The sequence below is a fragment of the Cervus canadensis genome, chromosome 18, assembly GCF_019320065.1.
Source record: "Cervus canadensis isolate Bull #8, Minnesota chromosome 18, ASM1932006v1, whole genome shotgun sequence".
Taxonomy (NCBI): domain Eukaryota; kingdom Metazoa; phylum Chordata; class Mammalia; order Artiodactyla; family Cervidae; genus Cervus; species Cervus canadensis.
The window spans coordinates 17,832,511-17,899,510 of NC_057403.1; the positions used below are offsets into that span (position 1 = coordinate 17,832,511).

General features: G+C 55.2%; 4 protein-coding genes across 9 annotated transcripts in view; 2 read left to right on the forward strand and 2 right to left on the reverse strand.

Moving 5' to 3' along the window:
- Nucleotides 1-224: 224 nt before the first annotated feature.
- On the forward strand, nt 225-30,157 carry MARK4 (microtubule affinity regulating kinase 4). Of its 2 annotated transcripts, XM_043438033.1 has the most exons (18): nt 225-595; nt 5,302-5,502; nt 7,757-7,810; nt 7,908-7,956; nt 8,680-8,745; nt 8,827-8,897; nt 10,023-10,079; nt 12,677-12,913; nt 16,245-16,364; nt 16,811-16,910; nt 18,253-18,362; nt 18,470-18,629; nt 21,100-21,317; nt 23,636-23,739; nt 25,942-26,220; nt 26,376-26,455; nt 27,415-27,459; nt 28,857-30,157. In XM_043438033.1, the coding sequence occupies exons 1-18, from the start codon at nt 545-547 to the stop codon at nt 28,919-28,921; spliced, it is 2,067 nt and encodes a 688-aa protein (XP_043293968.1). In that variant the 5' UTR covers nt 225-544; the 3' UTR covers nt 28,922-30,157. The 2 variants fall into 2 exon arrangements, with proteins under 2 accessions (XP_043293968.1, XP_043293966.1); XM_043438031.1 differs by lacking the exon at nt 26,376-26,455.
- A 3,052-nt stretch (nt 30,158-33,209) lies between these two features.
- On the reverse strand, nt 33,210-42,539 carry CKM (creatine kinase, M-type). The gene is made up of 8 exons (XM_043438034.1): nt 42,397-42,539; nt 40,013-40,226; nt 38,901-39,055; nt 38,337-38,469; nt 36,208-36,379; nt 34,812-34,935; nt 34,222-34,411; nt 33,210-33,715 (listed from the first exon to the last, which is right to left on the reverse strand). Exons 2-8 carry the CDS (start codon nt 40,203-40,205, stop codon nt 33,537-33,539), a joined length of 1,146 nt encoding a protein of 381 aa, XP_043293969.1. The 5' UTR covers nt 40,206-40,226; nt 42,397-42,539; the 3' UTR covers nt 33,210-33,536.
- A 9,033-nt stretch (nt 42,540-51,572) lies between these two features.
- Nucleotides 51,573-60,277, forward strand: KLC3 (kinesin light chain 3). 3 transcript variants are annotated; one of them, XM_043436876.1, is made up of 13 exons: nt 51,573-51,709; nt 55,455-55,720; nt 56,244-56,474; nt 56,790-56,859; nt 57,299-57,518; nt 57,901-57,988; nt 58,068-58,169; nt 58,472-58,645; nt 59,255-59,345; nt 59,419-59,459; nt 59,542-59,648; nt 59,785-59,848; nt 60,057-60,277. In XM_043436876.1, exons 2-13 carry the CDS (start codon nt 55,463-55,465, stop codon nt 60,126-60,128), a joined length of 1,518 nt encoding a protein of 505 aa, XP_043292811.1. In that variant the 5' UTR covers nt 51,573-51,709; nt 55,455-55,462; the 3' UTR covers nt 60,129-60,277. The 3 variants fall into 3 exon arrangements, with proteins under 3 accessions (XP_043292811.1, XP_043292810.1, XP_043292812.1); XM_043436875.1 differs by lacking the exon at nt 51,573-51,709 and adding an exon at nt 51,956-52,042; XM_043436877.1 differs by lacking the exon at nt 51,573-51,709 and adding an exon at nt 55,011-55,116.
- Nucleotides 59,933-67,000, reverse strand: part of ERCC2 (ERCC excision repair 2, TFIIH core complex helicase subunit) — a 15,346-nt gene continuing 8,278 nt past the window's right edge. For 2 of the 3 annotated variants that reach the window (XM_043436872.1, XM_043436871.1), the window contains exons 12-23: nt 66,882-67,000; nt 64,506-64,575; nt 64,347-64,416; nt 64,152-64,253; nt 63,132-63,195; nt 62,522-62,643; nt 61,760-61,852; nt 61,591-61,663; nt 61,318-61,388; nt 61,087-61,269; nt 60,847-60,990; nt 59,933-60,481 (exon numbers count right to left, since the gene is read on the reverse strand). In XM_043436872.1, the coding sequence (XP_043292807.1) occupies nt 60,389-60,481; nt 60,847-60,990; nt 61,087-61,269; nt 61,318-61,388; nt 61,591-61,663; nt 61,760-61,852; nt 62,522-62,643; nt 63,132-63,195; nt 64,152-64,253; nt 64,347-64,416; nt 64,506-64,575; nt 66,882-67,000 (1,204 nt within the window). In that variant the 3' untranslated portion in view covers nt 59,933-60,388. The remainder of the gene's footprint in view (nt 60,482-60,846; nt 60,991-61,086; nt 61,270-61,317; nt 61,389-61,590; nt 61,664-61,759; nt 61,853-62,521; nt 62,644-63,131; nt 63,196-64,151; nt 64,254-64,346; nt 64,417-64,505; nt 64,576-66,881) is intronic. The other variant, XM_043436874.1, reaches the window with a different exon arrangement.

Genomic DNA, 67,000 nt, shown 5'->3' on the forward strand with positions numbered 1-67,000 from the left:
TCTCAGTATCTTTCTCTGCGTCTCTGGCACCGTGCCTCGGCCTTTCTCACTCCTTCTCTTCCGGTGAGTCTCTGCTCTCCGGTGAGAACCTGCTCCGAGCCGACGAGCCCAGACCTGCCTCCGCCCCCAGAGCGCCCGGCCGGCCCCGGCCTGCGCCTTTAAGTGCCGGCGGCGGCGGGCGGGGTCTCTGTGGCCCCGCCCCGCGCGCCCCGCCCCCTGACGTCCCTTCCTCCCCGGCCCCTCCGCCGCCTCCCTCCGCCGCCGCCCGGGCCGGCTCCGCGCCCCCTCCCCGGCCCCCGCCCTCCCGCCTGCCCGTCGCCCCCATGGCGCCCCGGGCCCCCGCCGTTCGGGGCCACTAGGACCCTCGGCATCCCTTTCCCTCCCCCGCCCTGCCCCCTCTTCCACGGCGCGAACCCGGGTGTCCGCGGCGCCCAGCTTTTGAGCTCGCGTCCCCAGGCCGGCGGGGGGGGGAGGGGACGACAGGGGACGCCGGGACCCCCGCCCCCCCCGACCCGGCCGCCCAGTCTCCCGGGACTCGGAGAAGATGTCTTCGCGGACGGCGCTGGCCCCGGGCAACGATCGGAACTCGGACACGGTGAGTGGGGCCCGGCCCCTTGGGGAGCCCCGGCTGGGTCTGGCCGCCGAACCCCTCGTCCTGCTGTGCCCCTGGCCACACAAGCCCCTACCTTCGTTTTCCCAGCCCGGCCCGCCACCCCCCGACCCCCGCCCGGACTTCCAGGCCTCTCGACCCTCCCCCACTCACTCCTTAGCCCAGCCCGACCCCTGGGGGCGCCCCCCTCGCGGGACCCCTCTCTTGTCCCTCTGCAGACCGCTTCCGCTCGGGTCTCTTCTCTCCAGGAAGCCCCCTCCCCTGCGTTGCAGGAGCCCCTCCCTTCTCCGGCGTGTTCTTAAGCCCCTTCCCCTCCAGGCCGCCCGCATCCGACAGCTGGCCCCCTCCCGGATTTGCCAGGCTCCTGACCCCAAGGCCCAGCCCGGGCCCCCGCTCCCCAACCCAGGAAGGCCTGGCCCGGTGCTGCCTCTGCCCCTGGCTTTCCCCGACAGGATCTGGGTGCCGGGCTCCCCATGATCCCCTCCTCTCATCCACAGCTTTCCGGCCCTCCAGAATCCTCCTGGCTCCTGTGGGCACCCCCTCACAGGAAGCCAGTTCCACCTCTCCTGGGCCGAGGGCCCTTTCTAGCTTGTTCAAGGTCTCTCCACTTCCAAGGCCTGGTCCCCATCTTCTAAGCAGCCCTGTCTCTGGATCCTCAGCACCTCCCATCCCCACAGATCCCCCCGGACCCTCGCTGGTCTCTTCCTCTCCCAGGAAACCTTGGCCTCCAACTTCCAGGCACCCCCAGCTCAGTCTCGGATTTCTAGGCCCTGAACCAGTCTGACTCCAGGCCTCATCCTTCCTGTATCAACTCCTCTGCTTCAGGCAAGCCCCCTCCTCAAGCCCCCAACCCTGTGACCCCCCTCCTCACAGGATACTACCTCACCCCTTAGGCTCCAGGCCCCCATCCCTTCCGCTGCCCCCAGAGCCTCCCTCTTCCTTGCCAGGGGGTCTGGCCTCCTAGGGAAGCCCCCTCCTCAGCGTCAGAGCCCTTCCTCAGCTCACAAGGACTGGTCCCAGATCTTTCTTCCAGAAGACTTCTGGGCTTGAAGCTCTGGCCTTGCCCTGCTCTAAGCCCTCTTCTCTTGGGGTCTGTCCTCTGGGAGCCTTCTCCCCAGGTTCCTAGGCCCCTGACCTCCCACCAGGCTCAGCCTTTGTTCCTTGGATCCACTGCTTGCCTGGGAAGCCCCTTCCCCAGGATTTCAGGCCCCTGGACCTTTCTCTGGTTCCAGGGACTGCGCCTAGAAACCCTCTTCTTTAACTTCTAGGAGTTTTCTCAAGACCCAGGCCCCTGGCTCAGGTATCCTTGGCTGCTGACTTCCGCTGTCCCATGGCTTGGACCCTTCCCTCTATTCCCAGGTCCCCCTGCCCCTACACCACAGCCCAGAACAACCCCAGGGAGATTCCCCCAATTCCTTATTTCCCTGATTTCTGATTACTCTCAGCGCTTCTAAAGACTCTCCCACCAAACAATGCCAGACTTTTCCCCAGCTGGGTTCTTCATTGCTTTCCCCCCAGGGCGTTCTGCCAGCTCCCTGCCAATCCCCAGCCACCCTCACCCTAGGTGCCCACCAGAGAGTTTTGTCTCTGTCCCTTCGCCTCGCAGGACCCTGCCTCAGAAAACTGTCCCTCATCACCATCACCACTGCTGCCACCGGCCATCATGCTCCCGGCCAGACTCTGATTTGGAGTCTCCAGTGAGAACCACCACTCCCCCAGTCACCCCAGGCTGTGACAGGGAGCCCACAGGCCTGGCTCTGCCAGCCGCTTTGCCCTGTGACCTCAGATAGCTGGTTCTCGCCTCCTGAGCCTGTTTCCTGCCCTGCAAAATGGGGGTGATCACTTGAATTCCTCAGAGGATTAGTCGAGATGATAGGGGCAAAGCCTGGCACACAGGACGCGCTCCACACGTGTTCACAGCTATTGTGACTGTGGGTGCGAGTCAGACGGCGGTGGACCCTCAGTGCAGGCCTGTCATGGGTTGCTGTGCGGGCTTGCAGGCACATTCCCTGCATGGAGCCTCAGTTTCCTCACCTCTAAATGGGATTGATGGTAGCACCTCCCTGTTAGGGATGTAAAAGGAGCCGAAGAGAGATTGTGAGTAAGATGCATAGGGCCAGGCCTATTGTAGCTGCTATTATTGTTGTTGTTGTTATGACTTTGGTTATCCAGAAGTTCACATCTAGTTTCTGTCCCGCCCTAGCTGTGTGACCTCGGGCAAGTGACCTCACCTCTCTGAACCTCAGTTTGCTCATCCGGCAAACAGGGCTCATAACAAGCACTTCCTTCTCTTGTTCAGATGTGTGGGGAAATTCGGGGATGGTTAATTCTCCCCTCTCCTCCCAACTCTAGTCTGTAAGACCTGCTTGTCGGTCCTGGCAGAGGGTCACCTCTCTCCTTGTGGAATCCGAGGTCATACCCCCCTCCTTTGCCACCTGGACGTGACGCCGCCTGCCATGACGAGAGCCATGTGGGGTCATGCCCAAGTTCCAGGCCCCCTACCATCCAGCCTCTGGAGGTTCCCTAGCAACAGGCCCAGTGTTGGGGCGCCAGCCGGTCGGGAGGGAGCCGGGCCAGCTGCTGGAGCTGGCCAATTTTAGCTCCCGCCCCCAGCCCCTGGGGGCTTTATCACCCACTGCCCCAGCGGTCCCTTGCAGGGGTCCCTCAGCCACGCTGCCTTCAGTGGGATGCCAGCCCAGCCCCAATTGGCTCCCCTGGTGCCACCTAATGGGGATTCTTCTCCAAGCCTTTATCTGGGTGAGAATCAGAGCCGTTATCTGCCAGGATCTCCAGCTCCCTTCCCACCTTCCCCTGGGAGGAGGCCCAGGGTTGTGAGCAGCCCAGCGGGGGATGTGGGAAGGAGCTGGGGGCTCAGGAGTCTGCAGAGCCAGGTTCAAATCCTAGGCACTCTGCTCCTTCTGCCCTGTGACCTTGGGCAAGGTCCTGACCGTGCCTCAGCCCTGGGGTCCCCGTGTAGGGAGTGTGGATCATAACTGGGCCCCCCTCGGAGGCCAGGGTGGTGGCACGGTGGGCTGCAGGCGGGTGGCTAGGGCTCCAGCACTGCGGTTGTCTGCCCCTCACGGGAACATTACCTCCCTGTTTCTTATGAATGAACCGTGTGACCTTGACAAGGCAGCATCTCACCGCAAGCCTCAGTTTCTCCTCTGGAATGTGGGGGTGCTGGTGCCGCCCTCAGTGGGCTGCTGTGGGGGTTAAATGCAGATGAGGTGCATTAGGCCCAGGATTTGGCCCATAGTAAAGGCCACTTAATAAAAATGACAGGAGCGTGAGGCAGTGCAGTGTGGCCAAGGGGAAGACATCAACTCTGTGGTACACGGCCTGGGTTCAGGTCCCAGCTATGAACCTCAGTTGAAAGTGAAAGTGTTAGTCACTCAGTCATGCCCAACTCTTTGCGATCCCATGGACTATGTGTAGCTCTCCAGGCTCCTCTGTCGCAGAAATCTCCAGATAAGAATACTGGAATGGGTAGCCATTCCCTTCTCCAAGGGGTCTTTCCAACCAAGGGATTGAACTCAGGTCTTCTGCATTGCAGGCAGATTCTTTACCATCTGAGCCACCCGCGCAGCCCTGAGCCTCAGTTTCCCTACCTGTAAAATGGGGATGATGATACCTTAATGACCAGTGCTCATTAGATGTTGGTCCACATCACTGTTAAGTGGCCTGGCAGAGTCCCTGCAAGGAGCTGCCCTGGGCCCTCCTCTTTGTCGCATATCTAGCCTTCTCTCTTCCTCAGTTCCCCATCCTCCTGAGTCCCATCCCCCAGCCCTGGGAGGGGCTCAGGGACAGCACAGGATCTGAGCTGAGCTGTCTTGGCTGGGGCCTCTGTCTCCCGCACCCTGGGCCCCAGCTCTGAAAGGGAGTCACAGTCCCTGGGGCTCACAATGAGGGCAGGGCAGCCAGGAGCAGGCAGGTGACCTGCGTGGGGAGAAGCCCAGGAGGGACAGGACGGCAGGAACAGAACGTCAGGGACAGCTTGTGGCGTGGCGTGGGAGACCGCGGGTCCCAGTGTGGATGGAGCTGCGGTGTTTCACAGGGAGGTGGTGGCAGTGGGGGGCGATCGAGGAGGCAACAAAGTTTCCTACAGGAGGAAGGTTCAGGGTGTGACCTACAGTGTCAGGGTGGAATGAAAGACGGTTGGTTACAGTGTTTGGAGTAGAACTGGGGGCAGTAAGGATCAGAAGAAAACATTAGGAGCAGGAAACTGGGAGTGAAATGTTGATAGGTGGGTTTGCCATGGAATTGAGAGGCTGGGTGGGGACAGATAGATAATATGGAAAGTTGGGAGCAGTGACGGTTGGGGTAGAGGGTTGAGCTCAGACATGGGGGTTGAGGGCTGCAGCATTAGAATAAAGTATCTTGGAGCTGATGGAGGTCCCAGTAATTAGGAAAGGAAGTTGAGGCAGGGGTAGCCTGATCACAGGGAGGGGTAAAGAGGAAGACAGCTGATATCTGGGGTCCCGAGTGCCTAAGAGTTGGGGGGCCCCCAGCATCTTTGTTCTTGGAGACATCTTTTTGGAGAGAAGGATAGGGGAACCAAAGGCCTCTGTCTCCCGTGGGTTTGCAAAGGGCCTTGAGGGGGGGCAGTGGCCATGGCTGGAGTTAACCGCCCCAGCACACTGGCGGGTTGGACGGGCACTGCCTGCCACTCATCCTCCGTCTCCCCCACTCAGCATGGCACCCTGGGCAGCGGCCGCTCCTCGGACAAGGGCCCGTCGTGGTCCAGCCGCTCCCTGGGCGCCCGCTGCCGGAACTCCATCGCCTCCTGTCCCGAGGAGCAACCCCACGTGGGCAACTACCGCCTGCTGAGGACCATCGGGAAAGGCAACTTTGCCAAAGTCAAGCTGGCCCGCCACATCCTTACCGGTCGGGAGGTCAGTGAGGGGAGGGGCAGGGCTGGGGGCAGAATCCTGCAGCCCTGGTGCTTGGTGGGAGGAGGTCAGGCTTGGCCCTCACTTGGCTTTGTGAGCGTAGGTAAATCTCACTCTCAGAACATCTCAGATTTTTGTTCTAGAACAACCCAAGTAGGAGAAGAGAGCTAGTTTCAGGCATCCCTGGAATTGTGGGATTGTCTCAGTCAGATCACAGGCAAGCCACGTGCAGGGTCCCTTTGAAGTCACGTGGCTTTTGTGCCTAAACCGAGGCCGTGCGTGCATGCTAAGTCACTTCAGTCGTGTCCGCCTCTTTGTGACCCCGTGAACTGTAACCCACCAGGCTCCTCTCTCCATGGGATTCTGCAGGCAAGAATATTGGAGTGGGTTGCCATGTCCTCCTCCAGGGAATCTTCCCCACCCAGGGATCAAACCCATGTCTCTTATATCGCTTGCATTGGCAGGCGGGGTTCTCTGCCCCTACTGTCATCTGGGAAGCCCCTACACCTAGGCCACCTCCCTGTTTTAATGGTGGACTTTGGTTCAATGGAATCTTGTAGTGATCTTGATTGAGAATGCAAGAGGTTTGTTCATGTTTACGCACCCTCCCCACCCGGCCTTCTAAGGTGGGCGTGTGTGTGTGTATATATGCACACACTGGGTGTGGCAGCAGTGTTGCAGAAATGGAGGGGAGTCTCTAACTCACCCTCAGTGGGGGAGAAAAACAGATAGTGGGTGTGTTTATGAGCCCTCTCACCTCTTTCAGTTTTAGAGAAGGCGACAGGAAGCAGTCTTTCCTGCTCTCACGCTGTCTATGCCACACTCACCAAAGATACCAGGCCCCAGTGGTTTTATGGGCAGATTGTACCGAACATTCCAGTTTTGTGCCAGTTACTTCCAGAGACTAGAGCGTTTCCGCTGCCGAGTTTATGTGCTTGTTCAACAGTGACAGTGAAACCAGGCGAGACGTAAAACTGTAGGCCAGTCTTACGTGTGAATATAGAGAGAGAAACCTTCGACAAAATATTAGCAAATAGACTCTGACATATCAATTAAAGAAAGCTGTGTGGTGACAAAGCTGGGTTTATCTGAGGAATGCACAGTTCTTTTCAAATTGACAATTTATTCATGTACTTTGCCACATTCACAGATTCAAGGACAGAAACCATATGATCATCTCAATACTGGCATAAAAAGTGCCTGTCGAGATTAAAAACCCATTTGTGAAAATATAAAGGAAGCTTAGGAACCCTCTTCCCCCACAAAAAGTGCATTATTCCCCTCACGTGAGTTTTGAACATGACTCCAGGGGTTTCTTAGGGAACAGAACCTCCCAGGGGAAGAGTTCTGTAATCCAGTGGATCTGGGGTGACTGAAGGTAACCCCAAAACTCTTTGAGAAAACTGAAGACCTAAGCTGGATTAAGACTTTTGAAGTGCTGTACCCTAATGTGTAATTCAAAATAAAAACTTAGCTAAACAGCAAGATAAGTATAAAGAGGCTTCAATAACATTTTGATTTTTCCCCAGTGATGACTATCCCAAAGCTTTTTCAAAACTAGCTATAGATTTTAAGTGTGTAAAAGGTTGACTCTGTCAAGCTGCACAAGTTCAAACCCCAGCCCACAAACTTCCCAGCCATATAACCTTGGCCATGTTGTGGAACAGCTCTGTGCCTCAGTTTCCCCATTTGTGAAAATGAGGATAACCTCACAGGGTTGTTGGGAGGATTCAGAGAGTTCTCACTTAGGGGCTTTCCTGGTGGTCCAGTGGTTGACTCTGCTTCCAATGCAAAGGGTGCAGGTTGACTCCCTGGTTGGGGGACTAAGATCCCACATACCAGGTGGCCAAAAAGAAGAATTGTCATTTGTAAAGCGCAGAGCCCAGGGCCTGGCTTTTGTGACTACGTGGTGCATGTGAGCTCTGGTTATTATTTCTTGTTCCACCGTGTGAATGGTCTGAGATGCCCTCCCAAAGGGCCCCCCTCAGGGTCTCGGTCACCCTCACTCTGGACAGGCCCCTGGAGCAGCCCCAACCAGACCCCATGATGGAATAGGGGATATTTCCCTGGACATGGTGAGAACAGCATATGCAAAGGCCTTGAGGTTCCAATCCCCATCCACTAAGAATGGCCCGGGTTGAGGGCTGTTTCTGAAAGGGGACAAAGGAAGGACACACTAGGGTGTCTGGATGAGGGAACCTTTCCCAGCTCGAGGGCCTGTGATACCTTGACCTTTCCCCCTTTCTTCCATCTCCAGGTCGCCATCAAGATCATCGACAAAACCCAGCTGAACCCCAGCAGCCTGCAAAAGGTGAGACCCAGGGAGTGGGAGCAAGGCGGGGGAAAGGTTGGGGAGGGGGTTCTTGAAACACCCCATCCTCATCTTTCTCTTTTTTCCTTTCTTCCAGCTGTTCCGAGAAGTCCGTATCATGAAGGGCCTAAACCACCCCAACATCGGTGAGGAGAAGGGAGTGGGTTCAGTGGATATCAACCAGGGCACTTGGGAAAAGAGAATCAGGGGGAAGAGAGAACTGCCTGTTATAGTAGTTAGAAAGACCTGTTTTCTCATAGCAATATCCCTGCTTCCTGGCTGTGTGACCTTGGGTGAGTCACTCAACCTCTCGGAGCCTCAGTGTCCTCCTCTGGAGTGGGGGGTGATAAGAGGGCTTATTACTTCAAGGTCACTGTGAGGACTGGATAAGATAGTGCATGCAGAACACTTAGTTCGGAGCTAAGCTGTGGGAGCCGCTCTGATTATTGTCATCAGCAACATCCATTGTCATTGTCATCATTAGTCAGAGCCGAGAGAGTGAGGTCTTTACCAGTGAAGCCGGATATGGCCTGGCCTGAATGTGGCCGCAACATTTATTTATCCATTTGTTCATGTACTCAATGAGTATTCCCTGAGTGGCTGCCCATGTGCCAGACTCTGGGGCCCAGCAGTGAAGACAACAAGCACATGTCCCCAGTCTCACAGAGCTGACATTCTTGTGAGGAAGTGGAGATAGTGGTCAAGTGGGGTCAGGGAGTTTGGAAAAATCTTGCCATCAGTAGGGAGCCATTGACTATTCTTGAGTAAGGGGCATCGTGGTCAGCACATGCGCAGTTACCAAGTATGGGTGGAAGGTGAGGGGTCTCTTCTCGCCTAACCCCTCTACCACCACCCCCCGGCCATTGCAGTGAAGCTCTTCGAAGTGATTGAGACGGAGAAGACACTGTACCTGGTGATGGAATATGCAAGTGCTGGTGAGGCCTCTCCCCTCCCTGCCCTGCTCTCTGCGCCACCCCCCCGTCCCCCGCCTGACCCACTCGGCCTCTGCCCTGCAGGAGAAGTGTTTGACTACCTCGTGTCCCACGGCCGCATGAAGGAGAAGGAGGCTCGAGCCAAGTTCCGACAGGTCAGGGTCACGGCTGCGGGCGGGGCTGGGAGGGGCGCCCAGTCCCCAGGGACGAGGGTCTGATTGTGAGTCTGGGCTGTTGAAGGACCTGGGGGCGTGGCTTAAGTCGGGGTGGGGGTGAAGGTGGACAGTTAGGTGGCCATGGGCATGCAGAGACCCAGGTGTGAGGATATTCAGATGGAGGGGTGCAGCTGCCTAGCTGGGTGGGTGAGAGGACTAAGCATGGAGGTGCCCAGGTAGGCGAGTGTCCGGTGTGTGAGTGTGAAGGTGTGCCCAGTATATAGGAGTGTGCCTAAGAGGGCATGCAGGTACCAGGGTGCTGAGGTGTGTAAGTAAAAGAGTGTGGGTGTCCAGGTATATAGGTGTGTAGCTCTTTGGGTAAAAGTGCATATGGTAGCTGGGGTGTATGGGTGAGGGGACCCCAAGTGGGGGTATCTGAAGTTTGTGGTAAGAGGGCACAATATATATGGGTGCCCAGCTGCGTGGTTTCAGCTGTGTGGCAGTGAGGATGCTCGGGTGTGTAAGGAGGTGCACGGGAGCCCAAGGCTGGGCATGTAGGTTGATGGGCCAGAGAGTATACGGCACGAGGATGTCCAGGTGGATAAGAAGGAGTGTGGACGTCCAGGTGCGTGGCAGTGAGGATGCTCAGGTATGTAAGAGGGTTTGGCGGGTGAAGAGAGCAAGCATGTTGATCCGGGACTGTCCGGCTGTTGGACGCAGCTATACTGGTGCGCAGGGCTCAAGCCCTGGTGTGTTGGGGCTGCCTGTCTGACTTTGGGTGTATGATGTTCTCGCGTGTGTTTCTCGACATGAAAGTCAGGAGGGGCCAGTCCTGTTGCCTTGGTGCTGACGTCCCTGCCAGGAGGGTGTCCTGGTGTCTAGTACGGGACGTGCAGGTGTCCGGGTGGAGGCGGTGTGGGTGCAGCTCCCTCTTCATTTCCTGCCGTGACTGAGTGGGGAGTGGGCAGAGTTAGCGCTCGGTGGGGACCCAGCATCACGGCCTGTGCTTGGGGAGGCCTGGAGTCCAGAGCTCGGTCGCAGGTGGGTTCGTGGGGTCTCTGAGGGAGGCTGAGAGCTCTGGGGGCTACCAGTAACCAGGCTCCCCTCTTCTCCCCGCCCCTGCAGATCGTGTCGGCTGTGCACTACTGTCACCAGAAAAACATCGTGCACCGGGACCTGAAGGTGAGCCCCCAGCTCAGCCCACAGGCGCCTGCGTGTCCCCAGGCCCGCTGGGGCACCCCGTGCCCTCCACGTCTCCCTTCCTTCCCTCCTCGGGCCCCTCCCTCAGCGTCCAGAACCCCTTGACTTTTCCCCAGGCTTCTGTGGCAAAAAACAAGGCCAGCCGAAGCGGGGAGCAGGTGGGGGCGGGGACAGGAGGAGTGAACAAAGGGGAAAGAAGCAAAGTGTCCCCGAGCGGCCTCGGACAGCGACATGTGTCCCGGCAAGGTCGCTGGAGCGCAGCCAGTAAGGAACGTCACTCTCAGAGTCTCCGGAGACTTTAGAACATTCAGGAAGCCTCGAGAATTGAGATCTTAGAGCCCCAGAGTCCCACGGCCTCCAGGGTATCGGAGTCACAGGCATCTTTGAACTTGAGAGGGAGGGCGAGTGCCTGGCGGGGACGGGCGACTCAGCAGGGCCTCCCCTGCTCCGCCCCAGCACCGGGCTGAGCTGTGTCCCAGGGCCCCCGCTCCACACCTCCCCGCCGAGAGAACCTCCTTTCTCAGCAATGCTCGTCGCAGACCGGAGAAAGAAACGTGTGTCGGGTCCGAATCAGGTTGCCTGTTGTCATGATGGTGATTTCTTGAGCGCCCGCTGTGTCCCAGGCCCTGGGCTGAGTACTTAGAACTGCTTCTCACGGTTTCCACCGCAGAATCCTGGGTTTGTCTGAGTGGCTTCAGTTCCCAAGCCATTGTGGACAGGGACTTGGGTAAAGTGTAAAAAAATTAAAGGAAAAAGAGATGTATAAAGCACAAGCCCAAGGAACTTCCCTGGTGGTCCAGTGGTTAGAACTCCATGTTTCCACCGCAGGGAGCAGAGGTTCGATCCTTGGTCAGGGAACTAAGATCTCTGCATGCAACCCAGTGAGACCAAAAAAATAGAAGAAAAAATACAAGCCTCATTTTTAAGATGATTATTATTAGAGTAAAAAAAAAAAAAACAACAGAAAATTCTGTCAAACTGCTGTAGAAGTTTGGAAACACTGCCTCTGTGCTGCTGAAATCCCCACACAGCCCCCTGAGGCAGCTCCTCAGAGGCTGGAGTTTGCCCTGCAGGGGTGTGAGTGAGCCATTGTGAACCTGTGAGCCTGAAGGACGCGCGCCCCCTGGTGGAGGGTCCTGGAAGTGGCTAAAAGGGGACTCGGGGATCCGGTTAGTGCACCCAGGGGACCCACCAGGAGGAGCAACCCAGAAGTGAGGGTGGGGCTGAACTCTGGAGCCTCAGATGCCATGACGGGGAGTGTCACCCCTGAGCAAGATGGAGGTGCCCCTGGATTGAGGTTCGCTGTGTGTCTGTGTGGGTTCTGTCCCTTTGTTGGGTCAGAGGTGCTGAAGGGTGGTACCGAAATGTATCACCAGGAGGGAGGGGAACCAGGAGGAAGCCCCACACGCTGGGTTGGGGAAGGGCGGAGGTTGGCAGCGTTCTGAAGGGTAGGTTTTTTGTGCATCGTTGTGTAGTCAGCACACCAGAAGAAGAGGGATGCTGGAGGCTCCTTCCACACTCGGGCTATGGAAATGGCAGGCCTCTTCTGGGTTCCAGCTCTGCTACTTTCATGCTCTCAGGGAGGCATGAGGTAGCCCCACTGAGCCTCGGTTTCCTTGCCTATGAAATGGCAAATACACAAACACCTGCCACCAAAAATAGACAAAAACCTACACATAGCATATATTTATTGAGTGCTGACTCTGTCCCATGTGCTGTGATGAGCACTTTTCAGTGAACCCCAAAACCACCTGTGAGGCTGGTGCTATAATGACCTTCAGTTTGCACATCAGAAACCGAGGCACAAAGAGGGCTGGTAATCCACCCAAAGTCACACAACCAGTGAGTGGTAGAGCTGGGATTCAAAGCTAGGGTTCTTCTAGAACCTGTACTTTAGCCCCTCATTATGTAGCTACTTTTATAAAGGATAGTCTAAAAGCCCAGTGCATAGTAGGTGCATAATAAGTTTTGTATGCAATGATTTTCATTTTTATAAGTGTTGAGCAGCCCATCCTCCTTTTTTTTCTGCTGGATGAACTGAGACTCAGAGACAGGCAGGGGGTTTCTTGAGGACCTTCAGCCCTGCAGGCCACATGGGAGAATAAGAGCTAACATTATGTAGCACTTATTGTTATTTAGTCGCTCAGTCCTGTCTGACTCTTTGCGACCCCATGGACTGTGGCCCACCAGGCTCCTCTGTCCAGGGGATTTCCCAGCCAGGAATGCTGTAGCGGGGTGCCATTTCCTTCTCCAGGGGATTTTCCCGGACCAGGGATGGAACCCACGTCTCCTGCATTGGCAGGTGGATTCTTTACTGCTGAGCACCAGGGAAGCCCATTACATAGCGCTTACTGGGCACGAACTATTGTCTGAGGCCTTTTGCACGGATTAAGTCACTTAGTTCTCACACATCCCTGTGAGGTCCTGATTATCCCTATCATATGGATGAGGAAACTAGGTCCAGAGAAGTAAAGTCACTGCCCGAGCTCACACAGGAAGAAGGGACAAGGCCGCGGCCGCTGCAGACTGTCCGGCTCTGGTGCCGCGCACATCCGCCCTCTGCCCTCCTTGCTTGGCAGGCTGAGAACCTCCTGCTGGACGCCGAGGCCAACATCAAGATTGCCGACTTTGGCTTCAGCAACGAGTTCACGCTGGGCTCGAAGCTGGACACGTTCTGTGGGAGCCCCCCATACGCCGCCCCGGAGCTGTTCCAGGGCAAGAAGTACGACGGGCCGGAGGTGGACATCTGGAGCCTCGGCGTCATCCTGTACACGCTCGTCAGCGGCTCCCTGCCCTTCGACGGGCACAACCTCAAGGTGCTGGGCGGGGCTGGCCCAGGGGCTCTGACTCTCCTGGGGAGGGGGTCTCCGGCCTTCACAGCTTCCATCCCCCAGATCCCTCCTCTGCAGAGGCCTGGAGGGGTGGGGCCGAGTTCTCAAGGCAAGACGGGGGTCAGGCAGGACCGCGTCGGGGTTCAGGAGTGTGCTTGGCAGCTGGCAAGCTTGGATTCAAATCCTGCTCACTCACCCATCCACTCAGTATATAGTTATTGTTTACCATCCCTGAGTCGGGCTCTATTTTAAGTTTTGCAGACACAGGGTGAACAAAGGAGACATGCTGCTCCCTGGGTGATCCCTGAAAACAGGCTGAGTGGGAGAAGCCAGTCACAAAAGGCCCCCTGTGGTAGATTCCATGCCTGTGAAGTGTCCAGAACAGGCAAATCACAGAGACTGAGAGCAGATCAGTGGTTGCCTAAGACGAGGGAGGCGGGGGGAGTTGGATGACAGGGTTTCTCCTGGGGGTAATGAAAATGTTCTAAAACGGATTTGAGTGATGACTGCAACAGCTCAGTGAATGTACTGAAAAACCATTGAATGGTGCACTTAAAAAAAAAAATCCTTCTCATGCTGACATTCTTGCAACAGAGCCAGGCAGAAAATAAAATAATAAGCAAAATATATAGCACATTAGATGCTGGCCAGTTCTATGGAAGGGGGTGGGAAGTGTGGGGTGAGTTGTAGTGTTGGGTTGTTTCTTTTTTTTTTCCTCCCTTTGAATTTTTTATTCTGAAACATGCTGATCAACAGAGAAGTTGTCAGACTAGAACAGAGGACAGTGGTCCTTTTCGGGAGATGCGCTGATCGCCAGCCCGTGGCCACGTGTGCTGCATGTTATGTGTCTGCGTACGCTCGTGCTGTCCCTGCCATCGCAGTTCCCGATGGAACACATGGGAGTCCGTTGTAGACACCACGTCCCTTCCCCCTCTGAAGGTTGCGTACAGCCGGGATCTCCTGAGATGGGGCATTTTCCGTCCACGATCACGCTCAGGAAATCCAGCGCTGATGCAGTCCCCAGCTCTAACCCACGGCCCGTGCTCAGGTTTCATCAGTCATCCCAAGAATATCCTCAGCAGCTACTTTTTTCTCCTGCCCCAGTGTCCCCTCGGGTGCCCTCACTGCATTCGGTTGTCCTGTCTCTTTAGTCTCCTTTCATCTGGAACAGCTCCTCAGCGGTTCTTTGTCTTCCGCGGCCGGCAGTGATGAGTTCAGGCCAGTCATCTTACAGAAAGAGCCTCCCTCGGTCTGGGCTGCCCTGTTTCCTCCTGATTGGATCCAGGTGGTGCATTTCGGGTGGGAATTCCAAAACTCGGGCAGGAATGCTCAGGCCTGCTCAAAGTGGCTGTGAGGAGCAGTCAGGGGATCGGGGAAGTCATTGCCAAGAACAGGCCAGCAGAGCCCTGAGTGATGAGTCGGAGGGGCCCCTTGTCGCCATGGCGTCAGCCAATCAGCCAACCCCTTCGAGCCTCAGTCTCCCCCTCTGTTCAGTGAGGACCCTAAAGCACCAGCCTCATAGCAGCGGAGTGAGGACTTGATGAGATCAGATAACAATCTTTCTGAGCCCCAAGTGTGAAATCAGGAGATCTTCCCAAAGGGCCAGGCCAGCATCTCACCTGCCCCAGGCTCTTGTCACTTCCTGCTGTCCTGGTTTCCCCACCAGGCTCCCCAGGCCTTGCTGGGTGAAGGAAACATGTGGCTGGGAGCCATGTCTGCTCTGTCATTTCCTTGCTAAGTGACCTTGTACAAGTCTCTTTCTGAACCTCTCCTTGTGGGGACACTTACAGCCAGACTGGGTGTGTGAGGCCCTTCACCAGGACTTGGCATCAGGCCAGAGTGTCACCCCTGGGAGCTGCCCTGGTGGAGGGGTCAGTGCCCCTTTGATTACTTCGCAGCATCACACGACAGAGGCAGTGTGGAGTGGTGGTCACACAGCACAGGCTCCAGGGCCCGACGGCCTGGCTTTGAACCTTTGCCCTGCCACTTTCTGGCTGCACAAACCCAGAGCAAGTGACTTAACCTCTCTGGGCCTCAGTCTCCTCTTCTGGAAAATGGGCGTCATGACCCTGCTCCATAGCATCCTTGTGAGCATAGATGTCATACGTGTGAAGCGCTTAGAACGCAGCTGGCTCATGATGAGGGCTCTGAAAGTGATACTTATCACTATGAAATATTCACGACCTTCCGGGCTGTGATAATGTGCAGTGTAGGAGGCTTCCCAGGCCCAGGCCTCATCCCGCCCTGTTAGGAGAAGGCACCCTGAGGGAACTCCCAGCCCAGGCCCTGGCACAGAGCTCCACCCAGAGACACCCCTTCCTCCCTTCACCTCCCACTCTATTTTCTCTCTCTCCCAGTTCTTTGTTCAGGATGGTAGGTGCTCCCCCCGGTCTGCCATGCCATGGAGCATGGAATTTTTTTTTTTTTTTTGTAGCCTTGGCAGGGCCCTTCCTAAAAAGCCCTAAAAAAAAAAGTCAGCATGTAAATCAGAGTTCCTTCTTGGAGACTGCCAGGGCCTCATAGCTTTTTGGAAAGACAGGTGCAGGGGACAGGCAGGATGCCCCTCTCTCGTCCCCTTTTGTAGACCTAGTCTCTCCTTTTGTTTTTATTTCTGACTGTGCCAGGTCTTGGTTGTGGCACACGGGCTTCTCTTACTGCAGAGCAGACTCTACACAGCGCGGGCTCAGCTGTGGCAGCACGCAGGCTTTCTAGTCACGAAAACAAGTGGGCTTAGTTGCCCCGTGGCATATGGGATCTTAGTTTCCCAGACCAGGGATTAAACCTGCTTCTCCTGCATTGGAAAGCAGCTTCTTACCTGGAGAAGTTCCCTAAACCTAGTATTTAAAAAGCACTTGCTCTGGGCCTGACTCGTGCTAGGCATTCACTTCTCTAAACTCACTCCTACCCTGGCCTGGAAAGTGAGCGCTGTGGTCCCTGTTTATAGATATGAAAACTAAGGCCCCAGAGGCCAACTACTGGCCCACCTCCCCTCTTACCTGGCTCATAGAACTCACCCACTCTGTAAGATTTCCTCAGAGTGAAAAGTTATATTGCTTTTTTTTAAAAAAAAAAAAAACACCTATTTGAAAACTGCTGCATCTGTAACAGTGTTCCCATTTTACAGATGGGAACCGAGATCGAGAGAAAGTGGTGGGGTTTTTCCCACCACCTCAGGGCTAGGAGTTAGAGGCCCTGTCACTTCTGTCGGGCGATTGAGAAAGAGGAAGAGAAAGTGTGTGTGTGTGTGTGTGTGTGTGTGTGTGTGATGGTTGGGGAGGTGGGGTGGACCCCTCCCCCAGTAACCCCATCCTCCCAGGAGCTGCGGGAGCGAGTCCTCAGAGGAAAGTACCGGGTCCCTTTCTACATGTCAACAGACTGTGAGAGCATCCTGCGGAGATTTTTGGTGCTGAACCCAGCTAAACGCTGTACTCTCGAGGTGCGCTCAGCCCACGGTCCCACACCCCTCCCACTGAAGCCCTGTTGCCTGACGCGGTTCCTCTCCTATGTCTAATCCGCCCCTGGAAGGTGATGGGAGCCCAGGAAAAGGCTCCTAGACTCATCCTGATGCCACCGCCCCCCCCAACAGCCTCGCCCACTCCCCGACATGCCAGTAATTAGCTAATGAGCTCCTAGGATGATTACAGGGTGCTGGGGGCCCAGATGATGCGGAGGAGGAAGGGTGGCTTCGGCAGGCTCCAGATGGGGGCTGGGGGTTGGGAGAAGAGGTGCTAGCTCTCAGGATGGCCTCGATTCTGGGGTGTTGGGCCTTGGAGGTGGGGGGCAAGGCAGGGCAGGAGCCCCATTTGGGAGCTATGTTTATATCCCAGTGTCTTCTGACATCTCTCTCTTTCCCCTTCTGTGTCCTGCTTCCGAATCCTGCAGCAAATCATGAAAGACAAATGGATCAACATCGGCTATGAGGGTGAGGAGCTGAAGCCATACACAGAACCCGAGGAGGACTTCGGGGACACCAAGCGAATCGGTGAGGGTCAGGGGAAGCAGGGCCGGGGGCTGCGGAGCCCAGAGCGGACACTTCCCAGCACCTACCCCTTTGGTTAGTCCGTCAGCGAACCTTGAAAGGCACCTGGGGAGAGCAGAGAAGCCTGGGCTCTGGTCCCTGCCCTGCTACTTTCTAGCTGTGTGACCCTGGGCCAGTGGCTTCCCTTCTCTGTGCTTCTGTTTCCTTGTCTATAAAATGAGATCATCATAGAATCTGTCCTGTAAGTTTGTTATGAATGTTAAATGAATGAATTTATATAAAGCACTTACATTAGGCATGTAACAAGTGCTTTGTGTCATAGTAGGCATGTAATAAGTACTGTTGTGTTAGCTTTGACTGTTAACACACAAGAACTCACAGGTGACTTCCAGGAGAGTTTGGACAAAGCCATCAGTAATCTGCATGCTTGAGAAAAACTCCCACCTTGGCACTTGCCTCACTCACCACCCCTTCAGTCCCAATCCCTTCAGCCCAGAGCCCTCGAACACTTGACCCTAAAGCATTAGCCCTGGAAGAGCCCCTTAGGAACCATCTAGTAAACTCTCACCCTGCAGCTGATGAAATTGAAGCCACCATCAGATCTGGCTGTGTTAATCAGGACTTCACAGTTGCAAGTAACAGAAAACCCAAGCCATTCTGGCTTCAACCAGAAAATAATAATTGGTTGATCCATATGAAATCACCATTTTCATAGCTCAGAAAATAACAGTATGAGCAGTTTCATGTGGTTTAACCTAATAGTGATGTTATTTCATTCACATAACTGAAAAGGCCATGATATACCCGCCTTCAGGCACAGCTGGATCCAGGTGCTCAGAGACAGTTGTTAGGAATCTTCTCAGTGGTGACTTTTTTCCCAGGCAGCTCTCCCTGCAGGAGCAAACTGACAACAGCATATCCCAGTGGTCCGGACACCTCAGCAGGAGGAGAAGCCACGTTCCTAATGTTCCAATGGAAGCTGTAGGGTGGGACCCATTGGCTACCCCTGAAGCAGTCAGTTTGACCTTGGGGATGGACCGCTCTTTTATTGGCCAGAAGTGGGTCATATGCCCACCCTGAGCCAATCAGTGTGGCCTTGGGGATGGAACACTCTGATTGGCCAGACCTGAGTAATATGCCTGCCCCTGGGGTTTGGAGCAGGCAGGAGTCAGCTGGGGGATCTGAGCAGGGAAGAAATATTCTTCCAAGGAAAACCAGGGTGCTGCTGGCAGAGGGGAAATGATTACTGGACAGACCAAAGTGCAGGCATTACTGTGTGACGCAGAAAAGAGTGAAAGGGAAGGGTCTGGGGAGACTGAACCTCCTCTCCATCCCCCTCTCCCAGAGGTGATGGTGGGTATGGGCTACACGCGGGAAGAAATCAAAGAGGCCTTGACCAGCCAGAAGTACAACGAAGTGACCGCCACCTACCTCCTGCTGGGCAGGAAGACTGAGGTCAGAAGGCGTCAGGGACATTCGGGATGCGCGATACCTGGGGTGGAGGGAGACCTCTGGGACAGAGGGGAAGGGGCTGAGGTTCCTCGTCTGTCATCTTCCTGCAGGAGGGTGGGGACCGGGGTGCCCCGGGGCTGGCCCTGGCACGGGTGCGGGCGCCCAGCGACACCACCAATGGAACAAGCTCCAGCAAAGGCACGAGCCACAGCAAAGGGCAGCGGGGCTCCTCCTCCACCTACCACCGCCAGCGCAGGCACAGCGACTTCTGTGAGTATCGCCCCAGCACGTGCACATCCCTGCCTGGCCCCAAGGCCCCGACCTGCATGATGTCAGAGTGCTCTGGCTGGCAAGCAGCAGAAACCAGCTCGAGCCAACTGCAACCAAGGGAGAAACGTCTTATAAAGGTGCAGGGACATTGCATGGAATGTGGAGGCAGCCAGGCTCAGGAAGGGATTAGACAATGGAAAAGCAGCCAACCCTAGAACAGACACTCTGTGTCTTGCTTCTTTGTTCACCTGGTTCTTCCTTTCTTTTCTTCATATCCTGCCTTACCTTTTCCCCAGTCTCTTAACTTCTTACAACTCAGTTTTAGAGGCCAGCTCAATAGTAGCTGAAATCTCTTTGATCCACTTGATATCAGGGTCCAGTCGGGATTAATCCACTTGACTGGGACACAGGAGGACACATTGTACAATAAGGCTGCTGAAAGCCTGCCCTCTTGTCTCTCTTCCACACTTACTAGTGGGAAGGGGCTGGGGAGACACCTGCTTGCATCCTACATTCTTCAACTAACAGATATCTCATCTCCTGCAGAAAATAGACCCACGACCACTGCCACCATAAATGAGACATGGGAACTTGCAAGAGATCTCTACCTACACTCTCATCTTAATCATCTTCACTATATTTTTTAACAGCTTTATTGAGAAATAATTAACATACTGTGCAGTTCACCCATTTAAAATATACAATTAAGTGGCATTAGTGTGTTCACAGATTTGTGCATCCTTCGCCACAGCCAACTTAGAACATGGTCAGTACCCTGGAAGGAGACTCTCCAGCCCTTAGCCATCGACTTCAAATCTCCGATCCACCCCAGCCCCCCACCCCTGACAACTACTAATCTGCTGTCTCTATAGATTTCCCTATTCTGGACCTTTCTTATAATTAGAATCATACAATCTGTGGCCTTTTGTGGCTGCCTTCTTTCACTTAGCATGTTTTCAAGATTCATCCATATCATAGCATGTATCAGTACTCCACTTTTTTATTGCCAAATAATATTCCATCACATGGATATACGATATTTTGTTTATGCATCATCAGTGGAGGGTCATTTGGGTTTTCACCTTTGGCTGTTGTGAGTAATTTTCTGTGTGGGTCTTTGTTTTCGTTTCTCTTGGGTGTGTACGTAAGGGTGGAATCGCTGGGTCGTATGGTAACTCTATGTTTAATAGTTAAATAACTGCCAAGGCGATTTCCAACTTTCCATTATTTTTGCATCCCTACTTCTCTTACTCTGTTTCTTACTTCTCATCCCTGTTCCTTACTCTGGGACAGGCACTAGTACAGGAAGAGGGAAGTCAGGGAAGCTTAGTTTTGAGCAGGAAGTATCCTGAATGGTCAAGCCATTCCTCTTCGCTGGGTCTCCTTTTCCCCCCCTATACAATAGCGAGATTGGCCCAGAAAGACCCTGAGAAGCTTGTGATTCCAACAACCTGTGATTAGAACATGATAACCTTTAAAAATAATCCACATGGAGACCTTCTGGGTTCCAGGGTCTGGGGGATGAAAGATGGTTGATGGGTGTCCTGTGTCTGTCACTGTAGAGCTTGTTATGGTCCTGGGACTTTTGAGCATTAAGTTTTCTGAATTTTAACACACAGAAGTTCTGACTCTGTGAAGTTCTAGAACACCCTCAACCCCTGGGTTCTAAAACCATAAATTTCCAAGATGTTTAAAGGGACTAAATTTGTTTTGTTTTTGAAATTAATAGTCACATCCTTCAAAACTCGATAGTGCAGAAAGCACAGACAGTAAAAACATCTTTGTCCTACATTCTTCTCCCAGCCCCTAGCCCCGTTTGGAAACAGCCACTGTTACCAGTTTTATATGAACTCTTTTGGAGAAGTTTTATTCATATATAAATATATAAAGAGACAGACGTGAAAAGAAGGAGAAAGATATGAAAATGCATAAAGATGTATAAATACAATGTTAATATATTAATATACCGTAAAGATATTCTCCTGTTTTAATAGAAGTGATAGTCTTTGGGCAACATTCATTATAAACAAGTACAGATAAATAGATATAGATAGGTATATACTTTGTCCTCTTTTTAACACATGATAGCCCACTGTAGACCTCATACCTAGCCTTGCCCTTTCTACCTCACAGTCTATCTTGAAGATCTTTCTGTATGTGAACATTTTTTCTAGTTGCATAGTATTCCATTGGGTGGCAATAGACTTGTATAATTATTCCCATATTAAGGGGTGTTCAGGCTGTTCCCAATCTTTTGGTCTGAAAAAAAAGAAAAAAGAAGTAGGATTTAGTGAATAACCTGCACATGTGTTGTGTCATTTATGTGGCGCCTCTGAGTCCGTGACTACATGTCACTTAGACGTTGTCAGAACGGCCCGTACGAGGAATCCTGAGGTTCTAAGGATCACCCAGCGTAGATTGTTGCTTTTTCTGCTGACGCCAGCGCAACACTGTCCCCTCCCTCTACCAGGTGGCCCATCCCCTGCACCCCTGCACCCCAAGCGCAGCCCAACCAGCACGGGGGAGGCGGAACTGAAGGAGGAGCGCCTGCCAGGCCGGAAGGCGAGCTGCAGTGCTGCGGGGAGTGGGAGCCGCGGGCTGCCCCCCTCCAGCCCCATGGTCAGCAGCGCCCACAACCCCAACAAGGCAGAGATCCCAGAGCGGCGGAAGGACAGCACGAGCACCCCTGTGAGTTGGGGGGTGCTGGGGGGATGGCAGCCGGGCCGCCCCCCGCCTGTGGCCCAGCCCGTCAGTGTCAGCTGGGTCACATTTCTCGCACTCCGTCATTTCCCACCCCTCCTGGTCCCCAGACCACCGCACAGGGTTCTGTTACCTCCTTTCGGTCATTCACTCAACACACATGTATTGAGGACGCTCTCTGCCTGAGCTTGTACTCGATTCTGGTGTATAAGGTAGGATTCAGTGTCCAAAAGAACTTCTCTGTGCTTTCAACTTGAAGGATTTAATATGGAGAATTAGCTGTGGTGCTTACACCATTGTAGGAAGGGCTGGAGGAGCAGGCCCAGGACAAGACCTACAGGAGACACCTTACCACGGCAGAGCTGACCCACCAAGGGAGCTCGCGCCTTTGAGGCCCCCTCGAGCTCTGCTGAGCTCAAGAACATAAAGTCAGGGCTACGATGCAAGCCTCAGAAACGTCCTCCTCCACCAGAAGAGCCTCTTGCTGCCCAGGGGTCTGGAGAACCAGCACTGGTGCCCTGCTGAAGCAGAGACCCTCATCCCATTGTCTTGCCTGTGTGAGCAGAAGTCAGAGGGGGCAGGAAGGTGGCTGCCACCCCATTTCCACCTCCCAGATCTCCTCAAAAGCAGAGGTTGCCAGATCCCATTCATACCCAGAACCTGGGCTGCCGAAGAGTTTCTGGGGAATGTAGCATTTGGCTTTCTTCTGCAGCTCCCTAGAATGCTATAACACAAGCTGAGAAAACCAAAATATCCTCAACGTCAGGAGACAGAGGTGGAGGCTAGTCACAGGAAGGTGGTCAGGATGCGGAAGCCGCATAGACCAGCGTGTGCATTACATTGATGAGCTGTGTCACCTCGAGCAAGTGACTTCCCCCCTCTGAGCTTCTCAGTGCCACCCTGAGAAATGAGCTCATCAAAGAGCTTGGGTTGTCGGGAGGATCTTGTGCTATCTTCACACAGTGCCTGGCTCAGTAAGCACTCAATGAATGAAAGCTGTTGTTATTGTTGAAATATATCCACACTTTCAAGACACTAAAAAGGATGGCAAATTACCCCCTCCCCCAAAAAATGGGAGGAAAGAAATAATAAAGAGAAGAAATCAATACAGGAGAAAACAGATGCACACTAGAGAAAATCAACAAGCCAAAAGCTGATTCTTTGAAAACATTAATAAAGTCAGTGGACCCTTAGCAAGACTAATTAAGAAAAAAACACACAGCATTGTAAATCAACTATACTTCAGTTTTAAAAAAAAAAGAAGAAAGAAGATAGCAAGCACAAATTACCTGTATCAGAAGTGAAAAGGAGAGCGTCATTGTGACATAAAAAGAAAGATGGTACTAGGAACTACTTTATGCCAATAAATTTGACAGTTTAGACAAAATGGACAAATATCTTTTAGAAACACACCAAAACTGACCCGAGAAGAAATAGAAAACCTGAACAGTCTCAACACTTCCCCATAAAGAAAATGCCAGACCCAGATGGCTCTGAACTGGTGGAAGTCTTCCAAACATCGAAAGAAGAAATAATACCTATCTTAGGCAGACTTCCAGAGGGAAAAAAGGATCACTTCCCAGCACATTTTATGAGGCAACAAAATCCTGATACACTATTCCTGTCCTCAGTTCAGTGCAATGCAGGGTGGAGATGTATGTATGAACAGATGCAGTCAGTACAAAGTAATGTGGCCAATACAATACAAGGCTGTAGATGGGAGCACAAAGAAGGTAGCTGACTCAGCCAGGGCCCAGAGCAGGGATATGTTATGACCTGACACCTGAGAGATCCCTAGGAGTGAGTCAGAGGGAAAGGTAGGAGGAAGACCCAAGCAGAAGAGACAGCCTGTGCAAAGGCCTTTAGGAGGAGAGATGCGACTCCCCTGGCAGTCCAGCAGTCATCACCCCGCCTTCCCATGCAGGGGGCCTGGGTTCAGTCCCTGGTCCAGGAACTGAGATGCCACGTGCCTCTCAACATGGCCCGAATAAGTATGTTTCTAAAAGTTTGATATGGCTAGAGGTGGGGGAGGCCTGGGAGAGGAGAGGTGGGCAAGGCTGCCCCCTGGAAACTTTCCGTGACCTTCTCTTCCCCCAGCTCCAAGGCCCCCCACGACTCTCAGCCTGCATTGCTGGCATGACCCATTGACCTTTCATGTCTTTAGCCAAAGTAAACCATCACCTACTCACTTTTGGTTCACACACAGGCCCCTGCCTCGTTCCTAATGAGGGAGGCCAGAGAGGGTAAAAGGGATTAAGGAGTGTCCCTTTGCCCCCTCACTCTCCTCCTGGCTTTGTCTCCTACAGAACAACCTCCCTCCCAGCATGATGACCCGCAGAAACACCTACGTTTGCACAGAACGCCCGGGGGCTGAACGCCCATCCTTGTTGCCAAATGGCAAAGAAAACAGGTATGAAGGGAGGGCAGCAACGGGGAAGGAGAGATGGGGTATAGGTGAGCAGGGCCTCCTGATCTAAGATGTCAGACATATGGGGAGGGGTGGTGTGGGGACGGGGGAGTCTGCATGTCTGCCGTTCCTTTGGCAGAATATACCCATGTCCTCCCTGTCCCAGACCCCCCTGAAAAATCCTCCCCCCTTAATTAATTAGTCAGCAGCAGCAGCAAAGCAGTCTGCCCCACTCTCTGCCCACGAGCCTGGGGAACCTGAATTCATTTTTTTTTTTGAATGATCCATTTTTAGAGTTGGAGAGAAGCCCTAGAATGTCACAGCTTCAACATCCTCTAGTTGGCGGGATTTCAAACTTACTTGCCTGAGTTGGTTCAGGCGCCTTCAGCTGGCAAGTGAGGGAAACCAGTGCAGGCTGGCTGGAACATACAAAGAGAATGAATTGGTTCACATCACAGTTCAAGTTCCAGAGTGGGGCGGGCTTCAGGATCATGACACTCCCACCCATCAGGGCTAGAGGGCGTGACACCCAGGTGCACTCTGGGAAACACCCAATAAAGGGATGCAGATGTCACTCTTTGGTGGGGGCAGGGTAATGGAGTGTTTGGAAGTGGTGATTCAGCTCTGAGTTCCGAATCTTGCCTCTGCACTCCACGAGCAAGATGACCATCGGCAGGTGTCTGAGCCTCCGTTTCCTCCTGTGTGAAATGGAGCCAATGTTCTCTGCCTCCAGTCTCTTTAGAGGGATCCGGTGGAGATCAGGTGTGTCCTGTACCTCACACAGGGTCTGAGACACAGTAGGCATTCGATGAGTCAGAACTTATTTGGGGGTTACTAAATAAAAATAATAATAGCCAACATTTATCAAGCAGTAACCGTAGGCCGGGCCTGTGTACATCAGCTGGTTGAATGCCCCTAACAATTCTGTGAGATCAATCCTGTATCTCCGTTTTACAGCTGAGGCAATGAGGCAGAGATAGGTTAAGTAACTTGTTCAAAGCCACACGGCTGGTAAGTCAAGGAGCAAAGATTCCAGACTGACTCCAGAGTCTGTACTTTTAATCACTATAATATATGGCCTCCAAGTCCTGGCCAAGAGATAGCATATAGTTAGGTTACAGATTCAGGAGTGAAGAGACCCTAAGGCACAGTAGATGAGGTAGAGGTTTAGTCCTCTGTGATGCAACTATCCAGAAGTAGGAGGCAGGGCCCTCCAAGGATTCAGGACCAATCTTAACATGAGACTGCAGCTCTGGATCTGAGGCCACTGCACCCGTGGCCACCATTTCCCAACCAGCAAAATGGGTGGAAAGACAGTGGAATGCAAACTGCTTTTCTGTTCAAAGGCATGACCCAGAAATGGGCCAGAGCACTTCTGCTTACATCCTATTGGCCAGAACATGGTCATATGACCATCCCTAGCTGCAGAGGAAGCTGGGACATGTAGTCCTTGGCTGGGTGGCCATGTGCAATGTTTATACTCTCAGGGGTTTGGTTACTAAGAGTAAAACAAAGTGTATGGATTCTGGGTGAGAGGTAATGGTATCTGCCAGTCAGGGCTCCCTCTTTGAGATCTGGCTGGTCCTGGGGTCCCTAGAAGGATATTAATTGGAGGTCTCACTTCTGCTGTGAGGACTGGGAGGGTCAGAGGGCCTGGGGAAGGTCCTGGGATAATGGAGCCACCCCTGCCTACACAGAATCTTGAGAATTAGAGGGAGGGTTCCTTCCTCTTTATTTTTACCTGGTGAAAATTTTCATGATGAATGTAAGTTTCCTTGATGTTCACATCTCTTCCTCTCCCACGTTTGAATAATGAAAGTTCAGATAGCAAAGTGTTTGCACAATTGATGTGGTTCCTGAGGTTTGGATGGCGAAGTATCAGGGGATTCATTTAAAAGTATATCTGAATGTATTCAACTGCCAAGTTTGGCGAGAGGAGAGTTGGGATAGGGGGTGGTTTGGAGGGGACAAAGCTTGAAGAAAGGATGGTCTGAAGGAAGAATGATTTAGGAGGTGAGAAGGGTCAGTAAAGTAATGCTAAGTTTGTACATGCACAGCCTGCACCACTCTACACGGCAGCCTTGTCTCTGAGTTCCAGACTGGTAGAGGTTTCTGATCTCAGGACAGACCAGTGAAGAATCAGAGGGACTGAGGACTCTGGCCTGCCTCAAGGCTCCACCCTAACTTGTACCTCTCTGCCCACAGCTCGGGTACCCCACGGGTGCCCCCCGCCTCCCCCTCCAGTCACAGCCTGGCTCCCCCATCAGGGGAGCGGAGCCGCCTGGCACGCGGCTCCACCATCCGCAGCACCTTCCACGGTGGCCAGGTCCGAGACAGGCGGGCAGGGGGCGGGGGAGGTGGGGGCGTGCAGAATGGGCCCCCCGCCTCCCCCACACTGGCCCACGAAGCCACGCCCCTGCCCACTGGGCGGCCCCGCCCCACCACCAACCTCTTCACCAAGCTGACCTCCAAACTGACCCGAAGGTGAGCCCCATGGGACTTGGGGGACAGGGAGAAGGATGGGGGGCTGATGGGACCTAACCTGTCTTCTGCTCTACTCTGCCTCCTATACCCCGACATCTCCGTCTCCTCCTCCTCCTCTTCCTCCATCACCCTTCACCTCCCTCCTCACACTACAGGGTTACCCTCGATCCCTCTAAACGGCAGAACTCTAACCGCTGCGTTTCGGGCGCCTCTCTGCCCCAGGGATCCAAAATCAGTAAGTCCCCTCCACCTCTGCTGTCACTCGTCCTGCCTCCCCGTCTGCATGTCTGACCCGTGCGCGGGCCTGGCGGGAGGGGGCACTGTGAGTTGGGTAGGGGTCTGTATGTGGGCTCTGGTCATTCATTCACTCAGATAATAAACAACAGTCTGGCCTCTGGAGCCAGACTTGGGGTTCAGACCCTGAGCACTGCTGAGTGACCTTAAGCAAATGACTCAACCTCTCTGGGCCTCACTCTCCTTTTCCCTAAAATGGGGATAGTAATAACAGTATCTTCCTCATAGGATTGTTGTGCAGGCTAAGTGAGGTGATACATGGACTGAGCTTTGAATGTTGCCCCAGAAAATACTTTATAAGTGTTTTCTATCATTTTTATTCTTTGAGTGTCTCCTGTGTGCTTGGCACCATCGTCAGCCCAGAGTAAAGTGAACGAGAGGAATAAAATCCCTGCCCAGGGCATTCTACTAGGAGACCCAGACAGTAAACAATAAATAAAATATATAGACTATCAGGTAGTGGCAAGTACTAAGGAGAAAAGTAGAGCAAGGAACTGGGATGGGGTGGTGGTGGTGGTGATGTGTGTGTCAGGGTGTGGGGAAGGAAGGTACAGTTTAAATGGAGCGGGTCTCACTAAGGAGGTGTCATTTGAGCACAGGCTGAAGGAGGGGTTTGTGTGTCTGTCTGTCTCCTATATGTAGGTGTGTCTCTACCCACCCCGCCTCTCTTTTGTCTTCCAAATTCTTCAGTATCTTTCCTCCAACCTGCACTAACCATTTCTGAATGGGCTCCCCTTCTGGGTGGAGAGGGAGATCAAATCCGGACCCCCAGCCCAGCTCCAGCCCCAGGGAGGAACCAGGGCTGAGGCAAGGGCTGCCCTGCGTCCTGGAGGCAGTGGATTGAGGGAGGGGGGCCCGCTTATGTCCGTATTAGACACTCATCCCCCACCCTTCCTGTAGGGTCACAGACGAACCTGAGAGAATCGGGGGACCTGAGGTCACAAGGTGAGTGTGCCTCCCCTTTTGCCTCATACCCCTCTTGTGTAAGTACTTCTCACCACCCCCACCAGGCCCCTGGTTGGGGCCCGAGCCTCATCCTCCAAGGCCAGTTTCCTGGAATGCTCCTGCGACCCCCTCTTCTCTGCCACCTCCTCTTATGCACCCCAACATTGACTTCCTCTCATGTCCACCTCCATCCTTGAGCATCATCCCTTGACCATCTTTAACTTCAGCTTCTCCCATCTATAACCCACTCCTTGCCCTGTTGACACCACACCACCTTTCCCCTCTCATCCAGTGAGGCACAACGGTTGCCAACAACCCTGGGCCAGTATAGAAACCTCAGTGGAAATAGGGAGCCGCCCCAGCAGGGCCAACAGTCCCAGGACCGAATCTTACTGGCTGGAATTGGGTCACATTCCATCCCTAAACCAATGCCTGTGACCAGAAGGATGGAGCACTCTGATTGGTCAGACTTGGTCACATGCTCATCTTTGAACCAATCAGAGTGGGGGGAGAGGTGTGGACTGCTCTCTTTGCCTGGAAGTGAGTCACGTGTTCACCCTTGGAGCTGAGAGCTGAGTCTGCCCAACCTAAACTAGAAAGACTAGATCTGCAATGCTTTTCAAGGAGAACACTCTTGGTATTTTAGGAGAGACATTTCTTTGTCAGGCAGGGCCCTCTCACACACTGCAGAATGTGTATCATTCCTGAACCATCCCCCCACCCTGATAAATGTAGGCAGCACTCCCTTCCCAAGACATTTTGACAATCAAAAAGTCCTCAGAAATTTACTAATATCCTTTGGAAGACAGTACTGCTCCTAGGTGTGAGAAATCCCTAGTCTAGAGTGAGGAGAATTGGTTCTCCAATGTAAAAAGGATTATTACCAGAAGGGGGATGTATTAGGAAACAAGTTGAGCTGCTATAGGGAAGATACCCTAAAATACAAACAGGAATAAGTTTCTCTCTCACACAAGCCATGTGTCCAGGCCAGGCTGGCAGGGCCACTCTGTTATGTGAGATCCTTCGGGTACCCAGGCTCCTACATCCTCTTCCCTAGAGCCCTGTTGTCTTCACAGTCCATGCTAGCTCGTGTTGCAGCCTCACAGGAGGTGGGGCAAGAGAGTCCAGGGCATACAGTTTCCTTTGAAAGAGGTGGTACGGAGTTACCCGGTCACGTCCACGCACATCCAGGCATTTGGAGACAAGGCCACAGCTGGCTGCAGGGGAGGCTGGGAAATACAATCTCCAAGTGGACAGCTATTTGTACAGTGGAAAGACTGTCCCTGGAGTAAAAGAGGTTTTGAGAAGAGGTCTAGGAGAGCCTGTCCCAAAGTGGGAACTGTGGGTTACCTTCCTCTTCTCTCCCATCTCTAACCCATCGTATCTTCCCACCTCAGTTGCCATCTACCTTGGGATCAAACGGAAACCGCCCCCCGGTTGCTCCGATTCCCCTGGAGTGTGAAACTGACCAGCTCGCGCCCGCCCGAGGCCCTGATGGCAGCTCTGCGCCAGGCCACCGCAGCCGCCCGCTGCCGCTGCCGCCAGCCACAGCCATTCCTGCTGGCCTGCCTGCACGGGGGTGCGGGCGGGCCCGAGCCCCTGTCCCACTTCGAAGTGGAGGTCTGCCAGCTGCCCCGGCCGGGCCTGCGGGGAGTTCTCTTCCGCCGCGTGGCGGGCACTGCCCTGGCCTTCCGCACCCTCGTCACCCGCATCTCCAACGACCTCGAGCTCTAAGCCGCCACGGCCCCGAGTCCCCTCTTCCTCGCCCCCTTCACTTCGACAGAGAAAGGGGGTCAAGGAGGGGATTCTCCCTTTGTCATCACCTCAGTTTCCCTGAAATGGATTTGGGGGCAGAGGTTGTCCCCTCTGTGTTCTCCGGGGCCCGCTGAGCAGGAGAGAAGAGCAAAGGGGCTTCGCAGGGGGGAGCTGGCACCCTCCTGGAGCCCCCAGCCCACCCGGTCCCCCCTCACCCTGCCATGGGGCACCTGAGGAGACTTTGGGGGCAGGGTGGGGCAGAAAAGAAAACTGAGGAAACTTCCATTCCCCGACAGCTCAAGAATTAGGCCTTGGGCAGGGACAAGAAGACTTGCTGAGCCTAAAGACTGAAGAATTGGGGGTGGGGGGGGCCCGGGAGTGGGGGTCAGAAAGGCAGATTCCTTCCCCTGCCCCTCCCCTCCTGCTCGAATCCCACGTTCCTGCCCCAGGCTGGCGCGGGGCACTTTGTACAAATCCTTGTAAATACCCCCACACCCTCCCTTCTGCAGAGATCTCTGGAGGAGCTGTCGCTCTCACCTCTGGTTTTTAAGTTATTACACCCCCCCCTCCTGTCAGCCCCCTCACCTGCAGCCCGATGCCCAATAAACTTAGGAGAGTCCCCCCTCCCCCACGCTGACCCTGGGGTTTTCCTTCCCTGCCCTCACCTGCAAGTGAGATGAAGAGGAGGTGTGTGACTTCGGGCCAGTGGTTTCTCCTTTCTGAGCCTCGGTTTTCTCATCTGCAGAATGGGAGCAGTGGGGGTGTGGGGTCAAGGGTGATTGTGGAAGAGGGCAGGAAGGGACTTGGCCTCATCCATTAGGCCCCAGTTCCTATATTGGACCCCCGTTCATCCACTCACATACTCACCCACATGTTATACTGGACTCTAAGCCACTTCTTACTCCAGTAGTACATTTATTCAATAAACAGTCATTGACCGGTGCCTACTCCATGCCAGGCCCAGTGCTGGACACGGAGATGCAGGAAGCCCGTCTATGGGGGATGTGTGTTCTGATAGACACTAGAGAAACCATTGCTTTTTGGAGGGGGGTGGGCCAGAAGAGAAAGTGAGAGGGTTTGGGGAAGACACTCCAGAGAAACTGATGCTGCATTTGAGCTCTGAAGGATGAGTAGGAGTTGACCAGGTATTGGGCATCCCCTGGGCACAAGCCTGGAAGAGGGAATGCATGCTATAGCTCAGAGAACTGCGGGTAGTTTCAGCATGGCTGCTGTGTTGGGGGTGGGTGGAAAATTAGCAAGAAAAATGCTGTATTAGGACTAATAATCCATCTACACCTAAGCAAAAAAGGTATTTGTTTGCTCATTTCATAGGCCAGGGTTGCATGACTTCAGATATAGCTGGATTCAGGCCACAGGCTGGCTCATTTCTGCTTTTTTCAGTGTAAATTTCATTCTAGTAGTTTCATCCAATAGGTGCCTGGTGTTAACGGTGACACCAGCAGTTCAAGCTTTTATCCTTCTAGCTTAGCGGCAATAGCAGAGTTCCTCGTTGCAAACTTCAAGCAAAAGTCCCAAGACAGGCTCTCATTCGCCCGGATAAGTCATGTGATCACCCCAAACCAGTTACTGTGACTCTGGAATGGCCTGTACCTAGGGCTGGACTGAGGGGGGGGTCCTCAAAGGAAAGTCACGGTGTCACGATAAGGGAAGTAGAAGCATGGTAGACTCAAGCCGAAAAGAGGTGTCCAGGGCATTTCACCAGAGCCTTGTGGGCCAAAGCATGCAGTCTGGGCTTTCATCCGAGGGCACTGGGGAGCCACGGAGGGTTGCTTCCAGGATAGAAGCTTAGTTCAATTGCCTCACTTGCCTGTTTTAAGTCATGGTAGGGTCAACTGTTGTATTCTTCATGGGACAGGAAAGTCAAATGAGAACTGAAGGAGGCTAAAAATTAAGAGTGGCTGGCTCAAGAGAAAAAGTGGTCAGTGTTGAAAAATTCAGGGTCTAAGGCAGAATCAAAAGCCTATCATGTGTTAGGCCATAGCAGGACTCTGCTGAAAGACAGGTGCTTGTAGTTGAGAGGGTAGAAAAATGAGGTGTGTGGCAGGGGAACCAACCTTGTCACAAAAACCTCAATTCCTGAGTTCTTCCTCGGTTCCCAGCCCTGGGCTGGGACACAGTGGGGGCCAGGACAACCCCAGCCCTGCCCTCACATAGGGCTCACAGTCCAGGGGAGGAGGCAGCTGTGTCCTCAGTGATGATTCTGGAGTCGGTGAGGCTCGTTGGGGGAGTGCAGAAGGGGAAAGTGCCCTCGCCAGGGAGGACTTCCTGGAGGAGAAGGCTCAGCTCCCCTGGGACAGGGAGAATGGTGAGCAGCTAACCAGACAGAATCGGGGGGCCTGGGTTGGGGGCAGGCATGAGTTCTAAGCAGGGAGAAGCAAGTACAAGTCCTTCAGCAAACGGCATGTGACTTGACTGTGTGTGGCGTCACTGTGAGAGATGAGGCTGGAGGGCTGGTCGGCCTCGAAGGTCGTGGAGAGTTACCTGGGCTTTGTACTGAGGGTACTGGGGAGCCACAGCAAGGTCATTGAGTAAGAGAGTGTCAGGGGCAGGCGGGTTTGTGCTGTGAAGGGAGGGAGGGAATCGGGTCAGAAGGGCAGGGGGACAGAAAGTGGGGAGGGAAGGGGTGGACTTCAGGCTTAGGAGGCAAAATGGGAGGGACAGACATGGTAGCTGACAGGTGCCTGGATGGCAGACTTGATGCTCGGACCATGGTCTGTGCTGTATGTGGCACTGTGGGTGGAGTTCAGATTAGTGATGGGATCTTCGGTTGGGGGCAGTATTGTAAAGCACATCCCAACGTCCACCAGACCATGAGTGCCCTGACCTTTGGAGTCTCTTCTGTTTCCATAATCTTTCTGGAAACTCTTGGGGACATCCCTAGGCCTCAGTCTCCCCTCTGGAAAATGGAGAGATTTCTTGATCTCTAAGAGCCCTTTACCTGTGTGACTTAAGGATGGAAAATGTGCCTCCTCCAGGTCCCTGGCGGGCTCTGTCTTCCTAACTTTGTCTCACATTTTCTTCTAAAACCTTTGTCTCTTTGGGGGCCCACCCACTACCCCCTTGATAATGGAGGCCTCATTGTATTGGGTCAAGTAGAAGTGGTTGACGTGGCTGACACCCAATACGTGTTCAGATGTTTCTTGCCTTCCATTACCCACTTCTCCCATTCCTGACCCCAAGGCCACTTGCTGCTCTTTCCTGGAACCAAGCTCTCCAAAAGGCCTGTCCTCAAAGACTTCACAGGGATGCTGTGACCCAAGCTCCAGCCTGGAGGAAGAAACAGCTTGGGGGGACATTAGGGTGGGGATTGCACAGTGTAAGGAACAGAAAAGTGTATAGAGGAATCATAAGAAAAGAACTGGAAAGAAGAGCCTTTGGCATGTGGTATGCATTTGTTTGACCTTGAAGAAGCACACATAATAGAGCATTCTAGGAGACGTGGGAAACCATGGCAGGTTCTTGAGCAAAGCAAGGGAAGTTGAAAAGAGGAGGGCAAATTCAGATATGTTGTTTGACCTCCGTTTCTCCCTAGAATGGATCCTGTGTTTGAGATCTGAGCATGAGTGATTGGGAGCAGAGGTTGGGAAGGGCCCAAGCTCAGTTTGTGACACTGGACCACACCTCTCTGGATCTCAGATTCCCCATAGAGCCTTGTAATGTTTTAATTAGATGCTGTACCCTGAACTTGCCTCATTTTAGAGATGGGAAAAGATGAGAAGGGAATGGCTACCCACTCCAGTATTCTTGCCTGGAGTATTCCACGGACAGAGGAGCCTGGCGGGCTACAGTTCATGGGGTCGCAAAGAGTCAGACACGACTGAGCAACTAACGCTTTCACTTTAGAGGTGGGATAAAACGTGTAGCCCTAGAACATGCCTAGAGATGACAAGCCACTTTGAGGTCACATAGTAGCCAATTGCCGAAGTTTTTCCTCCTCCTCCTCCTTCAGTACTAATAACTATCAAACACAACGCTAAGGCCACCATTGCTTTTATTTGTTGCTTTGAGTGGAGAAAAAGCAACAGCTCCAGGTGAGGTCTATTAGCCAGAGCTCCTGGTGGTGGGCGGAGCTTGGGGGAAAGAAGAGGAGACCGTAAGGGAGGTTTTTCATTGGCCAGAACCCAGAGGATGGAGCCCATTGGTTGGAACTCTGGTTGGAACTGGAACTAGAAGGATGGATAGAGCTCCAGGTGGACCAAACGTTTATAGGCTGGGCTCCAGGAGGAAGGGGCGGGCCTCCGGTGGGCTGGGTCCTCCCTAGGGCTGGGGCTCCAGCAGTCGGCGGCGGGCTGGCTGTGCGCCTACTTCTGAGCAGGGATCATGTCGTCGATGGACTGGCCCTTCTCCAGCTTCTTCTCCATCTCCACCATGAGCTTCACACCATCCACCACCAGCTGCACCTGTTCTACCTCCGACGAGCCCAGCCGGTCGGCGTTGGACACGTCGAACACTGAGCCCACGGCAGCCGTGTCCACACCACCTGCGGAAGTAGGAGGCAGGGGCTAAGGAGCCAGCAGAAATGCTGGAGCGGGGCCTGGAACGCGGGCCGCCGTGCCAACAGCGCAGGCGGACGTACTGGGTGAATGCCTACTATGTTAAATGCATGCAGCTTCCTGAGCGTCTGCCTATTCTCGGGCTGGCTTTAGGTACCTCACCCCTCAACCATCCAACATCGTGGGTAACGGAGTGGAGCTCAGGAGCCGGGCTGCCTGGGGTCGAATCCTGACCATCCTCCCGTTTACAGACGGGAAAGTGAGGCCCCCTAGGCGGCCAGCGACATACACAGTGTATATTAACCACACAACCATGATGGTATATGGACTTCTCTGAGATAAGGCGTGCTGATGCCTATTTTCAGAGGAAGAACTGAAACTCACGGAGGAGCAGCCCTTGCCGACCCCCAGAACCCGGGGGGCTGCCCCTGCTCCCCTTCAGCCGCCGCCAAGGGCCAGCCCCGAAAGCCGCGTGAGGGAACGTGGGCCGCACCTGTGCCTCGCTTCTGCAGGCGCAGGCGAGTGAGGATCTCCTCGAACTTGGGGTGCTTGCTTAGGTGCGCCAACTTGACATGCACGCCTCCGCGCAGCCCGGTGCCCAGGTTAGACGGGCAGGTGAGCACGTAGCCCAGGTGCTCGTTCCACATGAACGGGTGGCCGGCTTTCTTGAATATCTCCTCAATCTGAGGTAGGGGGAGAGGACCCGGGATCAGCGCTGCGGGCGCCCCCAGATACACCCACCACCCGGACAGGGATCCGAGGGACGGGGGTGAGAATGTCGGTGGCGGTAGGACTCCGAGAGGGCGGAGGCACGAGATTCTCGGGGCAGGGGCCCGACCGCACAAGTGATGGCTGGATTCTGAGGGGACGGGGCCTGAGGACGCCTTGAAGGCGGATTCTTGTCCGCGGGGCTTGAGGACAGGGGTGGGGCCGGTTTCCCAAGGGGCGGGGCTTTGGAAAGAGAGGGCGGAGCACCGCTGAGGGGCGTGGCTTCGGCGCGGGGAGGAGCCGGGTTCCGAGGGGCGAGGGCCCGGAAAGCGGCTGGGAGCGGTCACGTGGAGTCACGCGAGGGCAGGCACCCACCTTCTGCAGCCCCACGCAGAAGCGGCGGAAAACCTCCTTCATGTTGCCCCCCTTCTCCATGGAGATGACTCGGAGGTGGTCCTCCTCGTTCACCCACACCAGGAAGCTCTTGTTGTCATTGTGCCTAGCATCGGGCGCAGCGAAAGGTCAGGGAGCCAGCTCCGCGGGAACCCCGTTCCCCTCCCTCTTGCAAACACACGTCCACCGCTAGGGGGCAGCGGGCCTAAGGGGCACGAGGCCTGAGCATCTCATTCTCAGCAGCTTACACCTTTAAATGTCACAGGACCCGTGAAATCTCGAATCATGGGATCAGTGGCTTTTAGGGTCTTAATTCTTTGCACAATATTATAGACTGTTAGAATCGCTGAAAAACGGAAACCGAGAATCAGAATTGATAAATCTTCCATGACATTGTGACATCGCAGAAGGAGTCCTAGGCTAGAAAACTTTAGAATCTGGAAATGGTTGAAACCATTGAGTCACAAAATCTGACATTAGTGGAACCTGGAAACACTTAAAATCTTGAAATCTTACAACCTATACTCTCCAAATTGTTTGAAACCGAGGTCCTCAAAACCTTTTAAAGCCTTTGACTATCAGAATCTGGCGGGGGGCGGGGCAGGGAGGGTGCGGAGTGGTTTCCCTGATAGGTCAGTTGGTAAAGAATCCGCCTGCAATGAAGGAGACCCCGGTTCGATTCCTGGGTCGGGAGGCTCTGCTGGAGAAGGGATAGGCTACCCACTCTAGTATTCTTGGGCCTCCCTTGTGGCTCAGCTGGTAAAGAATCCGCCTGTAATGTGGGAGACCTGGGTTCTATCCCTGGGTTAGGAAGATCCTCTGGAGAAGGGAAAAGCTACCCACTCCAGTATTCTGGCCTGGAGAATGCCAGTCCATAGGGTCACAAAGAGTCTGACACGACTGAGCAACTTTCACTTTCATCAGAATCGGGGATTAAAAAATTACTAGAAAGCCCAGCTAGCAACAATAATTAGCAATAAAAATCATGCCAGTGTCCAGTATGGATACTTACTATATATTAGACACTTTTCCCAATACTTTGCATAAATTAATCCATTAATCCTCATAAGAACCCCAAGAGCTAGGAATTATCATGATCGCATTTTATAGATGGAGATTTGGGGCAGAGAAACATTAAATTACATGCCCAAGATCACACAGCTAGTAAGTGGCAGCCCTGGGATTTGAACCTAGTTCAAATCTGGTTCAAATCTGAGTTTCAAGCTTCTTAAAATGTGACATGCAGACCACAGGGAAGGCAGGAGTGGAGGGCAAGATCACCCTGGAGAATTGCTGTTATGGTCTTGACTCTGATGGAGGGTCATGGGACGACTAGAGGAGGCGGGGCAGAAGGGGGGCATTGGGCAAGGGGCCTCACCAGATGCCACGGGCATCGGGCCAGTCTCGGGCCATGCCTGAAGCCAGCAGCAGCGGGGACACGGGCTTGTCGAACAGGAAGTGGTCGTCGATGAGCTGCTGCTGCTCCTGCTCTGTCATGCTCTTCAGAGGGTAGTATTTCCCCTTGAACTCGCCCGTCAGGCTGTTGAGGGCTGGTGAGGGGCCACAGGAAGGAGGGGTCAACAGCCTGCTCTACAAGTGGGCTGCAGAGGCCCTGGGCACCCCACACTGCTGTCCCTCAGGGGCCTGGGCCTTGACCCTGTGGAGGTTCTAAAGGTGTCTAAGCCCAAACTCATGACCTCCTCCCCAAAAAAACATGCTCCTCCGCTGTCTGCCCAGGCCTGGGAACACCCACACCATGTGCTCAAGACCAAAAACATGGATTCTCCCTTGCCTGCCACCAATTCTCACATCCAGTCAGTCCACCTGCGGGCAATAGTGTGCTGGTGCCCACTCCTGCTGGCTGGTAGGACAGAGTCAAAGTCTCAGGAATCTGGGAGCCATCAGTAAACAATATTATAGTATATATAGTTATTTGTGTATGTTCATAGGTATTCATAACACATAGTATGTATTATGTGTTGGAGGAGGAAATGGCAACCCACTCCAACATTCTTGCTAGTAAAATCTCATGGACAGAGGAGCCCAGCAGGCTACAGTCCATGGATTTGCAAAGAGTCAGACATGACTGAGCAATTGAGCATACACACACACATATATTATGTACATAATAAATATATAATACATATATGCATTTGTAGATATTCATATCTTCATAAGACATGACAAATATGTGTATAATGTATTTCTATAATACACATATTTTAAAATGTTATACATATTTGTTTAATATACTACATAATATGTTCTATATCATATACTACCTACTATATTATATCGTTAAAAATAAATTACAAAAACTATATTGGGTTGGCCAAAAAATTCGAGTTTTCCTATAACATCTTTCGGAATGAACTTTTTGGCCAACCCAGTATTTAAAATGAAGATAGTAAGTACTCAGGACTATCACTTGCTAATTACTTTACTACACTTACTATTTTCTATGTTCTTGAAGTCACCTGTTGTATCTGTGTGGTGGAAATTCTACATAAGCACATGCTGCTGCACATCTCTTCCCATTACCCCTCTCTGTATGATGTCACGTGGTTAGCTTAAAATTGGCCTCTGTAGGAGAATTTACACCAGAGAAATTGGCAGTTGCTGGCTGCAAATCAAGGCTGCTGCTGCTTTTTTTTTTTTTTTAGAGCCAGTTGTTAAACATTTAGCAGAATGACCCACTCTTTCTCCCCATCCCACTGCTCCCTCACTCCTCAGCCCCACCTGGACCCCAGCAGTTGCCCTTCTATGGCTCTCCTACCTCTGCCCACCATCTGTTCCTCACCAGGGGGATCCATGTAAGTCTGAACCTGTACCTTCTCTACTCACCACTCTCCTCATCCCACAGGGTCAGAGCCAAAGTCCTCCCAACAGCCCACAAAGCTCTGTACGACCTGGTCACCCCAACACCCATCTGACCTCATTTCCTCCCCTCTCCCCGTCACCCACTCAGCTCCAGCAACACTGGTCTCCTTGCTATTCCTCCAACACACCTTCCCACCCCAGGGCCTTTGCACTGCTGTTCACTGCCTAGATGTCTTCCCAAGGTTGGCTCCTTGTCAAGCATGTCTCAACTCTTTTCCAACATAGCTACGCACAGTCATTCTGTGCCACAACCCTTGTTTCTTGGCTTCATGGCATTTGGGCATGATTTTATTCTTTTGTTGGTTTCAGTGTTTCCTCTTATCTCCCTACCACGCTGACAGCTCTGTGAGAGCAGTGACCTTCGTCCATCTTATTCATCATGGGAACACCAGCTCCCCACACAGGGCCAGAACAACTGTAAATGTTTGCTGGATGGATGGATGAATAGATGGACGAATGTCAGGACCCTGGCACAGTTGGGTGTTAAATCTTGACAGCATCCCTTAGACCTCCCCCAGGGGTAATACTGCCGGCTGTCACTCACCAAGCACCCGTGATTATCAAGTTCTTGCAGTGTTTTGGCAAATGGGGGCTCAAGGGGGTCCAGAGCTGGGGTGGGGCTCTCACCGTCCACAGAGAGTTTCTCCACAGCCCGGCGCTCGCCGCGGGAGCAGTGGGGGGGCAGTGCGTAGCCCTTGATGCTGCGGCCCGTGCGGACACGGCTGCTGAGCACATAGTTGGGGTCCAGATCATCTCCACCCTAGGGAACGGGTGGGAGTCAGGGCAGGGCAGACCATCCTGTGTGCCCTGTCCCCTCCCCACCAAAATCAGATCTCCCCGGCAGGCCCTCCCAGCCCTCTTGGGCTCTCAGCTGCTTCCTTTGGTTCTTCCCTCCCTGCTGGCCTCTCTCCCCCTCCTTCCCTGGCTCTGTCTCTCTTTTCTCTCTCTCTCCCCATCTTTATCTCCCTTTCCATCTCTGTGTCTCTGCTTCTCCCTTGACTCCCTGTATGGTTTCTACCTGCTTTCCTCTCTCTCTCTCTCTCTCCCCCCAACCCCTATCTCCTTGGCTGTCTTCTGTGTCTGCCTGTCCATCTCTCTTCCCATCCCCCTCTGTTTCTCTCCATCTGTCTCTGTGTCTCTCTGGGTGTCTCCTCCCCCTCCCCCACCCTGCTCTCCCCCGGGGCGGCTGACCTTGAGGTTCTCATGGTTGAGGTCAGTCTTGTGCTTGTCCGTGGGTTTGTAGCCCCCATGCCGGTCCTGGATGATGGGGTCAAAGAGTTCCTTGAAAACCACGTAGGACTCCTCATCACCAGCCACACAGCCCACAGTCATGATGAAGGGGTGACCTGGGGGGGTCAAAGGGAGGTCAGAGGTGCTTGTCAGCCACAGGGAAGGCCTGGGCTCCTGGGTCCAGTGTAGACTGTGTGTGCACACGTGTGTGTATGTGTGCGTATGTGCAAGGGAGTTCATTGAGCACCTTGGGTCAGAACTGAGGAGGCTGAGGGTGGGTAGGAATGGGGAGAGAAGACTGGGGGAGATCGCGGCGGTATCTGGGGGTGGGCGGTAAGAGAAAGGCTGAGCACAGGACAAAGGAGAAAGGAAAGTCTGAGGGGCGAGTTACTAAAAATGTTACCACGTGAGACTCCCCAAATCAAGGAATCTTCCCCTAAAAATGTTCAGAACCTTGGAGACTATCAGCCCCCCACCAATAAGAAGAGGCTTTAAAGACCCTCTTGGGCTTCCCTGGTAGTCAAATGGTTAAGACTCAACACTCCCAATGCAGGGGGCCAGGGTTCAATCCCTGGTTGGAGAACTAAGATCCTGCAGGCCTTGTGGCCAAAAGAAAAAAACCCTCTTATTTCTCAAGTGGGGAAACAGAGGCCTGAAGAGAAAGGGCCTCTCCCCTCAGTCATGAGTTGGGGGCTGAGGCTGGAAGCTGGTCTCCTGCTTAGCCCCACCCGCCCTGGTGGGGTGTTCCTGGAGAAGGAACCCCCCGTCAGAGTCAGAGCGCTCACTCAGTGCCAGGAGCCGCTCCACATGCCTATGTTTGCCCAACCTGGGTGCCCATTTTTCAGGTGAGGAAACTGAGGCCTGGAAGATGCAATAGCCTCCCTCAGGGGCGTCTCACATGATGCTCGCACACATTGAGCGAGTGGTTTGCCACCTGCCAGACCCTGTCCCAGGCCCTCACACATTCAACTCATCTGTTTCTCACGGCAGCCCCATGAGTATGGTCCCCACTTTACAGATGGGAAAACTGAGGCCCACCTCACAGCCCCTGTGACGCCCCCCCGGAGGCCTACCTGGGTTGTCCACACCTGTCTGGATGACATCATCCAGAGTGAAACCGGACGGCGTTTCCTTGTCCCGCAGCTTCTTGTACAGCTCAAGGGTCAGCGCCTTGGCCATGTGATTGTTGTGCTTGCTGAGGTCTGGGTACTCCTCCTCCGGCTTGAAGTTCAGCTTGTGCTTGTTGTGGGTGTTACCGAACGGCATGGTGGCGGCGGTGTGGGGGGCCTGGTGGGGAGGGGTGGAGGGGGGTGTTAGGTCACACCCACAGAGACCAGCTAGAGAGCAGAGCCAGGCCCTGGGGTCAGGCAGGCCTGAGGGAGCCAGGGGGATCCTCTCTCTGAGCCCGTGCGTCTCTGGGATGTATCACGAGTCTGGGGTTGGGGTCTGAGCTCTGCCTTATCCTGCTGGTGACCCCAGGCTAGTAACATTGCTAGAGACTCAGTTTCTCCAGCTGGAAAAATGGAGGGAGGAACCCCTCAAGCCGTAGTAGTAACTGTGATAAGATATTATAACTGAAAAAAAAAAAAGATATGATAACTGATAGATAAGAGTGTCGGTTCCAGAATCAGGCAGCCTGGCTTTGAATCCCAGCTCTGGTGTGTGACCTTGGGCAACTTGCTTAACCTCTCTATGCCTCAAAGTAATCACCTGTAAAATGCAGGTAGAATAGCATTCATCTCATGGAGGTGTTGGAAGGATGCGATGAGTTCATTATGTAAAGCACTTAAAATAGTGCCCGACACACACCAATCATTATTTTGCTAGCTATTGTTGTTATTGTTTTTTTGAATTACGAGGAGCTGGTGAGGGTGGAGGATGTCGCTGGGAATGAGTGTGCGAGCAGAGAAGGGACATTCTCTCTATGAAGATTCTTGGGTGCTCAGTCGAGGGAGGAGAGGCAGGGTGGGAGGGATGGCTGGGGGCCTGCCCTCACCTCTGCGTGCTGACACTGTCCTGCGGGGCACAGTTAAGACAGAGCTGGGTTCAAATCCCATCTGTGCCATCTCTGGGCTTTGTGACCCTCGGTCAGCTGCTCAGTCTTTCTGGGCCTCTGTCTTCTGTGAACCGAACCTTCCCCATGGGGTTGCCAGGAGGATTCTTTGAGCTCCAGCATGAAGCCAGGTGAGCACACCCCAGCATGGAGCTGGGACCTGGTAAAGAACCTGCCTGCCAATGCAGGAGATGTAAGAGATGAGAGTTCACTCCTTGGGTCGGGAAGATCTCCTGGAGGAAGAAATGGCAACCCCTTCCAGTACTCTTGCCTGGAGAATCCCTTGGACAGAAGAGCCTGGTGGGCTAACACTCCATAGCGCCACAAAGAGTCTGAAGCAACTAGCACGCACACCTCTAGAAGGGTGGCTGCTGCACTGTTATTATTACTTTTATTCACAAGACCCAGGAGGAGGGAGGCCCCTTTAGCGGTGCTGGTAGGGACGAGATGCTCATTCCCAGCTCCAGGAATGGGGAGCGGGCGGGACGGTGTGAAGGAGATGGGCATGAGGGTGAGCTGAAGGCCGAGGCATCAGGCCAAGGGGGCTGGAACCCACGAAAGCCTTTGGAGTTGATGTCCAGGGTGGGGATTTATTTTTAGAATCTGGCAGACTCCTCTCCCCCACCCCCAGCTGCCACTCCACCCCCACATTCCAGGGGCTCGGCTTGCACCAAGTCAGCAGGCCAGAGACAGGTGGGCCAGGGTGGCCGGGAGGACATGCATTCAGGCTTTGGGGCTCAAGGGCTTTCAACCCAGAAAGGCCCCTTCAGAGCATGTCCCCACCCCCATCTCTTCTGGGGGCACGCCGGGAGAGGGCAGGGAAGCAAGGTGGGGGAGCCCAAAAGATACCAACAGATGTAACCCAGAGCCCCTCATGCACACACCCCCACGCACCCCCAGGTCGCACGGTAAATGGGCCCACATGTGCACACCTCCCAGCTCAGGGACACCCGGCATACAGGGGCTCATGCAGGAGCCACGGAAAGTCAGACAGACACAAGGTCACACTGTGCAGAACACAATGGGCCACAAGGTCACCAAGGCAAAGAGCCTGACAGGTGATACACAGACACCTCCCACGGCTTACGGCGCCCCGTCCTGGTAACAGACCATCATGAACAAGGCCTGGCCCGCAGCCCCTTGCAGGGCAGAGACAGCTGGCCGCTGTCAAGGCTCCTTTCCATCCTGGGGTCTCCCCCCAGAACGCTTGCCCCCGCGATCACAAGCCACTGCCAGGAGTCAGGGGCTCCCAGGTGGCGGGGACTCTCTGACACAAGGACCACCTTGCCACACACCTGCACGCGGGGGCATGTGGGAGGCAACGTGCAAGGCCCCTTCCAGAGACAGTGCGAACTCTGGCTCCCATGGAAGACACTCCACTCTGGACCCTTCCCCGGGCAGTACCTGGCTGGGCGTTAGCTGGAAGGGGCTGTCTGTATCCCGGAGGCGACACTGACCCAAAGGAAGGGCTTGCAGCCCTGGCCTTATATAGGGGGGGCCTGGGCCGTGTGATTGGCTGGGAGGGGCTGCCCCTTGGGAGTGGGCCGGAGGGCAGCTGAGCTCTCCACCTCACTGCCCGGGCATCGTGCCCACCCCGAACCCAGGCATGCCTCGCGCCCAGCCCCATAGCCTTGTATGGGCTGCGCCAGGGTCTGGGCCCATAATCCCCCCCGCCACCAAGCTGGTCCCCCGACCAAGTGCTGAGTCGGGCTGGCAGGGACGGCTGGACCCCGGCCAGGGCCACGGGATAGTGTCAGAAAACGTCCCAGGCACGTAGAAGTCACCCTCCCCTGGCCCTCTGCTAGGCCACTGCCTCCCCTGAGCCCCCAGTGGCCTTGACCCCAGCACACAGCAAGTCCTGAGCCCTGTCCCTGGGGAAACCTTGCAATGGCCCCTGAAGGTCAGGTCTTTGGTTTTCCTGCAGAGGAAAGGCCCCAGAGAGGCTGTGTGACTTGCCTGCTGTCACCCAGCTATAGGGAATGTGTGACCAAGGCCGGGGTGGGAACAGGGGACAGCTGACCCCAGAAGCCTGTGCTAGGATGCACCTTCCTCCTCGGAAGTGCAGGGGAGGAAAACTGAGGCTGGGCCAAGCTAGGGCGGATCTCACTCAAGGCCAGGTTGAAGGTGGTGGTCACCCTTCCCACTCCAATCCACCAGCCCAGTGACCCGGGGAGATTTCCGCCGTGGAGGGTACAGGGAGGGACGGCCTGCTGGGAAGGGAGTTTATTTTTAGAGCTCACTGCTGCGATCTCCTCTGGGAGACCCGAGGTGCTGGGGCTGGGGGGGCGTGGGGGCAGGTGTTGGTGGGGTGAGGTCACCACGTGTCCGGGTTAATTATAACCCAGCGTCTCGGGTGTCCCTTGGCCTCGCCTCCTTACAAGGGCAGCCGCGAACTCGGGAGGCCACCCCTAGCCACGGTGGAAGGGGGCTGGGTGGTAGCTCAGGTCAGGGACGCGCTCAGATCCAGGCTTGATCGGGGACCGCAAGGGCTGAGAAGGAGATCCTGCAGAAATGGGACGGCACAGCGGGAATGGTGTCCTCGGCCTGGAAGGCACCAAGACTGCAGGATGCACGGATCGGGCAAGTCCAGGGAGCAGGAAATCAGGGAGCACCCAGTATGGAAACAAAGAAGAGAATGTTCCTTTCCTCTGGAGTTCCTCCCTCCTCCTGGGTCTACCCCACTTCTTCCTAGGCAGGGAGCACTGATCTAGGGAAAAGGGGGCCCTTTCTGCCTCTCCCGATGTTCCTGGTGGGAGGGGGGCTATTTAGAAAACTTTTCTCCTTGGGGCCTAGTCCCTGATCGCTCCCCTCACTGTCCTGTCCCAGCAAGGTCAGTGGGTCAAAGCACTCCTTCATAGTTACAGAAACTGAGACCCAGAGAACTAAAAGGAACTGGTCTAGAATCGTTATGCGTGTATCATGTCAACAATTATTTATTAAGCACTTACTGGGACCCAGCAGAAGATAACCCAAACCCCTGTCCTCATGGAGGTAACATTTTAGTGAGGGTGAACAAGTTGTTATACATTTTAATGTTGGGGACAATGGGGCTTTGAAGGAAAGGGACAGAGGGTAAAAGATGCAAGTGACGGGACACAGCGGAGGAGATCAGGTCAGACCTCGCTGGGGAGGTGACATCCAAGCAGAGACCAGAGGGAGCCAGCCATGTGGATATCTGGAAGGGCGACAGCAGGTGCAAAGGCCCTGAGGTGGGAGTGGCTTAGCATGTCAGAGAGACAGGGAGGAGGCTGGAGCAGATGGAGGGGAGAGTGGGAGGAAGAAGATGAGGTTGGAGGGGGGCCAGGAGCAGATCTGTAGGGTCCTAGGGCTCTGATGGGAGTCCCTGAGGGTTGTGAGCAAAGGAGAGACAGGATCCAGCCACGTCACACACAGCCCAGCCCCCAGGGCCCCTAATAACCCCTTGTGTGGACATCTGACATTCCTCTTGGCCACAGAGCATCCGAAGCCCTTTCTACATTGAGGGAGTTCCCCACCCTTTGACCACCTCCTTTGGAGAAGCCCAAATGTCAGAAACTCAGTTTCCCAGAACCCTTTGCAGCAATGGTTCGGTCATGTGACCTAGGAGGAGCCAATCAAACCCTCCAGTAGGATCTTGCAGTCATGTGACCTGGGCTGAGCCAATCAAACCCTCCAGCAGGATCATAAGCTCTGCCTCCTTTATCTTGAGTCTTGCAGAAACAGTTGGCCTTGGGGAGCACTGTGAGCCTTATCGTATAACTTCCACTCCTTGAGTCCCTCAGTCTCCAAGGCTTGTCCCTCCCCGTCCCATACCTCAAGAAAGTGAAGTCGCTCAGTCGTGTCCAACTCTTTGTGACCACTTGGACTGTGGCCCACCAGGCTCCTCCGTCCATGGGATTTTCCAGGCAAGAGTACTGGAGTGGGTTGCCATTTCCTTCTCCAGGAGATCTTCCCGAACCAGGGATTGAACTCAGGTCTCCCGCATTGTAGGCAGACACTTTACCGTCTGAGCCACCACAGGACCTCCACATTCCCTCCTGCCCTAGTCTCCTCGCTGGTCTCCTGACCCAGTCTTGGCCCCTCCCACCTCTCTCTCTGCTGACCTCTCCTGCTCAGAACCTGCCATGGCTCCCCAGTGCTCGCCAGAGAAATGAGTATTTGTTGACTAGGTAAATGATAGCCTTATCAATCAGTTGGAAACCCCTCCACCCAGCTTAGGCAGAAAGGGCTTTCCTACCAAATGCTTACAAGATTGTTACAAGGGCTGAAGGAACAACTCTTGCCCTCAGAATCATGCTTCCTCCGGGAAACTGGACATGCTAGAAGGAGGTTAGCATGGAGGTTAAATGGCCTCTCCACTTTGTGGGAAAGATTGAAGGCAGGAGGAGAAGGGGGCGATAGAGGATGAGAAGGTTGGGTGGCATCACTGACTCGATGGACATGAGTTTGCAAACTCTGGGAGATAGTGAAGGACAGCCTGGCGTGCTGCAGTCCATGGGGGTCACAAAGAGTTGGACACGACTTAGCGACTGAACAACAGTTAACTCTCATGGAGCACTCCTACATGTCAAGTGAAGTCGCTCAGTCGTGCCTGACTCTTTGCAACCCCATGGACTGTGTAGCCCAGCAGGTTCCTTTGTCCATGGAATTTTCCAGGCAAGAATACTGGAGTGGGTTGCCATTTCCTTCTCCAAGTACATGTCAAGTACTAGGCTAACTGCTTGACATTTACTAACTCATTTACTTCTGAGCCTTACCAACAGTAAGGCTCAGAGAGGTTAACTGACTTGTCCAAGGTTGCACAGCTGGGAAGGAGCAGAGCTGGGACTCCAACTGGCATAGGGCTGCTGAAAGTGGGTTCAGGGTTTGGTGAAGATAATTTCCAGGCTTCTCAGCAAGGTGAGACTATATTGTCAGCCCCAGTGTCCCTTTCTAGGTCTTCAGGCCCACATCCCCTTGCCCACTTCATCACCCTAGCAGTCTGACTTCAGGTTTCAATCACTGTATGGTATTAACCAGTTTTAGTTTTCCAACAGTGCTATGAGGTAGGTCCTGAAAATTTTACACAGCAGGAACGTGAAGCCAGAGAGTCTGAGTCACTTGCCCAAAATCACTCAGCTGGAAAGAAGCAGACTGGATGAGGTAGTCACTCCCTTCCTCACTTCCCCTCATTTTACAAAGAGTGGATGCTGAGGCTGCAAAAGGGCCCAGGATTACAGAATTCCTTGTATTCTCAGGAGGCAGAAGGTACAAGGATGCTTTATGGGTTCTCTCTTATAAGGGCATTAATCCCATTCATGAGCGCTCCACCCTCATGATCTAATCACATCATACTAATACCAAAGGCCCCGCCTATTAATACCATCACCTTTGAAGGTTAGGATTTCAACATATGAGAAAATACATTAAAATCATAGTTGTTTGTTGTTGTTTAGTCGCTAAGTCATAGCTGACTCTTTTGCGACCCCTTGGACTTTAGCCCACCAGGCTCCTCTGTCCATGGGATTCTCCAGGCAAGAATGCTGGAGTGGGTTGCCATTTACTCTTCCACGGGATCTGCCCAACCCAGGGATCAAGCCTGGGTCTCCTGCATTGGCAAGCAGATTCTCTACCACTGAGCCACCAGGAAAGCAAGTAGATCATAGTACCAAAGATATATTGCTAAAGTGAAAGTGTTAGTCACTCGGTTGTGTCTGACTCTATGCAGCCCCATAGACTTTAACCCCATAGACTTTAGCCCACCAGGCTACTCTGTCCATGGGATTCTCCAGGCAAGAGCACTGGAGTGGGTAGCTATTCCCTTCTCCAGGGGATCTTCCTGACCCAGGGATCAAGCCTGGGTCTCCTGGATTGAAGGCAGATTGTTTACCATCTGAACCACAAGGGAAGCCACCTAAGTGAGGGAAATTATATATATACCTATTACCACAAAAATATAGTGAAACACACCACCGCAAAATGCAGGAGCTTAAAAGCGGATGTGGGGCTGGCTAAGAGTTGGTTGTTTTGGGCTGGGTGCAACTGGGAAGCTTTGTTCCATACCATTATGTTAAAAATGAGACAACAGGCTCAAAATGCTAAGACCCATGTCATAAAATCAAGGCTTAACGACAGTTGCGTCTTTTCTGGAGACTGAATCTTAAACCAGCCACTCAGATCAGCTCTAGTTAGGTAATCTGCCCAGACAGGTGCCTGCTGTCCCTAAAGGAAAGCGACCTCACAATAACCAGTCTGCTTGTTTGCCTGCTTTGTTGTTCCAGGAGCTTTCGTTCCTGCTCCCTTCCTCCTATGAGAGTCTTCCATTTTGTTTAGTTCCTCGAAGCTCCTTTCTGTCTGCTGGGTTGGGTGCTGCTTGATTTGAATCGATTTTAACTAAACTCAATAAAATGTTAACATGCCTCAGTTTATCTTTTAACAATATGGAGATGCTATGGTAAGAGGGAACACACAGGGGCTACGTCATGCCTCCACCTGGACGCAAGAGGGAATCTTCAAAGTCCCTGAGATCTAAGCTCAGAACTGGGAGGACTGTCACTTGTGCTTCTCTGTGATTGGCCAAAGCAAGTTGCCACACCCAAAGTCAAAGCCATCTTGACCCTCCGGGGGTCAGGTTTTTCTCATTTGCGTTTTTCTTAAATGGTCACTGACACTCAGTTGTACACAATTCATTTCTGTGGACTAGCTCAGGAAGATATTAGAAACTGGTAATCATGTCTGTCAAAATAACTGCAGATGGTGACTGCAGCCATGAAATTAAAAGACGCTTACTCCTTGGAAGGAAAGTTATGACCAACCTAGACAGCATATTAAAATGCAGAGACATTACTTTGCCAACAAAGGTCCATCTCGTCAAGGCTATGGTTTTTCCAGTGGTCATATATGGTTGTGAGAGTTGGACTGTGAAGCAAGCTGAGCGCTGAAGAATTGATACTTTTGAACTGTGATGTTGGAGAAGACTCTTGAGAGTCCCTTGGACTGCAAGGAGATCCAACCAGTCCATCCTAAAGGAGATCAATCCTGGGTGTTCATTGGAAGGACTGATGTTGAAGCTGAAACTCCAATACTTTGGCCACCTGATGCGAAGAGCTGACTCATTTGAAGACTCTGATGCTGGGAGGGATTGGGGGCAGGAGGAGAAGGGGACGACGGAGGATGAGATGGTTGGATGGCATCACCAACTCAATGGAGATGAGTTTGTGTAAACTCCGGGAGTTGGTGATGGACAGGGAGGCCTGGTGTGCTGTAGTCCATGGGGTATCGAAGAGTCGGACACGACTGAGCAACTGAACTGAACTGAATCATGTCTGCTTCTTGGAAGAGTATCTGGGGATCAAGGAGACACAAAGACCTACTTTTCACTCTGTAATCTTTTGTTCTCTCTGAGCATCCTTCTGACAGCACTTTTTTTTCATGTTTTTTTTTAAATTTATTTGGCTGCATTGGGTCTTTGTTGTGTCATGCGAGATCTTTCGTTGCAGTGTGAGGATTCTAGTTGTGTCACACGGACTCAGTAGTTGTGACGAGTAGGCTTGGTTGCCTTTTACAGGGATTACTCATTAATCCCCACACCAGCCTCACAAAATAGGTTACCCTTGTGAGTCCATTTCTACAGACCAGGACCGTGAGGACCAGAGAGCTTAGCTCCTGGTTCAGGGATCACACAGCCAATAACTGATCGAGTAAGGATGTGCCCTAAACCATCTGACTCCACTCCACGCCGTGCACTGCTTCGGAGTGAGCGTGTTGCCACACGCTGGTTCCAGAACCAGTGTCCAGTGTCCTTAGGCCAGAACAATCGGGGACAAGGGCTCAGCTGCCCTCTTCCACCCTGTTCCCTAGACATACCTGGGGAACTAAGAGCTTGAGTTTGAATTTTATTTTCCATCAGTCAATCAACACCTGAGTACCTTCTCTGGGTTCAGGCTGTGCTGGGGAAAGTGCCTTGGCTCTGTCAACCCTCAAGAAAGACATGTGATGACCTAGAGTGGGCAAGGTTGCAATGTGGGAGCCCAGACGGTCGCAGGAGCCCAGGAAGGTCGTTTCCTCCAGCGAGAGGTCAGAGAGGGCTTCCGGTCGGAGAGCATCTGCATTGAGGCTCGGAGAACAGGAGAGCGGCGCGATAGTCTGGTGCCTGGTCCACGGGCCAACAGCGCCCTCTGCTGGAAACATCCTATAGTGCAGTGACCGGGATACCGCAAAGCTGGCGATGATGCTCAAATCCCGTGCTTGTAGCTTTGGCTAATTTATGTTTCTAGGACTTGATTTATTGAGTAAGTCACTCAACAGATATTTATTGAGCACCTACTTTGAGCCACGTTGTTCTAATGCTAAGGATAACGTGCTTACAATACAGAGCCCTGCCCGAAGGGAGCTGGCATTCTAGGGGTTGTTGCTCAGTTGCTCAGTCGTGTCTGACTCTTTGTGACCCCATGAACTGCAGCACGCCAGGCTTCCCTGTCCTTCACCATCTCCCGGAGCTTGCTCAAATTCATGTCCATTGAGTCGGTGATGCCATTCAAACATCTCAGCCTCTGTCATCCCTTTCTCCTCCTGCCCTCAATCTTTTGCAACATCAGGGTCTTTTCTAATGAGTCAGCTTTTTGAATCAGGTGGCCAAAATATTGGAGCTTCAGCTTCAGCATCAGTCCTTCCAATGAATATTCAGGACTGATTTCCTTTAGGACTGACTGCTTGGATATCCTTGCAGTCCAAGGGACTCCTAAGAGTCTTCTCAAACACCACAGTTCAAAAGCCTCAGTTCTTCAATGCTCAGCTTTATGGTCCAATTCTCACATCTATACATGACTACTGGAAAAACCATAGCTTTGAGTATATGGACATTTGTTGGCAAAGTAATGTTTCTGTTTTTTTTTTTTAAATATAAATTTATTTATTTTAATTGGAGGCTAATTACTTTACAATATTGTAGTGGCTTTGCCATACATTGACATGAATCCGCCACGGATGTACATGAGTTCCCCATCCTGAACCCCCCTCCCGCCTCCCTCCCTATCCCATCCCTCTGGGTCATCCCAGTGCACCAGGCCCGAGCACCCTGTCTCATACATCGAACCTGGACTGGCGATTTGTTTCATAGATGATAATATACATGTTTCAATGACATTCTCCCAAATCATCCCACCCTCACCCTCTCCCACGGAGTCCAAAAGACTGTTCTATACATCTGTGTCTCTTTTGCTGTCTCGCATATAGGGTTATTGTTACCATCTTTCGAATATGCGTTAGTATGTTTCTGCTTTTTGATATGCTGTCTAGGCTGGTCATAGCTTTTCTTCCAAGGAGCAAGCGTCTTTTAATTTCATGGCTGCAGTCACCATCTGCAGTGATTTTGGAGCCCAAGAAAATAAAGTCTGTCACTGTTTCCATTGTTTCCCCATATTTGCCATGAAGTGATGGGACTTCACCTGATGGGATGGGACTTGCCATGATCTTAGGTTTTTAAATGTTGAGTTTTGTCAGCTTTTTCACTCTCCTCTTTCACCGTCATCAAGAGGCTTTTTAGTTCCTCTTCGCTTTCTGCCATAATGGTGGTGTCATCTGCGTATCTGAGGTTATTGATATTTCTCCTGGCAATCTTGATTCCAGCTTGTGCTTCATCCAGCCCAGCATTTTGCATGATGTACTCTGTATACAAGTTAAATATGCAGGATGACAATATATAACCTTGAAGTAGACCTTTCCCTGGGGGAGAACAATATGGCGTATGTGCTGAGTTGCTTTAACCGTGTCCGACTCTTTGTGACCCAAAGGACTATAGCCTGCCAGACTTCTGTGTCCTTGGGATTCTCCAGGCAAGAATACTGGAGTGCGTTGCCATGCCCTCCTCCAGGGGATCTTCCCAAACCAGGGATCACACTCGCGTCTCTTATTATCTCCTATGTAGGCAGGCGGGTTTTTTTTTTTTTTTTTTTTTTTTTTTAGCACCACTTGGAAAGCAGAACCAATAATATAACACCACAAAATCAGCAGCTAATATTTGCTAAATGCTTCCAATCCATATATTAAGGCATTCAGTCCTCGCAGCCTTTGACTAATTTATTACAAATTAGGGAAACGGAGACAGAGAGGTTACTTGTCCAAAGCCTGCACAGCCAGTAAATGGTGAAATAGGATGTGAACTCAGAGCCCGATTTTTAGCCTCGCCAATAACGTGATGTAACATAACATAGTAATTATAATGTTACATAATTTTAGGTCCTGAAAATTTTTATTGACAAAATCAAGCAGAGAAATGAGATTGCGTTTCGGTGGGAAGGCTGTAGTTTAGAAACGGCGAGGAAGGCCTCTCAGAGGACAAACGTCGAGATCTGTGTGGAGAGATGTCCAAAGCGGGCGCACAGCCGAGGCGAAGGGCCGGAGGCTGGCCTTGCAAGAAGGCCATTCGTCTGGGATGCAAAGTTTCTAAGATTCCGAGTTTCCAAGATTCTAGTTTCGCGGAGACTCTTTTCCTGCGCGCCTGCCATCATCTCGGATTCGACGTGCCGCAGAGACTACCAGCTAAACGCGCGCACAGGCTCTGCTATTCCCGCAGCGCTGGGCGGCTGGGCTTAATGTTCCAGGAGCGGTGGGCGGGGCCGGTCTCACCTGCGGGGCGGGGCTCCAGGCCGACCCGCCCCCCAGAGGAGCCGCCCGCGGCCGGAGACTCCGGGCGCAGCTGCGGGCGGCGGGCGTGCGTGCGCAGCGCGGAGAAGCGGGACCTGGAGCCGTCCGCGGTCAGGTGGGCGCCGGGAGTGCGGGGTGGGAGTCCCGGGAGCCGAGAGGATGGAGGCGGGGGCAGAGGGTGTGGGTTGGGCCTGGCACACCTCTGGGACCGCTGGCCTGGAGACGGGGACGGCCTTGGGGTCCCTGGACGCCCCCTGTCCCGCCCTAGGGCCCCCCCGGCTCTGGAGTCCCCGCTGGGACCGCGCCCCCTCTCTCGGGGCGCAGATAAACAGGCGCGAGGACGGGGCGGGGCCTGGGAGAGGGAGGGGGCCCTTGTGACGGCCAGGCCGGCTGGCAGGCTGGCGGGCTGTGAAACCGGGGTGCGCGGGGCTCAGCCGGCCGGCCAGGGGTAAGTTGGGTGGTTTGGGGAGAGGGCCGTACACTCCCGCCTGCAAGTGTATATGTGTGTGGAGATTGGGCGTGCGTGTGCACGAGAGATGGTGTCGGAAGCTCAGGTGTGTGTGATGGTGTCAAGCGGTGCGTACAGGTGTGGGTACAGGTTGATACAGGAGATGGCCTGTCCGTCTAGCCCTGCGGGGGCACCGAAGGACTGTGTGAATGATGTGAAACTTTCAGTGGTGTGAAAATGTGGGCGACCTCTGATGGTGAGTCTGTAATGCTGTGTGTGTGTGTTTGGCAGAGAGTTGAACTGTTTATAGGATTAGATATGTGACCAAGAAATTGCGTGGCCGTGGTTGTCTCTCTGACGGTAAGACTGTGGGGGAATGGCAGGGAGGTGTGTGCTGTGGGGTACGGGATGGTTGTGTGGAGTGTGACTGTGATTGTCGTGGTCAGCTGTGTGCTCATGCGCACCGGGCTGAGCAGGTGGAGGGGAGTGTGCTGTTTGGAGGACGTGTGAGGGTGGGAGACGTGTCAAGGACACAGTCCGAGTGATGCGTGGCTGTGCTCGATCCGTGCATGTCGCTGTGAGCGGTACTCTATGAGGCCGTGTCTTGAACAGTCGACTCAGCTGTTCGAGGTTGTGCATGATGTGTAGGTGGTTGTATACGTGAATAAGGGTTGTGGTTAAGATGACTCAATGAACTGGCATGGTTGTGAGTTTGATCATTTATAGGACTTGCATGTAAGGTGTGAAGCTGTTAGTAAGTCTGATGTGAGGTATGTACACACACGTACAGCGTACACAGAGATCAACATGTGCGTAAAAACATATACATAGGGAAAGAGGGAGATTGGGGGTGGAGAGCCTGCAGTGTATAAAACCCACAAGGTTACACACCTGCCCTTACTCTGTGTCTGAGTGGATGTGATTGTGAGCATGTGCCCAGGTGCAGAAAGCCCTGGGCTGCTTTAGAGGATGCCATGGCTGGAGTGAAGTCAGCCTGCGAGTCTGTGCACGAAAACATGGAACTCCGTGTGTCTCCACCGCCATCTGTGCCGTGGGCACCCGCTTGTGAAGGTGGAAGAGCCAGCATCAGGTCATTCACACATTTCGTGTGTGAAACTCTAGTGTGTCTGTGTGCGAGTCCCCGGCTGGCCAGGCAGGGGCGGTGGAGGAAGCCGGGAGGAATGATGATGGGTCCACCATGAGTCCTGGGAGCCGGCGAGGGAGGCAGGCCTGGGAGGGAGGGCTGGCTGCCGGCAGGGTGTGGGGGTGTGGGAGAGGGCATGTGTCACGCGTAAATGTTCAAGGAGACAGCCCGAATGGGACTGATTTGGGATTTAGTTACATTTTCGCAAGTCAAGAGGGGTGAGGGAAGAGACGGTTTATTGTGTGTTGGCTTTTAGTTTTTACATTTTTATTGATTCAGAGCATTGTGTTAGTTTCAGGTGTAGAGCAAAGTGATTCGGTTGTATTTTATCTTTATTTTTCACATTGTTTTCCGCTGTAAGTTATGATAATATATTGAGTATAGTTTCCTGTGCTATGCAGTAGATTCTTGTTGGTTATTGATTTTACATAAGTATATGTTAATCCCAAACCCCTAATTTATCCCTACCCCCTGCCCCCTTTGGTAACCATATGTTTCTTTTCTGTCTGGCATTTTATTTCTCTTTTTTTATTGTTTTATTTGCTTTTGGCTGTGCTGGATCTTCCTTGCTGCGTGGGCTACTCTAGTTGTGGTGCATGGGCTTCTCGTCGAGGTGGGCTCTCTTGTTGCGGAGCACAGGCTCTGGGCGCTTGGGTTCCATGGTTTCAGCTCCCGGGCTCTAGACTGCACGCTCAGTAGCCATAAGGCACCGGCTTATTGCTCTGCGGCATGTGGGATCTTCCTGGACCAGGAATTGAATCTGTGTCTCCTGCATTCTCAGACAGATTCTTTACCACTGAGCCTCCAAGGAAGCCCATGGCGTTTATTTCTGAAAGGAAAATGTACCTGTGTGTTGGGTTGTGTGTTTCAGAGGGGAGTGTATGTGTGTTGTTTATTTTCCTTTTTTTTTAAAAAATGTTTGTTTATTTGTTTGGTTGTGCCGGGTCTTCATTGCAACACCCGGGATCATTAGTTGCAGCATGTGAGATCTAGTTCCCTGACCAGGGATCGAACTCAGGCCCCCTGCTTTGGGAGCATGGAGTCTTAGCCACCAAGAAAGTTCCTACATATGCTATTTCTGAAAGAAGAATATATGTGTGTGTGTGCGCCTGAGTTAGTGTGTTGTAGTAGGTTGTATTTTGAAAAGAAAACGCGGATGTGAGTGGGTGTGTTGAGTTGTATTTTTAAAAGAAAGTGTGTGTTGTATTTCTGAAAGGAGAATGTGTATTGTTGTTTTTCTGAGATGGAGTGCGTGTAGAGGCATATTTCTGAGAGTGTGTCTTGTGTTATATTTGAAATAAGGAAGCGTATGTGTTATATATCCGAGAGGAGAATGTGTATAGTGTGGTTTTAAGAAGGGAGGGTGTGCGTGTGTTGAGGTCCGTTTCTAAGAGGGGAGTGTGTGTGTGTGTGTCCCAGAGACGTCGTCCCCAGCATCGTTGACCTTGTCACCCCCATACAACCCCATGCAGTCCCACGTGTGAGACCCTCCCCCCCACCCGTTACCGTCCGGGACTCAGACCCTCAGCTGGCACACGGCCCGTGTGAGTCCCCTGGGCCGCACGTGTGTCCCGGCACGCCTGGGGCTGGCCGGGCCTGTCTGCAGTGAAGGGTGGAGCTGATTTCCTCTGGTCTGTCAGCTCTTCGGGTCCCCAGGAGTCGCCACATGTGGGGACCCTCCCTGACCTCCCCAGGCCTCCTCGGCTTCGCGCAACCCAGCCCCGTGGCCCTCTGCTCTGCCCCACCCCACCCCCAGTGGTCTGACTGGTTCCCAACAAAAACACCCTGAGAGTGAGCTCACGGAGAGGCTGCCGCCTCCACACGTCCCGCCCCACACGCCCAGCTGGGGAGGGCACCTCCGGTCTGGGTCACACAGCCGGGCCGGCCGGGCCGGGGATCCGGGGTCCTTGGGGTGGGGAGGGCTGACCAGGTGAGCTGAGGGCAGGTGGGCGGCCGCGGGATGGCTGCTTGGTCGCCTGGGTTAGTTCCACATGGGAAGGTTTGGGAGTTGTCCTCGGGGCCGGGCCCGGCGCTGAGGACAGGCGAAGGAGACCAGAAAGTCTCCAGCTGCGGGCTCGGCAGGATGGGCGTGGGACAGGTTGCCGGCTGCAGTGAGGAAAGCGTGGAGGCAGAGGGCTGGCTGGGATGGGCGGATGGGGCGATGGCTGGGAGGGGACGTGCGGCCCAACAACACAGAGGCCGAGGGGCTGGCTTGCCCAACCCCGGCAGTGACCACCAACCCTGCACCCCGGTCCCGGTCACTCCCAGGAGCAGCCATGTCCGTGCAGGTGGCAGCCCCGGGAGGCGTGGGGCTGGGCCCGGAGCGCCCAAGCCCTGAGGAGCTGGTGCGGCAGACGCGGCAAGTGGTGAAGGGGCTGGAGGCCCTGCGGGCAGAGCACCGGGGCCTGGCCGGGCACTTGGCGGAGGCCCTGGCGGCCCAGGGCCCGGCGGCTGGCCTGGAGCTGCTGGAAGAGAAGCAGCAGGTGGTGAGCCACTCACTGGAGGCCATCGAGCTGGGGCTGGGCGAGGCCCAGGTAGGTGTGAGGGGCGCACTGTCTGCGGGGGTGTGGCTCAGGCCTGGGGGGTCGCCCAGAGGTGAGGGGCCAGGAGTGCTGGGGCGCGGTCTCGTTGAAAGGGGGCCTAGGGACACCCAGCCCGGGACAGGGAGCCTCTAGTCCCGAGATGGGATCCCTAGCCTGCAGTTGTGGGGGGTTTCCTTCTGTGTGACAGGGACCCCTGAACCAGGTAGGGTCCTTCCATAGAAGGGTGGGTCCTGGGCAGACTTCGGGGCTGCCCAGGTGGGATATGACGTGTCCCTGTGGTGTGATCTGTGTGTCTGGGTGAAATGGGAGGGAGTGGCTCCCCCAGCAGAATCGGGGTGTGACCCTGGGACTCGCCAAGCATCCCTGGAGCCAGATCGGAGGGCTCTCTGTAATCTGGGGGACGCTGGGGAGAAGGGGGTGCTCTGGCTTGATTTGAGGCCCTGGGCTGGGTCGGGGGCCGTCTGGCAGGGTCGGGGCCAGGCCTCTGACTCGCCGCCCCCCGCCCCCCGGGCAGGTGCTGCTGGCGCTGTCGGCTCACGTGGGCGCGCTGGAGGCGGAGAAGCAGCGGCTGCGGGCGCAGGCCCGGCGGCTGGCCCAGGAGAACGCGTGGCTGCGGGAGGAGCTGGAGGAGACGCAGCGGCGGCTGCGGGCCAGCGAGGAGGCCGTGGCCCAGCTGGAGGAGGAGAAGAGCCACCTGGAGTTCCTGGGGCAGCTGCGGCAGTATGACCCGCCCGCGGAGAGTCAGGTGCGGCTGGGCCGGCGAGGCGGGGGCCCCCCGAAGGGCCCCCTGACCCTCTGCAGAGCCCCCACCTTCAACGGTTCCCTGGCCTTCCTGGAAGCTCCGAAGAACCCCCCCCACAAATCCCAGACCCACTGGAACTTACTCAGAAGCCCGCCCCAAGCCCAACTGCCCCACAAAGCCCCAGGATGCTCCACAAGCCCTCAGGAGACCCCTGGGACCCATGCCCACCACCTCCCTCCAACCCTGGGGTTCAGGACCCCTGTCTTGGAGTCAGACTCCCAAGCCCCGTGACGCCCCACTTTCCTCCTCTCTCTGCAGCAGCCCGAGTCCCCCCCTCGCCGGGACAGCCTGGCCTCCCTGTTCCCCAGTGAGGAGGAGGAACGGAGAGGTGGGTGCGGGGCTCAGCCATGGAGGACGGGAGGCCGAGGCTGGGGAGGGGGCATCTGAGTCACTGGACCCCGAGGTCTCTGGGGAGGATGGGGCAGGTCAGGGCTGGGTGTCAGGAGGGTGAAGCAGGTGGATGTGGGTGTTTTTGGGGCGGGGGGCGGTGACAGGGGGCAGGTGAGGCTGGAAAAGCTGGAGACCAGGCCTGTCATGGTGACCACAGCGCCAGGAACCCGGCGGCTGCCGTGCATCCGTCCCACAGGCCAGGCCCCCTCCTATGGGCCAGTGAGAGGCCTGGGACTCCCATCTCAGGAGCCAGTGCGGGGGCCCGTGGTCCCAGGGGCCAGCGAGGCGGCGGTGGCTCTGGGGGGGGACGTGTCCCCTTCTGTGCGGGCTGGGGGAGCAGGAGGCCTGCAGTGACTCGGTGCCCCGCGCGCCCCCAGGTCCCGAGGCAGTGGGGGCCGCGGCGGCCCAGCAGGGCGGCTACGAGATCCCGGCCCGCCTGCGGACCCTGCACAACCTGGTGATACAGTACGCGAGCCAGGGCCGCTACGAGGTGGCCGTGCCGCTGTGCCGGCAGGCCCTGGAGGACCTGGAGCGGAGCTCGGGCCACTGCCACCCCGACGTGGCCACCATGCTCAACATCCTGGCGCTGGTGTACCGGTGGGGGCCGCCGCCGCTGCACGGGGGAGGGGGGATGTTGTTGGGCAGAAGTGGGGGGCCCTGGTGTCCTGCTCTACAGCACAGGGTACCCGCAGGGGTGGGGTGGAAGGGGATGGAGATCTGGGGAGACCCCCGAGACTCGGGCAGAGGAGTCAGTGTGGGCAAGAGACCCCCAAGAGTGGGGCGGAGGCCTGGGGCAGCAGAGGCTTGGCAGCCACCTGGGCATGCAGGGGCCCTGTACCAGATCTGGGAGGTGTGGGGACACCCAGAAGGGACCCCCGGGGGACGCCACCCACTCTCAGTTCAGCCAGCTCCTGGCCTGCCGGCGTCAGCCCAGCCCAGGGCCCTGGCCTAACCCCCTGACCCCGGGGCTGCTCCACAGAGACCAGAACAAGTACAAAGAGGCCACAGACCTGCTCCACGATGCCCTGCAGATCCGGGAGCAGACGCTGGGCCCCGAGCACCCTGCGGTGAGTGGGGGCCCGGGAGGGGGAGCAGGGGGGCTGTGGGCTGGGCATCCCCACCCCTGACCCCCTCTACACCCCACAGGTGGCCGCCACCCTCAACAACCTGGCCGTCCTCTACGGGAAGCGCGGGCGTTACCGGGAGGCGGAGCCCCTGTGCCAGCGTGCCCTGGAGATCCGGGAGAAGGTACTGCCCAGCCCGGCTCCTGTGGGGCCCCCATCCCACACAGCCCTTCCCCTCTGATCCTGAAGCACTCGACTCTGTGGCTCTGGCGTGACCCTGACTTGTTCTCGTGACCCCGGACCTTTCGTGCCCTTTCCCATGTGATGTGAACCTGGAACCAGCTTGAACCTAGAGTGCCCAGTCCCCTGACTCACCACCCTTGACTCCAGCTACCAACTCATGAGCCTCGTCATGACGGCTGCTGGCAACACGTGGCCTGCCACCCCCAGATGACCCCAGATGACTTGTGACCCCGTGACCCCTAGGTCCTGGGTGCCGACCACCCGGATGTGGCCAAGCAGCTCAACAACCTGGCCCTGCTCTGCCAGAACCAGGGCAAGTTCGAGGAGGTGGAGCGGCACTACGCCCGGGCCCTGAGCATTTACGAGGCCCTGGGCGGGCCGCACGACCCCAACGTGGCCAAGACGAAGAACAACCTGGTGAGGGCCCCTGGGGGCTCAGGGGCTCCGTCCTGGGGCCCCAGCACCAGGCAGGTACCCATCGTCTGAGGGGGCCTTGCCCTGCAGAGAACAGGGGCCCCACCTCTGCCCAGCCCTTGAGGGTGCCCCACGGGGCGGGGCTTCCACACCAGTGAGGCTCCCCAGCTCAGAGGACGTGGAAGGGTCGGGAAACTGGCAGGCTGGTGGGGGCCAGAGAACAGCTCCGGGCAGAGAGGAGGCCGGAGAGACTGGCCAGAAGCAGAGAGCGTTTACTGAGCCAGGCTCCCTTCTCAGGACTTTGCCTGGACCGTGTCCTCAAGGGCCCTGCAAGGTAGGTGCTCCCACTGCCCCACTGTGCAGATGAGGAAACTGAGGCAGAGAGAGAGCTGTCACTGGCTCACGGTGGAGTGGGGAGCAGGCCCCTGCTCAGAGCCAGCAGGTCACCTGCCCCGTGGGAAGTGGTGGACTCAGGCTCCAAGCCCACTCTGCAGGTGGCCGGGGGCCTGGAGTGCGGGGTGAGGCCAGGCTGCTTCCTGGGGGGCCAGGAAGGAGGTGCCGGGTGCGGCGCCTAGATGAGCCAGGATCACTCAGGCCGTGCCCTCCCCGCAGGCCTCAGCCTACCTGAAGCAGAACAAGTACCAGCAGGCGGAAGAGCTGTACAAAGAGATCCTCCGCAGGGAGGCCCTGCCTGCCCCGCTCGGTGAGCCCCCGGCCCCTCCCCTGCCCCGGGGGCTGCTCAGCGTCCCCCCGACAATGTCCCCATCTGTCTCCAGGAGCCCCCAACACAGGCATCACCGGTGACACACAGCAGCAGGTGAGGGCTTTGTGCGGGCTCCCGGGGGAAGGGGGCCCGGGTGTCAGGGGAGGCTGACCAGCGTCCCCGGCGCCCTCCCCAGACCCTTCGTCGGAGCAGCTCCTTCTCTAAGCTCCGGGAGTCCATCCGGCGTGGAAGCGAGAAGCTGGTCTCCCGGCTCCGAGGCGAGGGGGCGGCAGGGGCGGCCGGGTGAGTCCACCCCCTCCCCCTGTCCTGCTTGAGGACCGTGCGTGGCTCCCGTCTCCCGTGACACACACCAAGCCTGGTGCCAGAGTCTCCCAGGGTGGGAGCCAGACTCACTGGTGCCGCCCCCGTTCCTGGGCAGGATGAAGAGGGCCATGTCGCTCAGCATGCTGAACACAGATGGCTCAAGGGTGCCTGAGAACCAGGTGAGGGGACCCCTGGATCAGGGATGGGACAGGCCCAGAGGCCAGGGGGATGGTCAGGCTGGCATTGGAATGGACACCCAGACGTGAGCACGATGGGTTTTATTTGGGTAGATGCAGGAGGATGGGCAGACAAGTGGGCCGCTGGCGTAGCTCCGCTGCGCTGGGGCAGCCCCGTGTCCCGCCCTCACCCGCCCCTGCCTGTCCCCAGTTCCCCAGGCAGCACCTGAGCGAGGCCTCGCGGACCCTCAGCGCCAGCACCCAGGACCTGGGCCCCCGCTAGAGGCGACAGGACCACGTGGCTGCGGCTTCTCAGGAGGAGCGGGCGGGGTGGGCGAGGGCAGGGAGTCCTCTCCTCTCCCTGATGGCTTCCCACGGCTCCGGCCTCCCTGAGCTCCGCTCCCGAGATTAAAGGCTGTAGATCTGGCAGCTGGAAGGTCTGCCTGAGGTGTCCTCTGGGGACCTCCAGGCCTCTCCCGGAGGCCCCTCCGAGCACCGGGACCCGGGCCGGCTAAGGCTCGGGCATCACAGCCCAGCCTGGCGCTACAGCTGCTGGGCAATCTGCTCAATCCTCCGCAGCGTCTCCTCTGACTCCAGCTGCTCCAGGCTGAGCAGGGACAGGCCCAGCTGGTCCTCCTGTGAGTGGGGAGAGGGGGCATCAGCTGGCCCATATCCCCACACAGGGCTCTGGTAATGACAGGAGGTGCCACCCAGGGGCCCAGGACAGGATGCTTGAACTTGAAATGCCCAGTTAACTCGGGGCAGCCCATCCCTGTGAATGGAAGACGGGCCTAGGGAGGGAGGTGTCAAGAGCACCAGGTCTGAGCCAGAGAGGACTGGCCTTCCATGGGCCCCACGACCAGCTGGGGACGCCCTGACATCAGAGGCCCTCAACTCTCCCCCAGCAGCCAGGCATGGGTTGGGGGTGGCACGCACACAAACCTCCCTGTCTGAGGCAGGCTGGGTTTGGGGCTCAGGGGTCTTCCCGGAAGAGGGCTCACCCGGTGGAAGGGCTGTGCCATCTGCCTCAGGAAGTACTTGGCGACTTGGACCCCCTCGTCGACGGTCAGGTTGAGGTTGGCATCCGTGAGGTGCTCCTGGATCCACCGGGGCAGCTTCCCCCGCTTGTCAGCCCGAGCAAACCGCTGGTGGTGGTGAAGGTGTCAGGACCCTGGGCAGGGAGCCCAGGCACCCGCAGCCTGGTCCTCCCCCTCTGATTGGCGGGGGCCCCGAACCCACACCTTGTCGGCAAAGACCATCAAGCCATAGTCCGTCTTGCCCCTGATGGCCCGACCCACACACTGGGCGGCGTGGCGCATGGCGTCAAAGGTGAGAAAGTCATTCTCACGAATCTGGAACTGGTCCCGAAGGTATTCCAGCCGTGCCTGTGGGTGCAGAGATGGGGGCCAGGGCCCTTCCTCACACTAGCCCCAGGGGAGGCCTTCACGTCCGCCCGCCCCCGCGAGGCTCACCTTGAGAATGCGGCTCTGAGTGTAGACGTAGGGCACCCCAAACATGATGACGGCCCGCCCATAGTGGTGCACTGCGGGGTGAGGGGAGCAAGAGAGCTCACTGCGCGGGGCCCAGGGGCTCTTGCCGTCGGGAGGGGGTACCCAAGGGCCCTGCCGGGCGCCCAGGGATGGAGGGAAGGGGAGGCCCCTGTGTGTGCAAGGCAGTGGGTGGGTGAGGTTCCCTCAGGGAACAGAAATGGCCACGCAGGGGCGGGGAGGGCCGAGTCCACTCACCAAAGTCGATTCCCTCCGACACCTTGCCTCGGGCCACCGAGAGCAGGATGGCCCCGCGGCCGTTCTCGCAGGCCTGGGGAGGGGAGGCCAGGACACAGACGCATCACCAGGGAGCTGTGCCGCCTCTGGCCCCCTCTGCCCAGACTCCCCTTGTCCCCCCAGTACCCACCTCCTGGTACTTCTCCAGGGCGACGCTGGTCTCAGCCCCATCCTGGGTCTCGATGAAGAGCAGCTTGTTCCTCTGGATGTTCTCCAGGATGCCCTTCGGGGAGGACACAGGGAGATCAGAATGTGGGCGGCAGACAGTGGGTTCAAGGACGGAGCTGTCCTGCTTAAACTCAGCTCTGCCACTGACGCCCCTGCGACAGGCCACCCCTGTCCCCGGCCTCAGCCTGCCCTCTGGAGACCGGGGGAGGGTGGTGGCAGGGTCCAGCCTCACTTCTTTGGAAAACCCTGTGATCCGGGGAGGGAACCAATTGCCATCTTTTGGACAAGTGGGGCAGGCACGTGGCCCAGGGTGACCAATCGGTATGCTCCACCCCCAGCTGGTGATTGGTGGAGAGGCTGATGTAGGCCAGGCAGAGCCAATCAGAGGCTGCCTTGAGCGTTCACATTTGATACTGAAATAGATCCATGGTTCTGACTATAGCCTACCCAAAAGAGCAAAGAGGGAACCAGGAACCCCGCAGGTGGGGTGTGGTCAGCCTCTGAGGGGCACGCCTCTGGGGAAGGGGCCCAGCGAGGCCGCTGATGTCCTAGTTCTTAACCTGGATGTGGGGGCACAGTGAACGTGGCTCCTTAAACTGCCCTGTGTGTTTTAGATACTGTCCTGTCACTTACAACACATGTCACCATCTAAAACACAAGAGGGAAGAAGCCAATAGAGGAACAGAGCTGAGAGGGTCCGTGCGCTGGGCGAGAGGCGGCGTACCTGCTCGTACCAGGAGGCCACGGTGCTCTCCATGTACTGGTAGCTGGTGAAGAAGGCCACGATGCCATCAGGGACCACGGCGGACATCTCCAGCAGGAGGTTTCCGTAGTTCCGGATCACCGCTGTGAGGGGTCAGAGATCAGACCGTCTCCTGACCCGGGTCCTCCTCCCCACTCCCCATCAGAGCTTTTCTGTCTTAAACTTGGGGTTCCTAGGAACCCCACTGCCAGCTGTTCACATGGATTTGAATTCTCCTTCCAGAGTCATGGGAGGATTGTCCCTTGACCCACCAAAGTTAGGTGTGGCCATGTGACTTGCCACGGCCAGTGAAGAAAGGTGAGTCCAGGTGAGGAGCTTTCCGAGCCAGTGCACAACCCACCAGGACCCGTCCCGTCCCACCTCACCAGCACAGTGATGTGTCCGATGGTGGAGGTTCCCAGAGGGAGCGATCCGTGGCAGGCCCCCACCAACCCACAGTGGCATGTGGCATGGGCAAGGACTTCTGTGTGAAGCCACTTTGGTTTTTTACTGCATCCATGACCCAGCTCATGCTGACCGATTCACCTCCCCTCTTGGGACCCACACAAACCACCCTCCGTGGGAACCATACCAATATCTTCCCGGGTCTCAAACTTGGAGCTGATGGCCACCTGGTCATTGCCACGGCCGATGATCTGGAGAGGGTGAGAGAGGCCATGAGAAGCACACGAGCAGCAGCCACCCCGTGTGTGCTCGCGGGCTGCGGGCTTTTAATAGACACAGTGTCACCAAGTGAATCCTCAGCTACCCTCTTATCTGCGGGGTGCAGATGAGTGACCTCAGGCTCACAGAGGGCGAGTCGCCCGCCCAAGGTCACCCAGCAAATAGACCACAGAGATGGAACTGACCCCAAGTCTGTCTGTGTGTCTCACCAGCAAGGACCCTCTAGTCTGCCCCAGCCTCCAGCCAGGTGGTTCCAGGAAGCTGCCCCTCACCCCACAGGCAAAATCACAGAAGCACCGTGTGTGGAAGGTCCGCACCAGCCCAGGGCAGCTCCGAGAGCCAACACCCTCGGGAAGTGCCAGGCGCTTAAGTCCGGCACGGACTCATCTGGTAGCCAGAGCCGCCCTGCCCAGGGCCGGCTCAGCGTGCTGACAGGTCTCCGTGGTCTGACTCGTCAGCACGTCTCTGCTCAAATGTGATTTCCACTAGAGGGTTTGCTCAGACCCCTTGGGAGTGTTTCAAGTCTGGAAAATTCTCAACTCTAAAACACATCTGCCCAGCAGCTTCAGAAACGGGACTGAAGGCCCATGTTAACGAGGTTCATTTTACAGAGAAGAGGACCGAGGCTGACTGGCAGGGTCACTTAGCAATGTCACTGCCAGACGATGGGCCAGGCAAAACCATGGTAAGCCAAGTAGCAGGCCCTGGGCCATGAAAGCCTTTCACACTCACTAAATCCCCTCAGCCACCCTGGGAGATCAGAGAGGGGGTGTTCCCATTTCACAGATGAGAAAACTGAGGCTCGGGGAGTCAAACTCAAGCCCAGGTCCGTCAGAACCCAGAATCCGTGCCCTCAGCTGCCTGAGCAGTGGAGAGAGGAAGGGCGGCCCTCACTCCCACCACCCTCCCCGTCACCTCCCCAACGCACCATGGGGCAGAGGCAGACCCGGGCCAACGTCATGGTGAAGGTTGCCATGGTGACGGGATGGAAGTCCAGGATCTTGGGGTAGATGTCCAGCGGGGACAGTGTCTACAGCGGGGACAACAGAGGGATCTCAGCAGGACTTGGCAGGAATCAGGAGCCCCCTGGGGAGGGCTGGGGGCCAGAAGGGAGGGTCCTCACCCCGGATGTGATGATAACTGACTGGAAGCGCTCGAACACAGGTTTGATGGCCAGCGAGGCATCCATGCAGCTGTGAGGAGCAGACCAGTGTGGTTAGGGCCAGGCTGCAGGGGCCGGGCCCCTGTGGTCTGCTGACATCCCCCTGGGGTGGGATCTCACCTGAAGTGCAGGATGGGGTTGGCAATGGTCGGGGTCCTGTCGTCGAAGGGCTCGATGATGATGGTGAAACCTACAGGGCGCCGGTGAGACTCCTTGAGCACCAATCATGACTCGGTCCACTCCCCCGCACCCCCACCCACGGCACTCGGCCACCCCGCCCCCCACTTTCTCCCTCCACTCCAGTCCCCCTCCCCTCACGTTCCTCAGTGAATGGGACCAGCCATCAGCAGCCCAAAGCTACGATCCAGGCCCGAGTCCAATATATACCCCAACCTGCCCACCCCTCCCCCTGGGCTGACACCTATGCGAATGTTCACAGAGGACCCTGAGTCGGGCACCAAAGGCTCACCCCTCACCCTCCGGGGACCACGGGGGCCCGCCACACCCCTCCAGCCAAAGCCTCCAGCCTTCTCCCACCAGCTTTCTGTCTAAGCGGTCAGGAGGCCGGTCAGCTCTGCTCCAAAGTCCGGCTGCCCTCTGACCACTTTCCCTGCCCCTGCCCAGACCGGCCACCATCACCCCCTGCCTGGCCCACCACAGATGCTTCCTCATCCCCGCTCCCTTCACAGTGGCCAGAGGATCCTTGAAATCGAGTCAGGTCACATCCCTCCCTGCTCAGAAGCCCCCAGGGCTCCCCCCAACGTCCCTCCCAGGGTCCAGAACTGTCGGTGGGATCCTGCCACGCCCACCCCCTTTCCTCTGTGCTCATGGGCTTCCTGCCTAACTTTCAAAACCACCAGGGTCACAAAAAAAATCACAACCCCACCAGAGTCATTCCACCCCAGAGCCTTTGCACTTGCCCCACTGTCTGGAAAGCTTCCCTAGGCAGCTGGCTCCTGGTCATTCAGAACACAGCTCAAATGTCAGCTCCTCAGGAAAGCCACCCTGGTCACTGTGGACACTGTGTGCATGCTCCAACACAGCGACATGTTCGTTTCTCATGAAAACTATCACGTTCTGGAATAATCTTCCTTACCCACGTTTATATCTTTGCTACCTGTCTTCCCCGCTAGAAATTCTGGGAGGTCAAGAATGAGGTCTTTCATGGTTCCTGCCACTTCCCCAGGGCTGGGTCTGGCCCATTTATTGAGCAAATAAATGAATGAACACATCCACATAATCGATTTCACTTAGTAAAGATTTTTTTTTAAATATCATCACGTCCTCTGTGCCGAGCCCTGTACTAGGAACACAGCAGTGACTGAGAGCCCTGGCCTTGCCCTCTCAGGACTCACAGTCTGGGATGGGGACACAGCTGTCCCCAGAGTGACCACTCTGAGTGGGCAAGGCTGGGACAGGGGAGCCTAAAGGAGGGGGCCTGGCCCAGCCTGGGAGCCAGAGGAGCTTCCTGGAGGAGGAGGAGATGCCTCTCCTGAGCCAAGAACTGAGGGGTGAGGGGGGAGAAAGTTGGGAGGATGGGGAAGGCTGTTCCAGGTACAAGAATGTGAAGTGTCGGTAGACGGAGAAGTGGGGAAGAGAGGAGGACAGACAGACCGAGAGGGGGGATGGGATGGACAGAGGGACAGAGGCAGAAGGAAGATTCCAGGGACACTTGCTGCCCATCGGCCCTGGGGTGGGGGACGGGCTATCTTCCTGCCAAGGCCGGGCCCGCCCGCGGGCCGTCAGACAGGCTGACCTAGTTTGTTGGATAGAGGAGTAATCCCCGGGGATGAGACGGAGCCCTTGGCAGCTTAAAGCTGCTGAGTGGGGGGCGGAACGCTCCCCTGTACCCTCCCAGCAGGCTGGGAATCTGAGCGTCCTCTCCTCCAGGCAACAAGTCCCGGCCTCTTCACCTCCCACCTCCCTCCAGCACCGCTCGCGCCCTGGCCCGGCCTCTGCCAGGAGAATCCTCTAAAGCGCAATCTGACCCTGCCTCTCCCTGTTCAGAACCTGCCATGGCTCCCCAGTGCCGCGAGGAGCAGAACGACCACCCCCTCACCCCGCCCCCCAGGGTGAATGGACCCCGCAGAACCTCTCCCGCCTCGTCTCACGGCACTGCCCACCCTCCTCCACCTGTGGCCAGAGGGAGCCTTTGAAAATAACCCATCTAAGCACAAGGCTCACTCACTCAAGGGCTGTTCATGGCTCCCCACTGCCCTCAAAATAAAGCCCAGGGCACTTCCCTGGTGGTCCAGTGGCTAAAATTCCCCACTCCCATTACCGGGGACCCGGGTTCAATCCCTGGTCAGAGAACTAGGTCCCATATGTCTCAACTAAAGATCCTGCAGGTCACAACTAAGACCCGGTGCAGCTAATAAATTTTAAAACAAATAAAGTCCAAACTCCAGAGCCCAGCCTGTCCAAGTCCCAGGGGCATCCTCTAGGCTCTGCCGGATCCTGATTCTGGCTGCAGGAGGCCGGAAGAGGCGCACTCACCCTTGGCGTAGGTGCTGACGAGCGTGGCGAAGTTAGCGAGGAGGGTGAGTGGGGAGAAGTCAGTGAGGTCTGAGATCTCCAAGGTGTGCAGAAGGGAGCGGAGGCGCTCGGCGCAGAAC

Excerpts from the sequence above, each read along its gene's own strand:
- MARK4 (XM_043438031.1), top strand. The coding sequence starts at position 545 with ATGTCTTCGCGGACGGCGCTGGCCCCGGGCAACGATCGGAACTCGGAC. Across the intron at positions 5,503-7,756 it reads ACATCCTTACCGGTCGGGAG|GTCGCCATCAAGATCATCGA; the intron begins GTCAGTGAGGGG and ends TTCCATCTCCAG. Across the intron at positions 12,914-16,244 it reads TCGACGGGCACAACCTCAAG|GAGCTGCGGGAGCGAGTCCT; the intron begins GTGCTGGGCGGG and ends CCATCCTCCCAG.
- KLC3 (XM_043436876.1), top strand. The coding sequence starts at position 55,463 with ATGTCCGTGCAGGTGGCAGCCCCGGGAGGCGTGGGGCTGGGCCCGGAG. Across the intron at positions 57,989-58,067 it reads TGGGCCCCGAGCACCCTGCG|GTGGCCGCCACCCTCAACAA; the intron begins GTGAGTGGGGGC and ends TACACCCCACAG. Across the intron at positions 58,170-58,471 it reads CCCTGGAGATCCGGGAGAAG|GTCCTGGGTGCCGACCACCC; the intron begins GTACTGCCCAGC and ends CGTGACCCCTAG.
- CKM (XM_043438034.1), bottom strand. The coding sequence starts at position 40,205 with ATGCCGTTCGGTAACACCCACAACAAGCACAAGCTGAACTTCAAGCCG. Across the intron at positions 39,056-40,012 it reads GACAGGTGTGGACAACCCAG|GTCACCCCTTCATCATGACT; the intron begins GTAGGCCTCCGG and ends TGACCCCCCCAG. Across the intron at positions 38,470-38,900 it reads TCAACCATGAGAACCTCAAG|GGTGGAGATGATCTGGACCC; the intron begins GTCAGCCGCCCC and ends CCCGTTCCCTAG.